Below are 72,089 nucleotides of genomic sequence, written 5' to 3'. Positions count from 1 at the left end.
AGCTATCCATGGGCTGAACCCATTTTGGGGTAGGACTTAGCACCTTGGATATTTCCTTTAGAGTTCTGACTGAAACCCAGAGCCAATTCACCACCCTACTGACATCAGAGCTACGAGCCTCCACTGCTGACAGTCTGACAGATAAATTCACTCCAACCACCCTGCCCTTGTTTTGAGTGAATATTTATTTATTTATTTATTTATTTAATTTATTACATTTCTATACTGCCCAATAGCCGAAGCTCTCTGGGCGGTTCACAAAAATTAAAATCATAGTAAAACAATCAACAGGTTAAAAGCACAAATACACAATACAATATAAAAAAGCACAACCAGAATAAAAACCACGCAGCAAAATTGATATAAAATTAAAATACAGAGTTAAAACAGTAAAATTTAAATTTAAGTTAAAATTAAGTGTTAAAATACCGGGAGAATAAAAGGGTCTTCAGCTGGCGACGAAAGGAGTACAGTGTAGGCGCCAGGCGGACCTCTCTGGGGAGCTCATTCCACAACTGGGGTGCCACAGTGGAGAAAGCCCTCCTCCTAGTACCCACCTGCCTCACTTCCTTTGGCAGGGGCTCACGGAGAAGGGCCCCTGAAGATGCAGGTACATATGGGAGGAGGCGTTCCTTCAAATAACCTGGCCCCAAACCGTTTAGGGCTTTAAATGTCAATACCAGCACTTTGAATCGGGCCCGGACCTGAACTGGCAGACAATGAAGTTGTAAAAGGACTGGCGTAATATGATCTCACCGGCCAGTCCCCGTTAGTAAATGGGCTGCCCTGTTTTGTACCACCTGAAGCTTCTGGACCGTTTTCAAAGGCAGCCCCACGTATAACGCATTGCAGTAATCCAAACGAGAGGTTATCAGAGCATAATATGTGAGGAGGTTGTGGGATTGCACTATATAGCTCTGCCTGATTGCTGACATGCATGCCAAAATCGGAAGAAAACTGGAGAATATCCAAAAGCACACAGTGAAAAGGAGAGACAAAATTCCATGATGTAAAAAATAATAAAGTTTTATTCCTCGGAGTAGCCCAACACATTTCAGCCCTGTACCATATATTTCTGAGCCTTCTTCAGCGGTATTCCAAAAAGTGGACAATACAACACATTTTGTGTACATTTATAAACTTATTAAACTTCATATACATACTGCAACTGTGCTTATGCATACTTACTTAAACATTTTAAATGTAGCCTGCAGAGAACTTTGAAAAAATATGTCTCCAAGAATAAACCTTGACATAATTAGTGAGTAGCACTAATTGCCCCGGTAAAGTCAAGGTCTTTTATTTCTGGATGTGCGCCTCACTCTTAGGGAGTGTCTAGAAAACTCTAGAAGAAGGAAAGAAAATCCAGCTTTTTGTTAAGGCCTCAAGTTTTCAGCCATTCATTCTAGTTCCTTCCCTGGCAGGTTTTTTCCATGATCTGGTGGGAATTTCTGTAATGCTCAAAACCTGATGTCTTTTATTATTTATTTATTTATTGCATTTTTATACCGCCCAATAGCTGAAGCTCTCTGGGCAGTTTACAAAATATAAAACCATAGAAACCATTCATAATATAAACAAACAGTATAAAAACATAATATAAAATACAATATAGAAACACAGCCAGGATAAAATCAAGCAGCAATGCAGAAAGTAATACCGATTTAAAATACAAATTTAAAACACAAATTTTAAAATACATAAAATACAAATTTAAAACACTAATTTAAAACAGCAAGGTTAAAATTAATTTGTAAGACTGTTAACATGCTGAGAAAATAAAAAGTTCTTCGCCTAGGACATTTTGTATAAAGGCAGAGTGTAAATTGAATATCATCATCATCATCCCTAGAGTCTCCAAGCCTTGGGGGCTTTTCAGTAGCAGGAATAGAATTAATAGGATTGCACCCTCATAGAATCATACACTTGAAAATGTTCTTGGAGGTCATCTAGTCTAACCCCCTCTCATGCAGGATCTACAATGTTGGGTGAACTACTGTATCGCTGGTAGATGACCATTCATCCTCTGTTGAAATACTTCCAGCAAAAGACCCCCACAACCTCCCATGGCAGTCCGTTCTTTTTTCAAAGAGCTCTGACCATTAGGACATTTCTCTTGGTGTTTAATCAAAACCTGCTTCCCTGCCATTTCCAGTCCTTGGTTCTGGAATAAGAGAGAAATAATCTGTACCATCCTATGCATGACAGCGCTCCAGACAGATATTTAAAAGCAACTATTTGTCTCCCTTTAATTTTCTCTTCTCCAAGCTAAACACAACCAACTCTTTCAACGGTTCCTCATGAGACCTGGTAAGTTCCTTACTCTTGGTAAGTGCAAGAGCTTGCACTTGCTCAATAGGACATTGATTTTTGTTGTTGTTCAATGAGCAGATTTCTTACTCCTACTTCATTTATTCATTCCTTTATGACATTTCTATTCCTCCCCAATAACCAAAGCTCTCCGGGCAGTTTACAAAATTAAGACCTTAAAATACAACATGATCAAACATGATATAAAGCTTTTAACGTACAAACATTTTTAAAAGTTTGAAATAGCTCAGGGATGTGTGTGTAAATATGTATACAAAATTAACAATAAACCAGCAGGACCCATGGCATATTGCAAACTGCTTTTGAAATTCCCTTGATATGGCTTTGCTCAAGACAGACAGGTCCTAACTGGGCAGGCAAAGCTGGTTTCATGGAATGAAACTTGCCCAACACCATTGGGTTATGTTTCTAGTAGTCAAAGTTATTCAACAGACAGAACACTGAAATGAAACTGTATGTTGAAGTACTGTATGTGGTTTGTAGTTTTCCTACTAACCAACAACTATGTGCTTTGACTATGTGCCTTGGCGGATGACCTACGCCAGGAACTAGACAGGGGAAGTGTGTCCCTGTTAGTTCTGCTGGACCTCTCAGCAGCATTCAATACCATCAACCATGGTATCCTTCTGGGCTGCCTTGCTGGGATGGGACTTGGAGGCACTGTTTTACAGTGACTCCATTCCTTCCTGGAGGGGTGGACAAAGAAGGTGGTGCTGGGGGGGCTCCCGTTCGACTCCTTGGCCATTGGCGTGTGGAATCCCTCAGGGCTCTGTTTTGTCCCCCATGCTGTTTAATATATACATGAAACCTTTGGGAGAGGTGGTTCAGAATTTTGGGGTGAGGTGCTACCAGTATGCTGATGCTACCTGTAACCAGCCCCGGTCTACTACTCCTGTCCACCCAATTCCAAAGAAGCTGTTTTGGTGCTAAACCGGAGTCTGTTGGCAGTAATGGACTGGATGTGGGCAAACAAATTGAAGCTTAATCCAGACAAGTCAGAGGTGCTCCTGGTCAGTTGAAATGCAGATCAGGGAATAGGGATTCAGCTTGTGCTGGATGGGGTTGCACTCCCCCTGAAGACACAGGCTCGCAGCTTAGGTGTACTCCTGGATTCAGCCCTGAGCCTGGATGCACAGGTTTCGGCAGTGGCCAGGAGTGCATTTGCACAGATAAAGCTAGTGTGCCAATTGCACCCATTTCTTGAGATGTCGGACTTGGCCACAGTGACTCATGCCTTAGTTACATCCTGTTTTGATTACTGTAATACACTCTACATGGGGCTGCCTTTGAAGACTGTTTGGAAACTTCAGCTGGTTCAAAGAGCTGCAGCCAGATTGTTGATCAGGGCTGGTTACAGGTAGCATACAACTCCCCTGTTAAAACAGCTTCACTGGCTTCCAGTCTGTTTCCGAGCACAATTCAAAGCACTGGTTATCACCTATAAAGCCCTCTACGGCTTGGGTCCAGGTTATCTGAAAGACTGTATTCTCCAATATGAGCCTGACCATGCTGAGATCTTCTGGGGAGGCCTTTCTCTCAGTCCCACCAATATCCCAGGCATGCCTTATGGGTACATGGGAGAGGGCCTTCTCGGTGGCTGCTCCAAGGCTCTGGAACTCCCTTCCCAGGCAGGCTAGTCTGGCTCCCTCTGTGCTACACTTTCGGAGGCAGGCAAAAACTTTTTTGTTTCAGCAGGCTTTAGGAACTTCTCTGGACCTGTGTTAATGTATTGGATTCTGTTTTTATTGTTTTTTAATTTTTTAATATGTTTTAATTTTACTACAGGTTTCATTCTATTTTAACTTTTGTAAATTTATATGTATATGTTTTAATTGTACATGTTTTAATCTTGTAAACTGCTTTGAGTCCCAGTACAGGGGAAAAGGCAGGAAATAATAATAATAATAATAATAATAATAATAATAATAATAATAATAATAATAATAATATGACTGCCATCTCCAAAACAGGGCTTTGAAAAATACACAGAAAAATCTGGGGTGGGAGGGATCAGAGAAAAGCTTGTGGCTGGCCCAGTAGCATCATCATCAAGAGGACCCACTAATCTAGTTCTATATTTCCCAAAGCCCTCCAAGAAATTGTACTGATATCTATATCAGATTTCATGCACAATTGCCAGACCCATTTGGAGAAATAGGATTGTATGATATTTCTGTACATTCATGGTAGGCTTGTTTTTTCATGACACCAACCCACCATGGCTTAATTTACCGATGGGAGCTGTCATTTTGTGCTGGGCATCTATGGGTTTGTCATGTCATGCAAACTCAGGCAGCAGGGGTTGTTTGCAGTTTAGACAACCCTCAAATAAGTCATGGGTTATTTGAGGTTTCTCTAATCCTCAAACAACTTCTGCCACCTGTGTTCACATGACATGACAAGCCATGGCAAGCTGGGTGCCTGTCGGTGTCATCCAACAGGCACCCAGCACAACATGACAGTCCCTGTGGGTAAATTAAGACACTGTGGGCTGTTGTGTTGTGTAAACAAGATCAATGGCTTGAATCACTTCAGTTTATGGTACAATTTTCACCAAAGATAGTAGGCCCACAGGTCTGATCAATCTTCATGTATGTGTTCTGCATATTACTTTCATTACAGATTAAATATATTTCATTTCCAGTTTAAATAAGGGAACAGCAGCACAGGATACGTCATCTTAGGTCATTTGTTCTCTGAAAGCCAGTCTAAAATTACAGATTAGGGGAGACCATTTCAGAAGGACTTAACCAGATCGATCCCCATCTGGGCAAACACTAAAAGCAATTTGCTGCTGAGAAAATTGGGTTTTCCTGCTCATTACAAGTTATTTTTGAAGTAGAAAAACATAGCCACTATATTTCATTTATAGTAAAGTGGAAGAAACAGGGTGCTTCCAGAAAAGGCTTTTCTTATGCAGTCATCTTGCTTCAGACACAAAATTTTGTGCATGTGTGTGTGTGTGGTTTCCAGTTGACAGTGTCTTCCATTCGTTTTCTCTACTGTTTCTTCCTTCCTTTTTCTTACCACAGAAAATCCTCTAAGAAGAAAAAGATGGAATAGCTGTACAAGGCCTTCTAATTAGTCGCACTAAGAGCCCTCCATCTGGAAAAGGGGTGAAAAGCCTCAGGGGGCCAAATCTGACTTGCTTCTGTGTCTGACCAGTTTCTCTTCTGGGTCTAACTGGCACTTCTGGTGATTTTTTAGAGCAGGGGATACATGGGATTTAATTGTGAAAACTAAGGGAGGTGCATCTGTATTTGCATTATTCCACTATACCACAATGCTACCTTGAGGTTATGTAGTGAAAAAGCATGAAGAGAAAGCTTCTTCTGCAGTGCTTGGATCTCAATTAACAGCGGATTAACAGCCTCATGTAGAAAAGCTTCCACTTTTCTACATGAAAGATTTTTTTTAAGCATCTGCTCGACTCTTTCAGAAACAAAGGAAGGTAAAGACTCAGAGCTTCTCTACAGGAGCAATTTATTGCATATCATGATTGGCCACTCATGGAAGTTTGCAGGTCCTTTATTTATTTATTTATCATACTTATACCCCGCTCCTTTACATGATACACATCCATTTCCAGAATGTCTCCAACACCTTCCCCCAGTAATCTTGCTGTTAAAAAGTTCAGAGATAACACACTATTTAAAATTATCATGATATATCCCCTGTGTGTAAAGCCATCAGTCCACTATAATACAGCCACTAGTTGGTGCTGTTTCATTGAGCATTATGGAGCATTACTGAGAGGGGAAATTTCAATTACAAATCACATGGTCATCATTGGTCACCATCTAAAGGACCTATAGTAAACATAGAAAGACCCCAGAAGAAGAAAGCGTGCTAAGGATGCTTCCCCCCCACCCTTAATGCAGAGATACTCTTAGTATCAATCCCATAAACATGCAATATAGGCCTGGTCAAGTTTACCCAAGACTTTTGGGGAAAGGTCTCAAGTTGCTCTTGAAAGATTTTTTATTTATTTTTTTGAAAGTGGCAGTCACTCCTCAATTTGGCTTCAGCCAATATAAAGCAAGTGCAAGATGAACAGACGTTTTAAGAAAAGTCAATCCCACTTCTATCCTTAAAAGTGACACAGGTGTACTCTGGTGGACAGTTAAGAGGGATCTCATAAAAGTGTTCTGGACCACCTCAAAAACAGAGCCATTCATATAGCCCGTACCTCTGCCCCATACCTCAGTTGTGGGACTACCTTCTTCAGGAATGCCTCAGCTGCAGACCCATGATTCTGAACTGTTTCAGGCATATCTTCACCAGAATGGTTCGGCCAGTGGACTTATTGTGCTGGCATAAGTGTCATGGCGGCAGCATATGTGGCATTGCTCCATCTGTCAGATCCTTTAGTCCTGTCATTTGGTGAATCTTCAGTATAGGATTATGCCCTAAAATATGCTTAACTTTCTTAGGAGGGTTTCCACAAATGGAAATATCTCATTGTGGTTTACTTGAAAATGCACATTCACTGATTCATCCAACTCCTTCTCTCCCTCCCTCCAGTATGCTCAATCTATTATTCATTCTTTCCATATATTGGGATTCAGTTATAATATATAATTGGGATTCAGTTTTACTGTATCACTAGGCCTTGCTAGACCTACCGGATAATCCGGCCGGGAGTCGGGGCGACGGCGCGCTACAGGTAGCGCGCGCTGTCACCCTTTTCCACACGTAAGACGCAACAGGGCAAGGGGAAGCCCTGTCGCATCCGCCATTTTTTTTAAATTAAAGGGCCATGTGCGCAGGAGCGCACCGCCAGAGAAGGTAGGTGTTTTTAAAAATAAATATAGGGTCCCTGCTCCCCCTGCCCCTGATTGCCCCCCCACAATGCCTGATGCCCCCCTGCCCACTCGCTCGCCCGTCCTCCCCCCATCCGCCATGCCCTGTCCCCTGTCCTTCTTTCCCCCCTCCCCGATGCCCTGTCCCCCTTCCTTCTTCCCCCCTCCCTGATGCCCTGTCCCCCGTCCTTCTTTCCCCCCCGATGCCCTGTCCCCATCGTTCTTCCCCCATCCCCCGTCCGCCATGCCCGTGCCTGTGCCCTTGAAGAGGCATGGTTTGTTGTTGGGTTGTGAACTCTAAATTGTTCACACAACACAACAACCCATGATTTAACAACCAATAATTTAACAACAACCCATAGTCCGACTAGGTATGTTGTGTGAACTAGGTCAATACTTGCATTATAAGGAAAAGGGGGATAATGAAATCCACAAGCCCTATACCTGGCTCCCCCCCATGCTTGAGCCAAATAAAGCCCCTCAATAGTCTTCTTTAAAATATAGTTAAGGGGGCATAACAAATGTTAAGGGGGGCACAATCCCTCTGCCTGCCCCCTTACAGTAATTTGAGCACTGATCTCAATAGCAATAGATATGGTTTCTAGTAGTATAGATTCACCTGGTCACTATCCTTTCACTTACTACAGTATTTTTCTTTGCTTTTCCTCACTAAAGGTCCATGGTTTTCTGAGCTTATTCTATTTCAGAACCTTGTTTCATGTTCCTGTAATTTAATTCTTTTTCCAGGGCTACATCCAATGACAGGGGGATCAGAAAAGAAACATGAACATTTCCCCAGTACGATATCAACAAGGTCAAGTCATTTGACAGTAGGGTTTTTTAATTTCCATTAGCATTCTCTTTCAGTACAAGGGATCACAAGGGAATTCAAGAATCTTCCAGTAACCCTCATTTGTAATGGGCTGTGCAGTTGATAAGGCTTTTATTGGGACCCAGACTGGTATCACCAGTTTTCAAATTACTTACAGGAAGAGTGTGTGTGTGTAGGGAAAGTAAACCCCCTTTTCAGTAACAAACATAATTAGTCTGGACAATCTTGGACTTCCATTATATGCATAGCATCATAGAATAGTTGAGCAGGAAGAGGCCTATAAGGTCATCGAGTCTAACCCTCTGCTCAATGCAGGAATCCACCTTAAAGCATCCCTGACAGATGGCTGTCCAGCTGCATCTTGAATGCCTCTAGTGTGGGAGAGCCCATAACCTCCCTAGGGAATTGGTTCCACTATCATACTACTCTAACAGTCAGGACATTTTTCCTTATGTCCAGCCGGAATCTGGCTTCCTGTAACTTGAGCTCATTATTCTGTGTCCTGCATTCTGGAATGATCAAGAAGAGATCCTGGTCCTCTCTGTGTGACAACCTTTCAAGTACTTGAAGAGTGTTATCATGTCTCCCCTCAGTCTTCTCTTCCCAAAGCTAAACATGCCCAGTTCTTTCAGTCTCTCCTCAAAGGGCTTTGTTTCCAGTCCCCTGATCATCCTCGTTGCCCTCCTCTGAGCCCCCTTCAGCCTGTCTGCATCCTTCCTGAAGTGTGGTGCCCAGAACAAGACACAGTACTCAAGGTGTGTACTGTTGGTTGTTTTATTGTGGTTTTAATTTTTGTGAACCGCCCAGAGAGCTTCGGCTATTGGGCGGTATAAAAATGTAATAAATAAATAAATAAATAAATAAATAAATAAAAGGTAAGGCCTGACCAGTGCCAAACAGAGGGGAACCAGCACCTCAGACGATTTGGAAACTATACTTCTTTCTGTTAATGCAGCCCAATATAGCATTTGCTTTTTTTGCAGCCACATCACACTATTGGCTCATATTCAGCTTGTGATCTGCAACAATTCCAAGATCCTTCTCGCTTGCAGTATTGCTGAGCCAAGTATCCCCATGCAATAGGCATATCTTCTCTCTGCCCATCATTCTTTCAGATACAGCTTAGTGTCACCATGAATTATCTATTTCCAAGGACTACTTCTGTTTCCATAGAAATGAATGTAAAAAATCCCCATAATGCTCCTTTTGTGTATGGAATTCCCTAAGCAAATAACAAGCTTTTCAATGTGGGAACATGTTTAGCAGTTCGGCACATAATACACAGGACAATTCAGTGCAGAACTAAAACACCTCTACTAGTTAGAACAAAAAATTCTTACCTTTAGGGAACTAGTTTTGGGCCTAATCCAAAGGTTTATTGCACTTTATGAATGAATGCAAATTAGCTCAGTCTACTCTGGCAAAGAAACAATCCTACTAGTCATAGAGGTTAATGAGATTTTGACTGGAAGAAGCCAATGAGCACTTCTTCTGTTAACATATCTGACAAAGCAAGAACAGAAGGGAGGGAGAGAGAAAAAGGGTTTTTACATTGCATGCTTCCTTGATGACTACATATTGCATTTTGCCTAGGGTGTTCTCTCTAGTGTTAGTGTCACAGTGATTTTTCAATTATGGAAAACTGTGTTGGCTCCTGAAAAATTCTTGTTGACAACAAATGAGAGGTTATCTGATCCCTAGAATTATGCTCATTTATTTAGGATATTTATTTATTTATTTATTTACCATATTTATATGGCTGCCTTTATTTGGGAAGTTTACACAGCTGAGAATAAAAATAATATTAAGATATAATACAGTATTTAATTCATCAAAAACTATAAAATGTATCAAAACCAAAATGAAAACGAAACACCACCCTTTCCTTTTTTAGCAGTGCAAAAATAAGACTTTTATCATATTGCATGGGGATACTTGGCTCAGCAATACTGAAAGCGAGAAGGATCTTGATGGTGCTATATAAATAAATAAATAAATAAATAAATAATAATAAGGCCCTTTGCTAAATCGCCACCCACAACATTTCACCTGGCAGCAGCATACATAGCTCAAATTTTGAACAGGATCTGGATATTCAAATTGGGGATCTGGAAACTGACAGCTGAAGCAGTGTCAGTACACCAGTCTGGAATATAAAATATATGCAGTAATAAATTGCTGTTAAGAGTCTACATAGTAGACAGCAGCCAAGAGAGATAAGCCTATAAAGAAAGTATAACTAAGAACATTGTTATTATTATTATTATTATTAATTATTTATATAGCACCATCAATGTACATGGTGCTGTACATGAGTCAATATGGTGTTAAGTAGATGAGTACGCTTGAATAAAATTGTAGAACCACATGTACCAATAAAGGACCTAGGAGGCCTGACTAGGATGAAAGAAACTCTGTTCTGTCGCTGAATTATTCCAACCTGATCACTAGAGTACCACTGAAATGAATGAGCCTTGTGTTGGTGGAATGGTAGGCGGGCTGCACACATTTAGGCAAATAAATGTTACACAGAAACTAAGCAGGGGATTCATGCAACCCTTTGAATCAAAGAATCTTAAACTTTGGAATATTTAACTATGGATCCAAGCTTTGTACTTTTTTTCTTCCCACCAAGAAAAAGTGTTGCACAAATAGCCATAATATTATCAAAGTTGGCATTCTTCTCTCTTCCTTTAACAAGGCTTCAACAGGATTTTTAGTCCGAGACTCTATTTTCAGAGGGCCGATTTTTGAAAAATATTATCTTTTCCTCAAAATATGACCGAACCAGGCCAATGTTTGCCTGATAAAATTTTCCTATATTGTTTGAGCTATTGTTGTAACTACGTGGAATGAAAATCCTGGGTAACCATGATGGCTAGTTCTTGCGGCTAAGTTGCTCCTGCTGTCAGTGGATACAGCTAAACAAAACAGGAATGCTCTTTCCCTGGGTTGTTTAGCATAATGCCTAAACCTGGAGTTTTGGCTTGTCTTTCCCCAAACAAGCCAGAGTTGGAATGCTGTGGGATTGATCAAGCCGCATGAAGGGGCACATTGGCTCACTCATGGTGGCTGCCTAGATGCTCTGAAAGCCCCATGGTGGGTGCATGGTGGCACTGCGTCGGTTCTACGACCCAGCAGCCACCCTGCAGCCATTGCAGGGCCTTCTCACGAAGCTGCAAGCAAAAAGACTTGGAGACTTACCCCGACTTTTTCACTGGAGCAAGGCGAATACAGCACGTCTGTTGTCAAAACTTGCTCCGGCGTCGTGGCGCAGGCATCCCCAGGTGGATGGCAACCCCTGATTGGTTGCTATCTGCCCAGGCAGAGGACAGAAGGGGCTGGTAAGCCAAACGGCCACTGGAAAGCCCACGGCTTCCCTCTGCATTAGCCACCACCACCTTGTATAAAGAAAGTGCAGTTTTTTTAAAAAATGCAGTGGCAACACGGCACCGTCAAGGCAGCACCATGGTAACCCAGAGTTTGAAGCAAAAATAAAAAAGAGTTGTTGTATCATGCAACCTGGACCATTGGATTGATTAGAAACTATTGTATCAAAATATGTTTATTCCGCCAGACACTACAAGAGATTATGAATATCGGTCATTGCAGGTTAGCTGGGCATAAATTTACCAGTTAGCATACTTATCAAGACTAAGCATAGTGGTAGTTTGATGAAGGACTGCATCACATGAAAGACATAATCTAGCAGAGAAATATATTATTAAAATAATTTAGGGCTCAATCCTATTGGATCTGCCTTTGATACTCATAAGCCTCTGAACTTGGAGGTTTGCAAGTATCGAAAGCAGAGCGGGAGGCATGCTGTGCCTCCCGCTCTGCAATTTAGCTAGATGGGCATTTTTGCCTGTCTAGCTGAGTCATCAGGAAGGGGGAGAAATGGAGGCTGAGGATTCAGTGTAAACCATCTCCTCCCCTCCCCCTTGCATGTCGCCTTTCTGTCTTCTCCAAGCGAGATTTTGCAAACTTGGAGAAGAAGCCTGTGTGGTTCTCTCCACAACAGCTGCAAAGGGAAGTTTGAGGGGACAGGGAGCTTGGACTCCTGGGTCCAAGTTGGAACGCCTTCTCTGGTCTCAGATCCAGGAATCTGAAAAATCCTTTGGTCTCCCAGACACTGTCTAGGGGCCATAGGACTGCTTTCTTAGTGATGAATACAATTTGTATTCCTTTCCCAGCTGGTACATTAGCAAGGATTCCTGCACAATGTAATTACTTGCTGTTAGAGCCAAGGTATATGAAATTCTAGGACAATGTGGGATTATAAAATGTCCACTTTGTTTTGATAATTATAGGCTTCATTATCAACTGTAAGGTGCTAAGCAGACACTGTTCAACCCTGTCAGGGATCTGCCAAAAAAGTTGGTGGCACAGTTCTGAATGTCCTCAAAATGACTACTGAAGAAAGTGACTATTCCGCTGCCACCCCCTTACTCCACAAAAAACTGTCTTGTCTTGGAGCTCCAAGCCCCAGGCAATTAAGTATGTTGCATAGACGCTAATTAGGAATCCAGAGAATTAAATAAATAATAAGGTAACTGGTACCAAGAGGGAAGCTATGAAGTGAGTTCACAATGAATTATCAAAATGTAACTGGCAAGGCAGTTTGGATAATATCCAAAGAGAGAATGTTGAATTATAAGTCATCACCAGAGATGAAAAGGATTATGTGAGAAATGGAGAGACATCAACCGGTATAATTGAGGGTCAGAATGAACTTAAAGATTTCACTTACTAATGAGTAAAAATTATTTCGTCAGGTATAAAAAACAATCTGATATATAGATGTTTAGAAAAATTATGTACTTAGGTTTAACTAGTAAACTTTGAGAAATGAAATCACTTTGCCAAAGACATATATCAAAATTAATTGTACCTAACTTGAAGAGTGTATGCTCAAGTTTTTGTATTTGTTTTGATCAAGGAAGTTTCTTTTAGAAGTCAGGATTATGAGCTTAGATTTATGAAATAGCAATTAATATTGACATGTTGGCAGTGAAGTAATATTTTGGAAACCACATCAATATGTGATTTAGAGTTCAGATGGCTTCTTTAATGTCTAAGCTCTTTACCAAGACTTTATAGAGAAGTCTTGGTAAGCAAAATGGATCCAGCCATGCTCTTTTGGAGCAAGAAATGCTTAGAAAGGTGATTCTATCTATCTATCTATCTATCTATCTATCTATCTATCTATCTATCTATCTAGGCAGCTAAAGGTCCCCAAAGGGCTGAACTATAGACAGATAGCTCAAAGTAAAACTAAAACAACAACCTCCTCTTAGCCCACTGCAAGCCCAGGGTTCAGAAACTATTTTTCTATACTTCTATTGCCTTCTGATGTCAGGATACTACTGCGTAAAGTTTGTATCTGAACGAAGAGCCACTTTCAGAATTTAGGTATCTTTTTCAATTCTCACCTCTTACCCAATGTGTATGTCTGGGCAGATACTTCTCCATTCACACAGTTGAGATGTACTGAAAAATAAATTCATTTACCGAATGACAACGGAAGAAACAATAATGTAAGAACTATTGGCTTTGTGAAACACAAAGAGTGTCATCACATAGGGGGGAAATCATATTTCCCTATCTTCGCTTCTTCACCCGCGTGTTTTGTCCCTCATTTCTTTCTCATTCTCAAGGGAGAAGAAAAAGGAAGTAAACAACGTGTACGTGGCCCATTCAGTGGGCTGTTTTGATTGTGCTGCTTCTCCTGCACACAGCAGGAGATAGCGGCAAGTTCCATCTCAAAAAATAAGTCGGACTTACTGGGGTGTGTTTTTTTGTTGCAAAAAGAAGGCTACAAGGGGAGGGAGGTGTGAAGGAGGGACCCACAAAAATCTGTGAGTGCCCAGTAATGAGTTTGCAATAAAACACTCATCTGATGGAGCTCAAAGAGTGCTATTCTGCAAATCCAAGGAAGCTTTGGCCAAAGTCTAAGTGAATAGCTGAAAATGGAACTCTCAAATTGATACTTAGAGTTTCCCTGTTGCTACCAAACATCTGATGCTCCTATTTTTGGGATGATTTCCAAGTTCAAAGTGTTGCACCTTGCAAGTTGCAGCTGTCCTGTCACACGTAGCTTGTTCCTTTAACAATGACCTAACATGCCAGATCTGGGGTCTCCAACATGGCGGCTGTGGACACCAATGGGCTCACAGACACTTCTGTTGGTGCCTGCTAGGCTCCCCCACTCCTAATTTTTTTTTAAATCCAAACATTTTTTTAAGCTGGGAGGTTAGCATGCTGCAATGCAAAGTGGCTTCAAAAGAGTGGTTTTGAGTTTTGGCCCTGATCTAGGACAAGTAACTTTTCTTTTAGTCTCCCCAGTGTTTTGTGACTGGCCATGCCCACCATAGTGGCCATTTTGTGAGTGCATCCATGATTCTCAAAATTCCAAATGTCCCCACTGACCCAAAAGGCTGGGGGGGGGGGCGTACCCTAGAGAGTCCTCCCCATTAAGTGAGGGACCTGCGCCAGAATAGGAATATCAGCACAGGAATTTAGCTCCAGCAGCCATGAAACAAGATAGCAACTGTAGTTCTTTATACCTGCCAGCAATTACCTCACATAGATAACTAAATAAGCACCTGCAGCTTCCTCACATTGTAAGAATTAACAAACTTTTCAGCAGCTCTAGAAAACCCAACGTTGTAACAATTACCTACCTTTGACCAACTCTGACATCCAAACACCAGGATTCTTCTTTCTTGACTCAGTTGTTCAGAACCTGAACTGCCACATATAGACACTAAGACCATTTAAGGGAAGGGTGAGCGGTCATACGCCAGTATATAGTTTTTTTCTCTGACAGTTGAGGCACAGCTACAAACGTTACAACCCAATTCCAATTGTAACAATGTTTGGTGTTGTCTCTATGTATCAAAACATCTCTGCAAGTTAACAGGCGAATGAGTCCCACCCAGCTACGCAAAATAAAGGCACAATGTTCAGCATGTTTCGTCAGAAAAGTCCCACAACTCCCAGTATTCTCCCAACAAGCTGGGACAATGCTTGGAGTTGTAAAACCTTTTTCTGTCGAAACATGAAGAGGACTGCACCTTAAGAGTCCTTGAGTCAGGTAGTATTTACTACCCACCTCTTGTGCTTACCATTGTGAGGCTTTACTATTTCCTAAACGTTTACAACTAAGTCTTTTTGAGATATATATATTCTGCTAACTTTCCTCCCCCTTTCCAGGGATTCTCCCATACGGATCTGACTCATGACTTTCTGACTCATTTTGCTCCGCTCTACCAGATTTTCGTTCTGCCTCCTTTGGGCATGTAATCATGCAAATATCGACACTCAGTTCTCTCTGGGATTTAGCAAATGTTTTAGTTGGCCAGCTTGGATTCTGTTGCATATAGATCTCCCCACTTTTTCTTATCAGGATTCTCACAGACGGATTCCAAAACTAGGGGATCTTGAAAAGCACAGCAGAATATATTTTTCTGAGAGCCCCCCCCCCCTTATCTTTTTTTACGATGCAGCTTGAACACATATCTGGATTGACTTTGGCTTTGAAATGGTCATGACTTTGGAATCTTTGGAATGTTTTTGGAAATAGCAGTTTCACAATTTTTAACAGAGTGCAAACATCAACTTACCATTTTATCTATGTGACTTCAGTTTGAATCAGATTAATTTCTCTGAAACCATAAATGATGTATTTCTATTGATTAGTACCACCTTTTCTATGAAAACAATATTTAGGTGTCAAAGGACTCCCCCCCTTTTAATCAAACTACAAGATCAAAACCTCGTGGTATGTAACTGAAATAAGAAATCATAGTCACGCTTCTAAGTTTAGCTTTCAGTAGACTCCTTGTATTGGTGGAAAATTCTACTCAACAGCCATAATCCAAAACACATTTTGATTTCCATGGGCTTAAATATACTTAACTGTGTTGTACTGTGGCCTATGGGTTTTGGCAGATATAGTGGTGTTTGTCAGGTCGTGTGTGGGCTTTCCTCAAGGAGGCACAGGCATACTCAGGTCTTCTCCACCATGGTGAGATGTATTGTATTTCTATTTAAATTGTAATACATTTTCTAAATTTGCATAATGTATGCAAATTTTATGCAAAACTGTATCCTCCTTTACAGTGTCCTCCTTGATCACTCCCTAGCCCCAGATGTTACATGTGTTGCCCCCTCCTCCCAACCACACTATGTGCTAGTGATTGAAACTGAACAAGGCTGTGAAGATCCTCACTTTTCTTGGCCGAGATTGCTGGAGACCAGCTTTGTGTTAGGGCACACTGACATGCTGCCTCTTTCATGGACTGAATTCATACTTACCCAGCACATCTACCTGTCCTTGCTAACTGCAGCAGGGAAGTCAAGTGATCCTGTGGTGTCCCCACAGCCTACCTGTGCTCCTGCATTCCAATGGCAGCTTCCCATGCAACTCAAGTTGCAACAGCTTATATATATTTGCTAGGATCGTTCTGCAGTGGTATAGTGTTTTTTTTAAATAACTTTCCCCTTCATCACAGATAAGATCCAGATTTCTTTCTATGGCTGCTATTTAAAGTAGAAAAATTAAGCATGCAAGGCCATACTATGCTTTTAATGTAATACGAAGCCCATCCTTGGGTGCTCCCACCACCTGAGTTTAGGCTGGGACCAGGGAAAGAAGTTTTAGTTGTGGCATCCTGCCTTTGGAATGTTCTTTCCCCATGAAAGCTTACCTTGTGCTGGATTTGATGTCCTCCAAGTGCCAGGCAAAGACTTTTTGATTTGCCTAGCCTTTTATCCATTTTTACCTGCTGCTGCTTGGTGAACTCAAAAGGTTATAATTTTATCTTCTGCTTCACAGTTTATTTAAAATCCACTTAGGCAATACCTTTATTAGAACTGACCAAAATGCCACAGAACTGTGTGCAAGCTTTCACGTTATCCAGAACTCTTAATAGGCTGGATAATACAAAAAGCAGGGGACACACACCTGCAAACAAAAGTACAAAGGCTAGGCCAGATATCGTGGCCACACTTACACCATCTTATTATCAACCCCCCCCCCAATATTTATTAATTACATTTCTGTACTGCCCAACAGCCAAAATTATCAGGGCAGTTCACAAAGCAAAACTTAAAACACAGTAAAACATAATACTGTATGTGGTGCAAAGCTCTAAAAATGCACTAACACCGTTTTTAAAATGGAAGGGCTAGAGAGCCTGAGGAAATAACAGAGGTCTTTCCCTGGTGCTGAAAAGATCTCAATGTAGGTGCCAGGTGAGCCTCTCTGAGGAGAGCAGTCCACTTAAAAAGCTCTGTCTTACCAGCCTCACACCTCACCTGGCAAGGATCCAGGCAGTTGTATATATAGAAGGCGATGATTCTTCACGGAACCTGGCTTAAGCCATTTAGAACTTTGTAGTTTAAAGACCAGAACTTTGAATTTAGCATGGAAATGGATTGGCAGCCAGTGCAGAGCATTTAGTACTGGTGTAACATGATCAAATTGGCCAATCCCATGAATAACCTCACTGCCCTATTTTGGACCAGCTGAAATTTCCAGACTATCTTCAAAGGCAGCCCCATTTTAAAACATTACAGTAATCCAAACAAGAGGTTACCAGAGCATGGATAACTGTAGCTAGGCTATCTCTGTCAGACGAGTTGGTATATCAGCCTAAGCTAATAAAAGGTCCTTTATGCCACCAAGGCCACCTGTGCTCCAGTTATAATGCTGGATCCAATAGCATCCCCAAACTACAAACTTGATCCTTTAGGGGGAGTGCAAGCCCCCTCCAGAACAGGCTGAATATCACTCAACCAAGCAGAAAAGCCATGAAGTACCTCTGTCTCCTCTGGATTGAGTCACACTTTATTGGCCCTCATCCGTCCATTACCACACCCAGGCACTGATTCAGAACACCCACGGCTTTATGTGGATTTGATGAAAAGCAGAGCTGGAGCTGGGTGTCATCCACATATCAGTGACATCTCAGGCCACATCTCCGGAGGACCTCTCCCAGTGGTTTCATGCTCACTGCCATTGGGGCTTACTCACAAGTAAATCTGCATATTCCCTAATGCTTAGGATCACAGCCTTGGGTTTAAAAGCTGACAGGCTGTACAATGAGATGAAAGGAAGAGAAAGTACTCTCCATACTAAAAGAGCCTAGTGTGGTATAGTGATTAGAGTGTGGGACTGGGAGATCTGGGTTCTAATCCTCACGCTGCCATGAAGCTCACTAGGTGACTTTGGGCCACTCACTGACTCTCAGAGTGTCATCACACAGAGAAAATCATGTTTGCTTACCATCACTTCTCCACCCCTGCGTTTGTCCCACATTACTTCCTCTTTTGAAAGAGGAAGTAAACAAAGTGCCAGTGTTTTGATTCCACTTCTTCTCCTGCACACAGCAGGAGATAATGACAACTTCCATCTTTAAAAATAAGTTGGACTTATTGTTTTTGTTTTGTTTTTTGTTTTGTGGAGCAAAGAAGGCTAGAAGGGGCAGGAGGTGCATGGGAGGCAGACTACATTGTGAGAAGGACCCACGAAAATCCACCAGTGCCCAGCCAGGAGTGTGCAATAAAACACTAGTGTGATGGAGCTCTCAGCCTAACCTCCTTCACAGGGATGTTGGAGGAGGAATGTGTAAGTTGCCTTGGGATCCCTGCAACAGGATATTTTAAAAAGTGGGATATTAATCGTAACAACAACAACAACAACGAATAAAATGGTAATAATAATACAGAATGAGAGAATGTAGTTTCATGCCCGCATTTCCAATATTAAACCATCAAAAACCACAAGCACACACAAACCACTCTGCTTAATCGACTGATGGTTTGGAGCAGAGAAGCAACGCGCTTGACTCAGACGGTAACCTTTGGAAAATCAGCGGCCCTCACTCCCTCCCCTCAGCGCGCTTGGCTGCCTGTAACGGAGTTACCGGGGTGTGGCTAGAGGCAGGAAGACCCGGACTTGGCCTCGGCAGGCAGCCGGAGGAAGCTCTGAGCCCAGGGCGTGGCGTATAACCAGAGCGCTGGAGCCTTTTCCTCGCCATTGTATTCGTAGCGAGCGGCGTTCGCGTCTCCTCCTGTACGTTGGTTCTAAAGCTCCGGTGAGTCCCGGGTGGGGGAGATGCGGGTGGCGGGGGAGAGCGGGAGATCGCGGCTTGTATGCTGATCCAGAGCTGTGTGGCTAAGAGCACAGTAAAGGATCGAGTTTATAGAAAAGCGGAGACCGTTGCGGGATGCTGCTCATACTAAAAACAAAACGGAATTCAAATCCCTTATTGTGGCTGCGCTGGAGCAGATCTTTTCTGCTTGGGACGCTTCCCTGTACTGCTGGTGCAAGTTGAGGTGAAACCGGGACAAGGGGTGACACGTCCCCCGCTTTGGGGCGTTGGTCCCCGATGGGCGTATCCCGACATCAGGGGGCGTGCTGCTCCGGGTTCTTGCGTTTATACGGTTGTTTTCTGGGAAGCCTCGGAATTCGCCGGCAACTTTCCTGCTTGCATTCTTTGAACGCTGCGCAGCTCAGTCCGGTTCTCTTGTTTTCTCTCCTCCCTTGCAGATTGTCTCCTTCGCCTGATCGAGCGGTGAAACCATGGCAGCGGTGAGTCATATTTTGCGTTCTCCTCTTGTTACATTTTTTAAAATTAGGGGCAGCCCCCCGATTCTAACATTAGCGCCATTTTACAGGAAATTTCTTGATGTGTACTTTTTCATTCTTGACTTTGCCTTTATCCCCGAGTTCTCTTTAAAGAGCTCAGGGCGACGTGCATTGGGCTTCGCGGTGCGCTTTGATCCTCACAGCAACCCTGCGAGGTAGATTAGGTTGAGAAACAGTCAAGCCATGTTCTTGGCATTGCAAAATAGCATTGTTGAATGGTCCTTGTTTTAAAACGATGCTTACTCGTGGGAACATACGTTTCCGCCCTAATTATAGAATTCAGTCAAGGCCCTTTGTACTCATGGCACCTTTCATCCCGTTCCCACAATTTCTCTTAGTGCCTCCCCCCCCCCCCCCGTTCTATACCGAAGAAAGAACGATGATCTGCAGTGAGTGGGAAAGTTCGAGATACGAATTGGGGCGTGGGGACTTTCACTTCTGCTCTGACTTTCTTATTGCTCAATGCTAGTTTCCGTCTCCATCCAAATGTTTAAACAGAAGTTGAATCAGGAATGCTGTGAACTCATCCAAATCATGTGAAATCCACGTCAGCCTTTTTCCATTCTTTTTTTTAACCATGTTTCCTGTACTCAGTAAATTTGTGCTGTGAGTGGGTGTTAGCCTATTTGGTTAAAATTATTATTATTATTATTATTGGTCTTCATTCCCCTTTCCTTCTCTTACGTTTCTCATTGTTTATTCTTTTGTGGTCAGGCTTCTAGCTCACTATATTGATTTTAAAACACACACACAGAACTCCTGAATGGCCTCTTTGAGTCCCCCCCCCCAAAAAAAAAGTTTTGAAGTGAATTTCTTCATTGTATTTGAAATACCTTGGCAAGACGTTCTTCTTGGTGTGGGCAAGAATGGAAACCGGGGATTACATTCCCTGTCTGGAACTCCTAATATAATGGAGTTGGCGGCAAACCATTTGCCCTTCTTGCCACAGCTCTAATCTAAATCTCCTGCTTCCCAAGGAGTAGCTGTTAGTTTAAGATTGTATGTTTTTTCCTCCATTACTAATAACAGCTCTGTGGGATGATTTAAGTTGATAAAGTAGAGCAAGGCCCCTCCTGCCTGCACCACAGCTTCATTATAAATTAGGACATTCTGGGGCATTCCACCCCCCCACCCCCGCCCCAGAACTGCCATGTCAGGTGTACTTTGACCGTGCTACAGCTTAGTAAGTTCATTCAAAAGGGAAATCCCTTTGAATACAGGCTGTGATTGGTAGGAGTACACCACTTCAGAGCAGTATATGACTGCATAGGGTTTTTTTTCTTAACAGATCCTCCCTTCACTGTTTCAAAACCACCACATTGGCTTTGTGATAAGCATGGCTGGATTGTAGTTTGGAGTCAAAACAATAAAAGCAGTTGTGGCTTTTCTACCACTTAGAGCAGCCATGTACAACATGTGACCCTCCAGACGTTTTGGCCTATAACACCAATATCTTTGGCCACTGGCCATGCTGGCTGGAGCATATGGAAGTTGTTAAAACATCTGGAGGGTAGCAGTTTGCTTATCCCTTAACAGGAACCGTGTCTCAAATCTGACTATTCCAGATGCCAAATAAATACATACTTTTAGATGGTATACTTGTACTACTATATGTAGAGAGCGGGTCAGTAATTGCAACATTGATGAAAGCCATTTAGATCCCACTCAGCAAATGAGTAATGATTGTGCATGTATTGTGTGAAAATAGGACCTTGTGGAAGTGCTCCTGAACTCATTTCCTAATCCGATAGAGGAGTGTAGGTATTTGAAAGGGGTTAAGCATCTCTCCCTCCCAACCCAAATGCTGATTTTCAGTTTAAAAATAAAATTGGAAGACTTCCTGCTATTTTCCCTTTTCAAAATTACCTGTCCAGACATGTTTTCTTCATGCAGGGTAAAAGATACGGGACCCCTTCTCTTTTTCCATATAGGTAAGAAAGCAGTATGATTTCCTAGAAGAAAAATGGCAGGGGAAAACTGGTGAAGGCTGCAATCCTATACTGAGGAGTAAGTCCTATTGAACTAAATGGGATTTACTTCTTAATAGGATTGCTCTTGATGCTTCTCTTTCCTTGCTCATTCCTTCCTACCTGCACTTTTGCTCATGAAAAATACAACTGGGAGGCTGTTCATGTGTCTCCCACATTGTATACAGTTCAGCTCTGCTGTGATATTCAGAGCAGCATGTCAAAACATAAAAGGTCTGAGGAATGGGCAAACAGGAGCTGACAACAAAGTAATGTAATTATCCAGTCCTACAGAAGATGCCCAGGTTGGTAATATGCTGTTGTAAAAGTTGCTGACACTATATATATATATGTGTGTGTGTGTGTGTGTGTGTGCTTGGTCTTGTTCCGTTGTAGCAGTGCCTGTGTGGTTTGTTCTATAGCTGTAGTGTTATATTGCAGTACCATGCCCTTAATGTCTAGAGTAATCTTCCTGCTGCAGTGTTTACCTGCTTTCTGTGTAACTGGAGAAGTTTCCTTGACCTGACTGACTTACCTTTCCTAACAAAGCTGTCTCTATAGCAGCGCTTGCAGATGCCGAGTGTGTGTGTGTGTGTGTGTTTGTGTTTGCATCAGCTATAAAGGGAACATCAGGGATTTCCTCTTTAAAACAGCACAGTAGTTTGATCCTTGTCTGGTTGCTGTTTGTATGCCCTATAAAGAGATACAGAATTTATACGGTCATATATTCTTCATAACTGACATTTTATACATGTATTTTATTCCTGAGTATCTGTATTCCATAGGAAGTAATCCTAAGAACACACACCTTGTACATGTTTAAAAAGTAGACCCCCCATGTGGTAATTTGTTGTTAGGCTGTATGTAGAGATGACAGCATTTCAGACCAGGGCAGATATGAGACAGTATAATAGATCTGTTATTGCCCATGGTAGACATATGACTGCTGTTTTTGGTTACACAGGATGTGAAGGTTTTTTGAAGCATTGTCCTGGGGGATGAGGGGGTGGGGAGAAGAGTGGCTTGGGGAGACATGGCCAGAACTAGCTCCTGCCAATGAAATTTGCAGCTGAAACCAGCAAGGTGTCTATAATAAATAGGTGCCTAGTTCAATGGCACAAATTGGCCATACAATAAAAAAGACATAAAAATCAGTGTACTAATGGAAGAAGGTCCAAACAAGGGCCTGTAATGAGGACCATGGGAAACCTCTTTCCAAGATTTATTTCACAAAAGCTGGGTATTGAGGCCCAAGTATCTGAATGCAAAAAGTGACAGAAAGTGGTGAACAGATCTTGGAATAGTGTGTGGATCACGCTGCTACTTGATACAATTATCTGTAGGAGATCATGCAATTTCCCCATTAAACTGCTGGTTTGGGTGCACCCAATAAGAATATATTCGCAACTTTAATCTCTTGAATTAATTATCAAAGAGACCACGGATAGGCTTTTAAATGTCCTGTATCAAAGTGCTAGGTTTTTTTTTCTTTCAGTGTAGAGACATGGAGCTTCTTTACATGAGCAATTTATTGCACACTCATGGATGTTTGCAGGTCCTTTACATGACGCTGTCAATCTCCAGGAAGTCTCCCACACTTTCTCCTGGTAATCTTGCTTTAAAAAAACCTGGAGATAATGCAGCATTTAAAATAATCATGGGATGTTCCAGCATGTAAAGCTGGCGCAGTGTATAGTTTTATTGAACTTAATACCATTGCTGAGAAGGGACATTTTCAATTCAATATCATGTGGTCACCATCTACAGGAGCCTGTTGTAAATGTGAAAAGACTCCAGAAGAAAAAACCGCAGTAAGGATACGGGGGTTTCCCTTAATGTAGAGGCACCATTGTATCAGTATGATAACAGTTGTCCAAAAAGAATAAACAAGGGTGACAGGTTCTTAAAGTATCTGCTTAAGAATTGTGGGTGTACTAAGGGCTGAAGTAGATGTCACACAAGAAACAATCTTCCAGGGTTTTGTTTTAAAAACTGGGAACAAGCTCTGGAAGAGCAGTGAGAGGGGATGCATAATTGTTTCCAATCCCGTTATTGTCCACTACCTGTCCATCCGTCTCCCCACCCCCCACCAGCAGCTGATTTCTCTCCATGGAGGAAAAAAGATTGAATATTCTGTATATATTTTTCCTGTGATGAATAAAAAACTAGTCAGGGAGATTTAGTGAACATTTGGCAGGAGTGGAGAAGGCTAAGCAGTCCCTCCACTGCTGAATTTCCACTCAAACTGCAGACTCCCATAATTGCTCTTCATTAACCCCCCCCCCCAAGATGTCTTTACATTGGGACATTGTTCAAGCATGTCCTGTGTAATATTTAGTTGGAGCCCAATTTTCTGTTTTATCCTCTTTTTACATCACCCTTGTTATCCAGGTGTAGACAAGTTTTTGCCCTCTAAATATTTTGGACTACAACTTCCATGAGCCCCACCCAGCATGGTCAATGGGAGTTACAATCCAAAATATCTGGAAGGCATGCTGGCTTAGCCTACCTTTTCCCCTACTTACCTTCTGCTGCCTGTCTGGTTTTCAGAGTGCATGTATGCAAAAGGCTTGATTGTAGTCTCCCTCCCTGTGGCTTCATTTACATCGACCTGGCTTGCATATAACGACAAGCCAGAATATGGGTTGAGTCTGTATTGACTATGGGTTGTTGTTGAATCATGGGTTGTCATTATGTACAAACCCCACACTTTAGTTTAATTATAGGTTGTTAACCAACAACAACCCAGGAAGAGAACCCATAGTTCGTTGTTGGGTTGGGGACTCTTGTTTGTTTGTTTGTGTAGGGTTTGCATGTAATGGCAACCCACCATTCAGTAACAACCCCCCACTCAACCTCACTCTGGACTGTCACTATATGTGAACCAGGCCATAGTTTAAGTCTGCTTTGGAGATTGAAATCTTTGACAGGCTGGTAGTTTTCTGAAATATCTAGGCCTTGCTCTTGAAAACCTTCTGGTTAATTGTTTAATCAGTTCCATCGTTTCTTTTACTTGAAAGCCTTGCATTACAAAAGCTAAACGTGCATTTACTTGCCAGATCAGGGTGCAAAGTGATACAATGTTTTTAATTGGGATTGTGTGTGTGAACAGAAATTTATTGCAAAACTCTGCATACAGGATTGATTCTTCCGTCATTACATGTTTATTTTTCCCTTCTGTGATCTCTCTCTCTCTCTCTCTCTCTCTCTCTCTCTCTCTCTCTCTCTCTCAAAAAAAAAAAAACAACACACACACTTTGTTGGAATTTGCCAAGATTCATGTTATGATAAGATCCAGGAATCAAGTTAACAGCACTCACACAACCTCTGCGTAACTCTTTCCAGCTACACAGGGCACTGTAAGCAACTTCCAACTTGAATAATGAATAATTGGGATTTTCTTCCCACTTGTAATTTTGTAAGTGCTATACTTATCCTTAAAATATTAATGAACAAATAATAAGATTAAAAGAGAAGTTGGCTAAGAAGAGTGTCCGTTAAAAAAAAGAAGGCAGAAAAACGTCCAACAATTCCCAGCATGCATCAGCCAGCATGGTGGCTGGAAGGATGCAGGGAGCTGTGGGACTTCTTTCTGTCTAAACATGTATATGATCGTGTGCTTAGTTATTTGGGAATAGTCTTTTGATTAGGCAAATTATAAACTCAGCTGGAAAATGGCATTGTGAAATTAGTTTTAACTTGGAGCCCCTTTCAAGCATTCAAAGTCATAACCATGGAGGGGACATGCAGAAACACACATCACCTGCACCCTCCCAACCTTCCCATGTTAACTGGAACATCTGAAGGGAGAGTGTAATGGCCATAAGCTGAATGTGACAACTGTCCCTTGCACAGTTAGAGTTCTTGATCCTGCAGGGGACTGTAACTGCATTCAGCCAAATATGGTTACAGTCTCCATCCACACCTGGTTCAATGAGGGTGGGCTGGATCGTGCATCCCTGTGTCTCCTCCATGGTTAGGATTTTGAATGCCTGTAGTGGGCTATAGTGCCAGGGCAGGCAAATTGTGGCCCTAAAATGTTTTCATCAACAACTTTTTTCAGCTGTAGTCATCATAGCCAATGGTGAGGGTTGATAGGCATAGCCAGTGGCGAGGGTTGCTAGGAATTGTACAGGCCAAAACATCTGGAGATTGACAGGTTTTCTGCCCCTGCTGTAGTGCCTTAACAGTGGGGGAATCAAGATGGTTCATTTTTCTCTTAGCATTAGACACATCTGGAGAAAAGATGTGTGCCCAAATTAAACATGTATTTTATGGTGGAATGAATCCCCATTTCAGCTAGTTTTCTGGGGTTCCCCGTTTATCTATGTGAAGCACTTTCGAGGTAGTGTTGTGTAACAGCAAATAGGAGAAGTCTACAATTATTGGCTAACCAAGGCAAAAGTTGTAGATGCCATGTCCCTCTTCACCCCCTGCTTTTCCTGTGTGAAAGCCATGGAGAGTACATACTAGCATATGGGTTGCACTCTCTCTCTCTCTGTCGAGAGAGAGACTAGCATGGTAGCTGACCCATTGAGATATAATGATTCATTTTAAATTTGTAATGACATACATCTACTGCCAAATTAAATACGACTGTTACTCATATTCCAATTCTGCTTTGTCCTCTCCCTTTCCTTTTGGCTTATGGTTGCCTTCTGTACTTGCTAATTTCTAACCATAGAGCAGATCCATTGAAACAATTAAGTACATAGCTGAGTTTTCTTGTTGGAGTCAAAGAATATAAAGTCACCCCCTGATCCGTAAGAAGCTTACATACATTAAACTTGCTCCTATCAGAACTGTGCCCAGCAGTGTAGACTTAAAATACTGAGGGGAGAAGCAGACCCAAATGGAAATGCTCATTCACACAACCATTTTCTTATGGCATATGGCAATGTGATATCTACAATAGGGTTAGATGAACAAGGAAAAACAAAAGTTATTGTAAGAGTTGAAAATAACAGTTTGCTTCTGATAAAAAAGTACTGTGAATTCTTAGACAAATCTACTGTGCCATAACACTGCAATGATGCATAACCATTGTTGTGTTTAATTTTTCTATGGGTGCCAATAGCTCCATAATTCTGTGGAGCCTTTGCTGACTGGATTTTGTAGGGAAGCTAGTTGTTTAGGTGTCCTCCTATTCGTCTTCTTTAGACCTCCAAATTCTCATTTTTCTGAGTGGCAGAATGTTGGTAATGTTTCAGTTCATGGTTTTACAAGCTTTCCCCCTGAAAGAAGACACTTTCACTTACTATTTTAGTTCTGCTTAAGAATTGAAATTGTGCCAAATCTTTTAGCTCACTGTTGGTAGACATGGACACATCCCTGGCTAGAAAATAATGTTTGTGGTTCTATTCATAAGGCCAATGGCCCTTGAACATGGCGATCAGACTAATATCACCAAAAGTGTAGTGTGTTAAAGAAATGTTATTTTTCTTCTAGTATAAAAGAGGTACCGTGGAGGACTTCCCTGGCTTTGATGCTAGAGCAGATGCTGAGGTCCTTCGTAAGTCAATGAAAGGCTTGGGTAAGTATTAGTTGACTTATAAACTGGATCTTTATTTATTTATTTATTTATTTATTACATTTCTATACTGCCCAATAGCCAGAGCTCAGAATTTCAAAAGAGTAGAGTTGGGATAAGCCTATTTACTCTGTGCTTCCTGTCACATCTTTATCACCTCTACCCGCAGCCTTTTCCACAACAGAGGGATAGCTTCTCTGCTCATGTAGGCTTTCCATGCGATTCCAGACTCTAAATTTCTAGGGTTCTAAGTTGCATGGGGAAACTCCATGACTAGATCATCCTCCCCTTTTTTCTATATCATGCTGCAGACATTAAGCTCCAACAGATGGAGTGTCTCTATCTGAACGACTTATTGCATGTTACCTATGTGATCGATCCTTCTCTGTAGCAGCCGCCATCCTCTGGAAAACCCTCCCTCGTGTGGTTCAAGAGGTGGAAAATTTAACATCCTTTAAATGCCTCCTGAAAACATATCCTTTTAGCTTTATCTTTCCATGGTTTATAACTTATTTTGGTTTTATATGGTATTTTTTTAAAAAAATAAGTTTTAAATCTTGACTTATTGTATGTTAAGGTTTTAATTGTAAACTGCCAAAGACCCTTGGCTATTGGGCAGTATAAAAATGTAATAAATAAATAAATTTGGGACCAAGTTACAATTCTTGCTTCCTCCCCTGAGTTAGCAATTTTTCATTGATATTTGCATAAGGAAAAGTTAGGATTACATAATGACCCTGTTCAGACAACACACTAAGCCATGGTGGTTAAGCATTTGAGCTAAACACTATGGCTTAGCTTGTTGTATCAACCATTTCTAACCATGGTGGCTATATAACCACACTTTAACCACACTCACTAAGCATTTGCTGCAGAAGCTTTAGCGGCCTAACTATGGCTTAGTGTGTTGTCTGAACAGGCTCTTTGAGAAAAGTGCTTACTCATATTTCATGAGTTCCAGTGAAAGAGGAACTGTTAATACTTACACAAGAATTCAATTGTACTCTGCAAAACTCTTCAGAAGACAATGGAACTCTTGTTTAAAGATATGGATTAATAATTAGCTTTATTATTAATTTTACTGGCATTCTTGAAATGTTAATGATTTTCTCAGTATGCCATCTTATGTAAATACTGATTAACCAATAAATTAAGACAGGAAGCAGGGAACAAGACATCGGCCCAAACGTGCTGTTCCCTGCTTTTCTCTCTCTGAAAAGTTGGGGCCAGAGCTGAGCCAAAATGGAGGAGGAAGTATCAAAACGTTTCATGAAAATCTTTGCCCCTGTGAAATGCATTTCCCACTTTGATGATTACTTGGTGTCTCAGAAAAACTGGGCAAAAATGTTTGCCCACTCAAAATGTGGGCATGAAGCATTGCTCTTGGTCTAATTTGGCTTCATGATGTCACCACTAGACAAATCTTATTGGCGAGGGTAATACTCCTTGATCTCTCTCTGATTTGGTGTTGTGACATTGGTTGCCTAATCATGTAATATTGTAATGCAATTATCTCAGGAGGAACCCAGTTTTAGGGTGTGTTTGTTTTTAAATGATACTGAAGCAGTAGATCAGGGAAAGGAACCATAAACAGGTGGTGAGCAGTGCCTGAAAAAGGTAAGGGGGTACATGAAACTTGCATCCTCCCCAAACACTTCTCTTGGGACAAACATTTTCATGGATAAAAAATTGGTGCAGCCCTACTAATAAATATATGTTCCTACAGAGTTACGCTTTTAAAAGTGGCCTAAAAATAATGTTTGTAAAGAGACATTTATATAGTGTTCTCCCAGGAACAAAGGATTGCTAGAAAGTGAATGTTGACGTATTATGCACTTTACTTTCAACATTAGGTGATTCATTCATCTACAAAATGTTAATATTTATCTTCTTGCAATAAGTCACTGTGTTTTTAATTTGCATAATTTAAGGAACTGATGAAGAGCCAATCTTGAAGATCTTAACTAGCAGAAGCAATGCTCAACGGCAGGAGATTGCGTTGGCTTTTAAAACCTTATTTGGCAGGGTAAGGAGACTGCTTTGAGTTGACCTTGCATCCGTATGCAATATTACATCTGTATTTTGTAATGGATAATATTTTGGTCTGCTGCTTACATTTTCTATATTACTTCAGATTCTCTCTCCGTTCTCCTGCCCCCTTCTCCTTTCTTGAACTTTTCATTTGTCCTAGTTTGTACGTTTGGAGGATTAATGTTAAACCATGTTTCTCATTCATTTGGCTTCTTCCTTTCAATTAGGATCTCGTCAGTGACCTAAAATCGGAACTTACAGGCAAACTTGAGACTCTGGTGGTGTCTCTGATGAGACCTGCACGGCTTTTTGATGCCCACGCATTGAAGCATGCCATTAAGGTAAAATTGGTGGCACAAAATAAAAAATATTGTTGACACGTTTATTTTTCTAGGACTGAGGCCGTAGCTAGACCTAAGGTTTATCCCAGGATCATTCTGGGTTCATCCCTGCCTGAGCACTGGATGCCCTTAGATGAACAGGTTTGACCCCAGGACAATCCTGGGATAAACCTTAGGTCTAGCTACGGCCTGAGTCTCCTTCTTTCATTGTCAGATTTCCTATTACAATAATTGATCTGCTTGGTTATTTATGGTGATTGATTTAATCTTAATGACTTCATTAATTTTCCTATCCTCTTGAATAATTTCAGAGAAATCGTAGTAATCAAGTTTTCAATGGTCTTTTGTCTTTTGAAGGAAGAACATACAGTGTCTGGCCAGTAGAGTCTGTGCAATAAAGCCATGCAGGCCACCACCTGAATTTTACAATTACAGTGTGTACTTCGTTTCAAACTCTCCTTTTATGTTAAATTTATGATTGCACCTCAGTGTATGCTGTTCTGCTTCCAGTGGGTCTGCAACCTTTTTAGGAGGGTTGCTAACAGCTTTGACTTGTGAATAACTGCATCCTGGGTGAAGCCCTTTGGAAGAAGGGAACAAGTTAGAAAAGTACATAAGAAGAGCCGTGCTGGATCAGAACAAAGCTCTATAGTCCAGCATCCTGTTTCACAAAGTGGCCAACCACAGTGTGGTTGGAATAAGTTTCCAGTGTCTATGACCTCCGGCTCCTAATTCCAAAATGAGGAAGAAAAACAGCTGAATGTGGACTGAGCATGCTCAGTGGGTACAGAATATTGAGAGTGTGCAGGGGCGGGTTGGAAAAACATAAGTGGAGTGGAAATGGAATGGAGTATCTGGAATCCTGAACAGATGCACTTCCCATTGGCTTGTAGTCATGACAAATGTATCTTCCATGAATTTGTCTAGTCCCCCGTTTTAAACACATCTCAGATAATGGCCATCACTGTATTTTATAACTTCCTTTGCCTGTCCTGGATTTCCTGCCAACCAACTTAATTGGTCATCTCCAGGTTCTAGTATTATATGTAACTATGTATCCACTTCCTCCATAACATGCATAAACCTTTATCATGTCCCCCACCTTAAATGCCATTTTTCTAACCTAAAAAGCAACCCCATGCAACTGTTTCAAATGTAGCTGGGTTTATATTGCCTTTTTAACTTTTTAATGTTTTAAATTTATACTTTTTATATTTTATGGTTTTTAATTGTGCACTGCCCAGAGAGCTTTGGCTGATGGGCAGAATAATAATAATAATAATAATAATAATAATAATAATAATAATAGTAGCAGCCATTCCTTGGAAGGAAAGTGTTTTAGCCCCCTGGTCATTTTGGCTGCCCCTTTCAGATAGCCTTCCCTAACCTGGGGCATGTCTACACCAGCCCTAAATCCCTGGATTGTCCATGGATCATTCCTGTGCATCCAAATGCCACACAGGGGATCCCGGGAGCAGGCAGGGATGATACCTCCATTTTCCTTAGATAACCCTTAGGTGTAGATAGGGCCCTGGTGTCCTCCAGAAGTTTTGGTCTAAATTTCCCAGCTTTCCTGACCATTGACCATGTGAGCTGGGGCTGATGGGAGCTGAAGTCCAAAACATCTGGAGGGCACCAGGGTGGGCATGACTGTTCTATAAAGCCTACTGAGTTTACAGTATCCTCTAAACACTTTTTGCTGTTGATGTTCAAATTAAGCTTGGGGCTTAGGCAGGGTTGGAAAAAAATACTTCTCTGAATGTTTCGTAGAACCTTTTGGTTAGACTAGAGAATGCTGAGCTAGCTTGCTGCAAAGTCAGTTGACATAGACCAGGCCACCAAAGGTGCTTCTGCTTTCATTCTGCAATTGCCCTGCCTGATTCAAGGAATTTTTCAGGGCTCCAGATAATGTCCTCTTTGATTTGAATCTCTCCTGTGTTTTCCCGCTGTCTTTTTTCTTTCTATAGAACGTCCTTTAAGGCAGGAAAGGCAGAATAGCTGCACAATGTCTTCTAATTGGTAGCTCTAGACGCCGTTCATTTGGCACTGCCCCAAGATTCAGTTTGTTTGCTAGTACAGTCACTATTCAGTTATGTAAACAGCTACCATCCCAATGACCTAACTGCTCTGAGTAAAGTATTCTAGCCAAATATTGATTTTTTCCCCAACTTGGAATTTGGAGGACGGACGGGAACTGCAGTGTTTAATTTACTGGGATAGCTCAGAAAACCAAAAGCCTATGATTTAATGTTGATTCAAGAGATAAAATCAATGAGCTGACAGATAAAAGCAAGGACAGGGATGGAGAATGTAATTCTGGAGATATTTTTTTTTAATTCCCTCCTTTTGAAAGGATTCTTGTGTGTGAACAGTTCTATGTGTTAATGATTAACGGCTGTCTTCCTCATGCCAGCTTGGTTGTATTATGCAGAATCAGTCAATCTGTGTAGAGCTTGACTCCTGGTGAAAGCAGCCATTGATGCTGCTCCATGCCACCCACCTTTGCCTCTGAGGCTGAGAGTACATACTTGGCATCAGGCCCCAGTCTGGGAATCCACATCTCTGCCTATCACCTCTGAATGCTTGCAAATACTCTCCTGGAACCCTCACTGGATGAAAATCAGTGGTCAACCTGGATATCTGAAGGACCATCTGTACCTTCACGAACTGTCCACATGCCTTGTTGCACATTACTCTGCTAGGTGTGCAGGTAGGGATGTGCAGTCAAGACTTTTCAGTAGTGGCCACCACACTGCAAAATACACTTCCTAAGGCAAACTTCCCCGAGTTCGTGCCCTTTAGAAGTTGTCAGATTTCAGCTGCTATCATCCCTAGCAGCCTGCCCTTCACTGCATTGCCAACTTCTGCGCAGATGAACTCAACCAGCGTTCTCTCCACCCCTTAAACTGATGGCAGGAATTTGCCCTAGGTGTAAAACATCTCTGTGCATTCTGCCAAAATACTTCTTTGATTCAGAAGTGTTGCAATTGCATGCTGGATATTTGAGATTTCTTAAACTCCCAAAGTAGGAAAATGAATCACAACTGGGTGTCCGCCATGAAGTCACCCAGAGGTTAGACAGTACAAATCTGGGCTTGCAACAATTAGGTATTAAAAAGATTGGTTTTTTAAATATAGTACTTGTAGAGTTGGAATTTAAACATGGAGGTTAGAACAAAGATGCAGCTAAACAAACTAGCAATTAAAATAAATGTATTATAGAGGTAAAACTAGTTAGATGTCTGGGTATTGGAATGGTACCGGATAGTTAGCTGTCTCAAGGAAGACATCTACACAGTAAAAGAAAAAAAAAGTATAAATCCAATATGTAATCATAACTTAGATGTAGAGCAATGCAGTTTAATAAAATTTGTATATACAAATATACTTAAAGCAACATAGAATAGGAGCCAAAACATAGTTGAAAATTTAATCTCCTTCATTAAACTCAACAATGGCTTCCTCTTTCCTATCTTAAAAGCTGAACAAAGATGTCAGTTATAGTTAACCTTTTCTTTAAAAAGCAATCTTGAAATCATTAGCAGGCTTGCTATTTCCTGCTTGCATTTGCTACTTGTCTTAATCAGAGCATAGTAGCCATTGACATGACAAGCCAAAGCCTTTAAATCTACCTTCTCTTTGGTTCTGTTGCAAACTTTGTTGTAGGAGAAAGATCGGAAGATCAAGAAAGATTGGCTCAAGTATGTCACTTCCTGTAAATGTTAGAGGAAATACTGTGAGCTCATTGTGTCCACACCACAGCTGGAAATTTGCCATCTTGTAGTACTACTGACAATAGGGAAAGGTGACCAATCCATATTTTTTGAATGAAAACCAGCTACTCTGCACGTCTACTGGGAGAGAGGATTTTCTATTTAGATTTATTAAATGGACAGTATCACAGGAACCCTTATTTCAGCTGTTAAGTCTGCCACAGATTTCCTGTATGACTCAGTGTCAATTCTATTTATACAATTTCATTTACTGTTATCGGTCATGAGGAATTCAGGAAGCAGAACTTGGTACTCCTGAGCATTATGGATTTCTTTCCAGTGCATTGAAGCTATGTAAGCATTTTATTATATTTTAATAGATTAAATATTGGGTACGAAGTAGAATAAAAATCATGATTTTATTTCGCAGAGTATAAAAAGCAAAGAGGCTGTAGAAAGTGAGACGCTTCCTCCTCCCAATCTTTTAACCGATAGAGTTATACTAGCTGTGTGTACTGAGCAAAAGTAATGTGATATAATTTCATCAAGTGATTCCATTGGTTGCAGGGGGCAGGAACTGATGAAAAAGTCCTGAATGAAATTCTCGCATCTAGAACACCTGCTGAAATCCGCAATATAAAGAAAGTTTATCAGGAAGGTAAAATACAGTATGCTGTTTTGCTATATTTGAAAGAGCTTTTGGAAAATATGAAATATTAGAATAAGCGTAGTAGTGAATATGTAGAATGTGGCTTCAGTTCAATTCTTGCTGAGATGAGTGTTGTGAAAGTTGCTCCTTTATTTTTTGAGTGCATTTTCTACCGCAGTGATGGGCAATTTGTGGTTTTCCAGATGTTTTGGCCTACAATTCCCATCAGCATAGCCAGTGGTGAGGGATGATGAGCTTTGTAAGCCAAAACATCTGGAGGGCCACAAGTTGCCCATTCTTGTTCTAGCACTTCGCACTATATAATTAGATTTGCTTCCTTTGATGCTCTCCATAGGATTTCATCTACTCAATAATATGGGAAAAGGATTTTAACAATAAGTGAAAAGGGGAATTTGTATCACTTCGTGATCTGAAAAGGCTAATTTTTAACATTAATTGTAGACTAAGCCTTTGCATCCTAGGTAACTATGTGGCTCTAACGTATTGAATACTTTGAATGAGCGTGTCTAATTTTGGGTGGGGGCGGGGAGAAAGCACTTTGCCAGGAAGTAGTTGTAAGTAGGGTATGAAGCTGTCAAAAGCCCTATTCATGCATTATCTGCACACGAGGCTGTTGTATAGAGGAGTGACAATGAATACTCTACTGGACCCGGTGTCCGCTTGTTCATTGTGGATGCAGCTACAGGATGCCTGGATGTGAGTAGCTGAATAAATGTAGATGCTTCGCATGATTGGGGCCCTGATCATATGGAGGGCGTATGCATTTTCAGCTACTCACATGTAGGTGCCTCTTTGCAGACATCTATGTTAAATGTATGGTCGTTGAGGATGCATGTTAATGGCGTCAGGACCAGTGGCATGGTCCTGCTTTTGCTACACCATGTAGTAGCCCTACACACATAACGTGTGAATAGGCCTAGTAACTCTTCTTGTGCTGGGTTTACAAATAATGCACCGTCCTCTTTTTCTAGATCTGGCTTGGCACCTGTCTTTTTACCTGTTCCCCTCTTTCTGGTCCTCTGAAGACTCAATGATAGCCGTTTGTGCATTTTAAGAGTATAATTACGTCATACCAGCAAGGTTGACATTGGGTACACTCTTCCACATGGCATTCATTACTCTCTTTGCTGATGCCTGTGTAAAGATGCCCATCTATCACTTGTAACTCTTAACAACTAGAGTATCATTTCTTTCTACATTAAGGTAGTTTAAATTTTGTTCAGTGATGGATATGTACTCTCTTGTTGCAGAATATGAAGCCAACTTAGAAGACCATATAACATCAGACACCTCTGGTTTTTATCAGAGGATGTTGGTAGTTCTTCTTCAGGTAAGCTTTTACAGTAGAAGACTTGGTTATAAAATTCAAGGCAAGGGGTATTTTATTAAACAACATTATGGCTTCAGTGTACATGTTTTTCTTCTTTGTCGATTCATTTGCTCCAAAGCTGATCAATGTGTGGGTGTCCGGTAACCTCAGGTGGTCTGGGGGCAATGCAATCAGACCGTATAATACCTATACTGCAGCAGCTGCCCTGGTTACTGGTGTGTTTCCAAGCCTAATTTAAAGTGCTGATTTGAGTTTTTAAAGCCTTGAACAATTTAGGACCAAATTAATCAATTTATGATCTTCACCCATATCACTTGCCAGCACTTGAAGATCAGCCACAAAGGCCCTTCTCACTTGGCTACCTTTGAGGGCAGTTAAGTGGGCAAGTATTGTATATGCCAGAGGGTCTTTTCTGCTGTGGCCCCCACACCTCTGGAATAAGTCACCATCAGGGTTCCACCAGGCCTCATCATTGCAGGATTTTAGGAAAGCCCTGAAAACTTTACTCTGGCTTTCTCCTGACTGTGTTTTATCATAGTGGGTTGTAGCTGCAGTTTTGCATTGGAGGTTTTGATTGTGCTGGTATTTGTGGGTTTTTTGTTTTGTTTTTAGAATGTTTGCTGCTGTTCCTGTTCCTGCTGTTTTTTTTATTACTGTATCATGTGAATTTTCTGTTGAACTTTACCTTCGGAGGTCTCCTGCCCTAGCAGGTGGTCTAGAAATATTTTAAATAAAGCCAGGGTTCAGATATTCACCCTTCCTGGCATAGCCTATGTGCATCGGATGATGGGGATATGCTTTGGGACTGTGTATGAATATGATATATTCCGGGCACCCATCCTCATTTCTAAGACCATCTTCCCTCTTCCCTTGAAGTGAGTGCCTTTTATCCATCTTAACCCAATTCTCATCTGCTCGTCTACTCCACGGTTCCAAGATGGGCATCTCTTGTCCAAATGTCCTTTCAATAGCAATGATGTCCTTTCAATAATGACACTAAGGGCGCTTTCCCATAGAGGTTTTGGGCCTGCTTATTCACCATCCAAAGCTCAAAAGCTACATGGCCATGTACGGTCTGGTCTCCTGCTCATCTACATATTGGAGGCAAGGAATTGCATAGCCTATATGCAAGATATACAGTACACCTAAAGGAAAGACAGTGTGGATACAAAAAATTATTTGCGATATCATCATCCTTTTTTGATAGCACTGATTTTTATAAGAAGTTTAATAATAGTTTTGATTCATGTGTTCATTAACCCATGCTTAAGTTTGCCTTTTATCCCATTTAGGCTAATAGAGATCCTGATGGCCCGATTAACGAAAGCCTAGTTGAGGCAGATGCTCAGGTAGGTGGAGACGCAACCAGCCCTACCCACCCAAATGTGCTAGAAACAGCATCTTAAGATACATGCAAGTTAGAATTCTACTTGAGAATGTGATTGCAACATGGAAATTGTATTTGCAGCACAGGCAATTATGTGTGCATTATGAATCTTGGAGGTAAAGCATCTTTGAGAATCCAAGATTTTCAGGTGTTCTTCTTTCCCTCTTATAAAGAACAATGCCATTATGTATTGTACAAACCTAGGCATGTAAATGAACCATTGTTTGGAATTAGTGCTTATTCCAAATCTGACTCCTGAATGTTATAGTTTCATTCTGTTGAATGTTGGGCCATTTTGAATCGTTTTGTAGCTGGATGGGAATTCCAGGTAGGTCCGTGTGAGTGTGTACTTCGGGAAGATGGTGGTGGTAAAATATATTGAAGCTCTGTTGGGATGGCAGATATTCACCATTTTAGTTTTCCTGGGATAACGTGTTCTGAGTGGCATTTGGAAAAAGAAATCGCTTTCACAAAAACTGGAGACTATCACTTCTTTGTGATGGCTGCCATGCCTCCCCACAAGATGGCTCTTGGAATAGGGCATTCTGGGAAAACTAAAATGATGGCCACTTAATGGAGCTTGAAGAGCTTCGATGAATACCCTCCCCACAAAACAACAACCACACAACTACAAAGGGAATGCAATTTCACCCCCTCTTTCATGCTTCTAAACCCACCCAATTCAAGCTGAAAGTTCCATCTTTAAACTTTCTGGCCTAGACTTATTTGAAATACTAAGGATATTGTTTAAGGGGGCATTTGGCAGCATCATATCTAGTCTTCCCATTGTGTGGGAAGACTCTTTTCCTAGCACTAGTCAGTGCTGTAGTTCAACTATTATATGTCAGGGATTAGCCATGCATTAGCTACGTTCCGACGTGCAATAGATTTGCACGTTCCAAATGGCAAGTTATCAATTCCCCTGCCTGATTGTAAGCCTATGCGGCAGGGTCTTGCTATTTACTGTGTTATCTGTACAGCACCATGTACATTGATGGTGCTATATAAATAAATAATAATAATAATAATAATAATAGGCTGGCTTATCCCTCCTCTCATTATTCTTGTTTTGAGGCAATATAGATAATTAAGTATCTTGTAATCCCTGCTTCGGCTTCTTCTGCATTGGAGAAAAAAGTAAGGAATATTCAGACTTGCCTTAGTTATAGAGAGGTTGTGCCAGATACAAGGTTTTCATACCTATTTGTGCAGAAGATCTTGTGCTGGGTCTTACAGTAAATATAATTTGTTATTTCATCTGGATGTGTTGGACTACAATTCCCATTATTCCTAACCAGCTATTGGCCATGCTGACTGGGAATGATGGGAGTTGCAATCCCAACACTTCTGGAAGGCAGCAAGTTGGGAAAGGCTGCTATCTGTCATAACCTCCACATTACAGATATTATAGGGATGACTCATAAGAAGGCGGAGTGCTAAAATCACTCATGTAGTATTACTTCAAGTAACTGTATTGCTGAGCCCATCAGCCATAGACATGACTGTCTTAAGAGAGCAGATGTTTCTGATGAATGACTTTTTCCATGGCTCTCCTTTTTGTGAGCTCTGAGTTGGTTTACAAACAGGAAAAAGGAGTGGTAGCAACGGAACAATCGCTTAGGTCATACTGTATTTTAGATCAGCTTGGCTGTGTGGTTAATTATAGTAATCTTAGCTGTTCCCCCACAGGACGCCTTCATCAAACAGTACATCTTTTACAGTTTCGAATTATTTTTTGTCAGTAGAATCGTAAGGCCCGGTTGTATGAAAAGCCTTATGTTTCATAGGAAAAGGAGACAAAGGGAGTGGGAGACTGGTGGCTCCTATTTCAGTGGGGCTGTAAATCCGCTCTGGGTTTCAGTCAGAATCAGTCAGAACTCTAAGTGAATTCTCTAGCTAGGGTAACATAAAATACAAGGTCAGTATTAGAAGATTAGACTTGTTGGGGATAATGGGAAATGTGTGCAATGTGCATTTGCAATTTGATGCTGGCTCTTGTAGGCATGATGAGAATTCTCTACAGTTAACCCCAAAAATTTAACCCCAAAAGTTAAACCTGAGGGCTCATCTACACCAAGTAGGATATTCCACTCTGAAAGCGGTATGAAAGCAGTATATAAAAGGCAAGAGCCACACTACTGCCTTATAGTGGTACTGAAGTGCACTGACAACTGTTGGGGCCCATGACACATCTACACCAAGCAGGATATAACACTATGGAAGCAGTATGAAAGCAGTATATGGTATGTGTCATGGGCTGGGGTAGTCCCATTTCTCTGTTTTCTTGCATGCAGGGCCATTTACATAGTAATTAGGGCAGGAAGGTTTTAAAGTGATATTATAATTGCATCAGGCGGTGGTATAAAAGCAAAATAAATTACAGTTACATCCAAACTATTTAAGTGGTTTATACTAGTCCATGGTTTTTAAAACATTCTGTTTAGCACAGAAGGCTAACATCTGGAACCACGGATTGTCTTTATGAAGTATTTTAAATGCTGGTCATGAAATTCTCATACAGTGCCCTATCCATGGGAAACCGTCTGTGAAGCAGGTGGTTCCTGAAAATGTGAGGGAGGTGCCAAAAGAGCTGTTTTCCTTTGTTTTCTTGTGTTCTGTATTATGAACGTATTGTAAAATGCGAGCTGTATCAAAGCACACAAAGGAATGAATGCAGTAGTACTTGTTGTGTGAGGGATAGTTCAAAGGTTATCTGGCAAAATGGAATGGAGTTATGGTTCAAACTCTTGAGGCACCCCTCATATACTACCCTGCTTTGCGGCTCAATATTTTCGCCTCCGATGGCTTTATTTAGAATACAGGAAAACCTTTGTATCTGCTTTAGGGAGATAAAACTTAACTTTGTTCTTTTCTTCTTCTGATTATAACAGCAACTGTTTAGAGCTGGTGAGCTGAAGTGGGGAACTGATGAAGAAAAGTTCATCACCATCCTGGGAGTTCGAAGTATAGCTCACTTAAGGAGGGGTAAGACTGAAAATATTATGACTGCTTTTTTAATTAAGGCTTGTTAATCAATGTATTGTGGATTCAGCTTTCAAGGGTGAAACTTGGATAAAAACCTGTCCTTCTAATTGGGTTTTCTGTGCTTGGTGCAGCAGCTATAGCTGACTCGTATTACCTCTAAGGGCCATTTCACCTATTAGATGGTAAGAAACCTGGGGTTGGCACTGAATGTATACTCAATAGAGTCATAGATGGTTCCTTTCTCAGGTACCTGTGGGAGAAAATTCCACAAACCCCCTTGGCAGTACAAAGACAACAATAACAAATCGAATAACTAACAGTTTGCCCTCTTATGACAATCATAATTGGCTACCCTCACTCTACCAATGGTAAGGCCAACCCTTTGCCCTGACTTGCTAGCATTCCATTGAAAGATGTGAGGGAACACACAGGTATGCAATCCCCTCATGTACTAGAATGGTCCTGAGAGGACTGTGCCATGTACTTTTTCTAAACCAGGGTAGGGCACCTCCGGCTGAATCCTGACAACACCCCCTTTCACCAGCTGCCAATTGTTTGGCAATTTCCCCATTTTAAAAGATTGACATATCTATCCTAAGCCTTAGTAACTGGCAGTAAGAGTTTTAAGCTAAAATATGCTGGTATTTTGCCCCTTTTGACTTTGGACCCACCTGTCACTGGAATGCGGCACCAACAGTGTCTCCAAAACTGATTTTAGCCCTTGATGGATTGAAAGAGATTCTTCACCCTTGTTCTAAATATTTGAATTTGTTCTTCCCATATGATGAGAAACATAGCTTGGGTTTACATGGGAGTGTGCTTTTTTATGCTTGTTTGGAGAAACTGAAAAGAAATAATATATAAAATACCTGATGGAAAATACCTCCTCCCAGATGTGCCTATCTATGCCTTCCAAGTGTCCCCTCATTCCAAAGACTTCTTGGTGGTGGACACCCAGTTATAGAATGCTCTCTCCATAGAAATTTCCCTGGTATTAACTTGACTTTTTTGTTGCTAGGTGAATAAGACTTCTGTTTTGTTCTCCCAGGCCTTGAAATATTTTTGCGATAATAATCCCTATTACATGATTCTGGTTCTTCATCGTGGTCTCTATGCATCACACATATGGGCTTTGCGCCTGCGCAGAGACCAGACCGGAATCTCCAATAGCTTAGGGAAACGTTTTTGGGCGGGAACCCCTCCCCCGCGCTACCGCGCATGACCACGGGGTTCCCGCCCTTCCCTCAGTTTTTCGTCGTCCGCATTGTGCACAGACCTAGAAACCGTATTCTCTCCAGTTTATCTTTAAACTTAATACTTACCACTAAATTTTCCTCGTATTTTTCTTTCCTCGTATTCTTCTTCGGTTTTTTCTTTTCCTACTTTGCCTAAAAAGAAAAAAAAAAAGTTATTCTTCTGTCTTTCTTTCCTTTTCTAGCGATCCTTCGATCGCGTTGGCGCCTCAGGCGCATGGCCGTTAGGGCCCCATTTCGTAAGTGCGTAAAATGTGGCTCTAAATTGCCACCAAAGGACGGTCACTCGCTCTGTGTGCTTTGTCTGGGTGAGGGACACAAGGTTCAGCAGTGCCATCATTGTATGGCGTTCACCAAACAAACGCGGAAGAACAGAGCGGATAGACTTCGGTCTATACTTTGGGAAAAAGCTCTACGAGCTACTGAGCCTACGCCTCAAAAGCGTAAGGAAAAATCCTCCTCAAGGGCAATGGAAGAGACCCATAGCCCTGAAATTCAATCGATTGTTATCGATGAGGAGATGAGGGCGGATAACAGGGCCATACCCCTGACGCCAGGCCGATCTCTAGCGGTGTCTGCGGCAAGAAAGATTTCAAAGAAGGCCCGGACCCCTAAGTCGGCAGAACACTTAAAAAAGAAGAAGAAAAAGAGGAAGGACGCTGATAAACGCTCCTCTCCTAGGGTCGATACCGTACCCACGGTGCCCGCTAAGCCTAATTTGCCAGCGGCGACCTCGATACCGACGCAATCGTTGATGCCGACTCCGTTGCCAACTGCAAGGAGTTCGATGTCGGAGGGCGAGATTCGTGACTCCACGTCGGCTATCTCCGCACCGTACCCTTCGGTACCGTGCGCTACTGCTCCACAAGAACCAACTGGTCTCGCTGTGTCTACCTCTTATCGACAATTGCATTCTCCTAGACCTGACTTTGACCGCATCTCGCAGTACTCCGGTTTTCAAAGAGACTATTCTTATGACTGGGAATACTATCGTCCCCAAGAATTTTACCCAGCAGAACGGAGGCATTACGATCATTATGCTCATCCTCCTCCAAATGCAAGGGTCATTCAAATCCCTCCTGCTCTTCAATCTCACACTCCTCGCAGTCAGCACAGCAGAGTCGACCCTGCTGAACAGCGTTCGATACCGAGGGTGACAACACAGGTCTCTTCACCTCACCAAAGCCAGACCTTGCAGCCAGTGCGTCAAACACTGCAACCACAAGACTCTCCTGATGAGGACTATAGATCTGATTCAGACTCTGTGGTGTCGGTAGCCCCATCTATGCCTTCCCCCGATGACGTTGTAAACACACAAGAGCCCGTTTCCACATCGGAGGACATGGGAAACTTTACCGACCATGTAAGGCGGATGGCACGAACGTTGGGTCTCGATGTCGACCAACCGACAGAAGTCGATGATGACCCAATATATGATGTTATGCAAACGGAAGCTACTTCTACTATCGCTATCCCGTTCCCTCCTACCTTGCGGAGGACAGCACAATCCTCTTGGAAAACTCCCTGTGCAACTCAACCAACGTCTAAAAGACTTGAGTCAATGTACAAAATTAAAGAATCTGATGCAGACTTTCTATTCCAACACCCTAAACCTAATTCAATCGTTGTTGAATCTGTCCAAGGAAGATCCCAAAGAGTACATTCAGCCCCTACTGATAGAGAGGGCAGAAAATTGGACTATTTAGGCAGAAGGGTGTATGCGTCTTCTTCTCTAGGGATAAGAACTGCAGCGTATGAGGCTACCATGGCCAGGTACCAGATATTCTTATTAGATAAGTTAAACTCCCTCTGCGACCATCTACCCGAGGAGAAAAAGGAGTTGGCAAAAATTTTCCAGACCGAAGCTACATCAATAGCTCGTCTCCAATTGAATTCAGCAAAACACCAGACGGATTCCCATTCAAAATCAATGATGGGTTCCATAGCCCTACGTCGTCATGCTTGGCTAAGATCAGCCAACCTGACAAACGAAACAAAAACTAGAATTGAAAGTCTTCCATTTGATGGAGAAGGACTATTTAACAATAAAACTGACGAGTCCTTAGATTCAATATATAAGGCTCGCACAACAGCCAAGAAGATGGGCTTCTCGTAACCACAACCGCAATTTAAACAAAGGCGCTGGACTAGACGTACCAACAGATGCAGCAGCGCCCTCAATACGACAAACAACCTGCAAAGCAGCAACAACTTCAAAGAAAGAGGCCGTATCAGGCCCGATACCAGCAAAGCAAACACCAGCCTGATTTCTCTAAAAGACAGCGGCTTTGACTTCTCCGTCCCAGGCCTACTACCCTTTACAGACCGCCTAGCACCCAAGTACCATCAATGGGAGTCCATAACATCCGACTCCTGGGTGCTCACTATCATCAACATGGGATACGCCATCGAATTCGATGCTCTTCCTCCTTCTTCGGGAGTGAAAGTAACAGCGCCATCCTCTCCCCTGCTGCTCGAGGTACAGACCTTGCTAGCGAAGGGAGCCATCTCGCCTGTACCTGCAGAGGAGACCAACCAAGGGTTCTTTTCGCGTTACTTCACGGTCCCGAAGAAGGATGGAGGTCTTCGTCCGATCATGGACTTAAGACAATTAAACAAATACATCACCCCAAGGAAGTTTCGTATGACAACAGTCACTTCCATCCTCCAACTGTTGCATACAGGGGTTTGGTTCGCGGTAGTAGACCTGAAGGATGCGTACTTCCATATTTCCATCAGGAAGTCGCATCGAGCTTACCTACGCTTCTCTATCGGCGTCCAGCAGTTCCAGTTCACCGTGCTCCCCTTCGGCCTCGCGACGGCGCCGAGGGTCTTCACGAAAGTAATGGCTGTTGTGTGCGCCCATCTACGAAAGAAAGAAATACACGTTTACCCATACATAGACGACTGGCTCCTGGTGGCGGAGGACAGTTACACGCTCCAGGAGAATATAGTCACGACTCTCGAACTTTTAGACTCCCTAGGCTTGTGGGTCAACCAGGAAAAATCTATACTGACTCCTCAGAGAACGATAGATTTCATAGGAGTGACTCTGTCGTCTCGGGATGGAAGAGCTTACCTTCCGTTAGCAAGGGCAAAGACACTTCGAGATTTGATTCTCGACATCGAAACCCAAGCAAGACCCTCGGCATGGACAATCCAAAGGTTGCTGGGTTTGATGGTGGCGACTACCGCTGTCATCAGATTCGCCAGACTGCGAATGAGGATCCTTCAAGGGTGGTTCCTAAAGACCTTCGACCTTCGACGCAACGCTCGCAAAACTTACCTTTCAATACCGAGACAGGTCCGAGCGTCGTTGAAATGGTGGCTCTCGATGAGAAACCTCTTGGAGGGAATTCCGTTTCAGCAAAGAGCACCATCGGTTACCATCACGACAGATGCTTCCCTCAGCGGATGGGGGGCTCACTGCAACTCACTCACCGCCCAAGGTCGATGGCCTCCTCGACAGAAAGAGGAACACATCAACCACCTGGAACTCTTGGCGGTGGAAAATGCCTTAAAAGCTTTTGCCCAGATTATCGAGGGCAAGGATGTTCTGATCGCAACAGACAACACCACTGTTGTCTGTTACATAAACAGGCAAGGGGGTACGAGGTCATACCCCTTAACCCGCTCTGCACTCAGGATTTGGAACTGGTGCATAAAGAGACAAACTTACCTGACTGCGATCCACGTAGCGGGAAAAGAGAACATCGTAGCGGACTCCTTAAGCAGGTCCTTCCATGTCGACCACGAATGGGAGCTCGATATCAATGTAAGAAACGACCTCTTTCGGTATTGGGGCTATCCGGATGTCGATGTCTTTGCCACTGCAAAAAACGCAGTCTGTACCAAGTTCTGCAGCAGAGCAGGAAGCGGAAGGAACTCGCTAGGAGACGCCTTCATAAGAACTTGGACAGGGGGACTACTCTACATCTTCCCACCGTTCCCACTCCTGACAAAAGTCGTAGCCAAGATAAGGACAGACAGATCAAACTGTATTCTGATCGCGCCGTGGTGGCCTCGACAACCATGGTTCGCTCATGCTCTTCGACTGTCGAGAAGGGACTACATCGAACTACCGTCGGTACCGAACCTTCTGTCTCGACACCAAGGCAGGGTTCGACACCCAGACCTCTCGACACTCAAGATGGCGGCATGGAGAATAGTACCATAACCTCCGGTATCGAACAATTGACGGTACAGAGTATTTTGACCGCATCAAGAAAACCCTCGACAAGGAAGTCATATGCGGCTAAGTGGCAGAGGTTTTCTAAATTCGCAATACAAATGAATCACATCGCTGAGACTTCTCCCATTTCTGTGATTCTGGAATACCTGCTCTCACTGTACCGAGGAGGATTAGGACTTTCGTCGATCAAAGTCCATTTAGCTGCCATCACCGCTTTTCATGAAGGTGTGGAAGGGTTCTCACCCTTTACCCACCCTACATCTAAAGAATTTTTAAAAGGTTTAAAAAACACTATACCAACAACTAGAAACATCGTACCTTCGTGGAGCTTGTCGGTTGTGCTCCATGCATTAATAAGAAAACCCTTTGAGCCCATGGCTACAACAGACTTAAGACCCTTGACTCTCAAGACTGTGTTCTTAGTTGCCATAACTTCAGCAAGGCGCGCAAGTGAGCTTAGAGCTCTAAGAATAGATGCGCCTTATACAATTTTCCATAATGACAAGGTCGTGTTACGAACAGACCCGTCTTTTTTACCCAAGGTCGTGACACCCTTTCACTTGGCTCAGGACATTATTTTGCCAGCCTTCTTCCCCAACCCTACAACGCCTGCGGATGCTGCTCTTCACATGCTGGACGTTAGGAGGGCCCTCTCTTTCTATAGAGCTAGAACTGAGGGATTCAGGAAGTCCAAACAACTGTTTGTATGTTATGGTGAGCCTTATAGGGGACTCCCGGTGTCATCTCAAAGGCTGTCACGATGGATTGTAGAGACTATTGAACTAGCCTACTCCATCTCTAAACTAGTGATACAGCACCCGGTGACAGCTCATTCAGCCAGGGCGATGTCTACATCTGTAGCCTTTAGCAGGGGTGTTCCACTTCGGGACGTTTGCAAAGCTGCGACCTGGTCCACCCCTTCCACATTTGTCAAGCATTATAGCTTGGACACTCGATCCAGACATGACTGTTCATTTGGAAGGGCGGTGCTCTCAGAAGTGTTGAAATAATACACCAACCCACCTCCAAGGTATGTGAGCTTGCTACTCGCCCATATGTGTGATGCACAGAGACCACGATGAAGAAATGCAGGTTGCTTACCTGTAACTGTAGTTCTTCGAGTGGTCATCTATGCATTCACACAACCCACCCACCATCCCCTCTTGATGGTGTGATATTTATTAATGTTATATTTGACTATAGATTATTTATCCTCTTTATTTAATTACACTCATGTTTATGGGGGCACAATGTCGGACTCCTGTAAACTGAGGGAAGGGCGGGAACCCCGTGGTCATGCGCGGTAGCGCGGGGGAGGGGTTCCCGCCCAAAAACGTTTCCCTAAGCTATTGGAGATTCCGGTCTGGTCTCTGCGCAGGCGCAAAGCCCATATGTGTGAATGCATAGATGACCACTCGAAGAACTACAGTTACAGGTAAGCAACCTGCATTTCTAACTCCTGTTTTATTTCTTGGCTGGCTGTAGCTTCTTGGTTTTACAAATTTTATCCAGTTGACTTTGCATTGTGTTTTTATTGGGTAGTCTTTTGCATTGATATTCATATTGCTGTGTTTTTAGATCTTTGTGTTGTATTGTACTGTACTGTCTGGTTTTAAAACAATTGTACCATACCTGGAAATCCTGTTTTATAGTCACCTTATAAATATAAATAAATAAATACTTATGAAAATAGACATAATTGTCATATATCTATTTTTGTCTTTCAGTCTTGGACAAATACATGACGATCTCTGGCTTTCAGATTGAAGAAACTATTGATCGTGAAACGTCTGGTCCGCTTGAGAAGCTCCTTCTTGCAACTGGTAATGGGCAGTCCTATTCCCAATTTATAAGATGTGCAAGCATGCTCTGGGGGATGGATCCTGGAGGGAGCAGCATGGTGTGTTCATTAAAGGATGAACAATATAATATGCTGGTTACTCTACTAAGAACCTGAGAGAAAGTGATGTGCCAGCGATTCTTGCTTTAATTTTTTTTTTTTGATTTACCAACAATACAAGAAGGTAGCAATGTAATCCTGCACTGGTCTACTGGTTTGATACCCAGTCTAAATACAGCTAATCTGTGATTGAACATATAGCTCCAATTCATAATTCTGAAAATCCTAGAATTTCCTAGAGGGGTGAATGCCATTCATGTGAAGCAGCTTGCTATTGGGCAAAGTAATTTTTTACTCTATTTTCAAATTCAAATGGATTGTTTTTGTTCCCCAGCGAAGTGTGTTCGAAGTGTTCCCGCATTCTTTGCTGAATCACTCTTTAAAGCGATGAAAGTGAGTACTTCATCTTATATATATATATTAAAAAGGAGAATCTTCTCCAAGCCTACAACAGTCCTGAATTAACCACCTCTAGACATTTCTACATGAGGCTTTTATCCTGCATCTTTACCAGGGTTTCTGCTTCTGGATTCTGCAGGATTAAGATTGGCACCTTTATACATGCTTTTTTCCAAGGTTTTTTTCCCCTTTGTCTTTCCATATGTTTTATTATACAGCTATTAGGTGATGCTGTGGTATAGCAGAATTTCAGAATTATATGCTATAAATATAATGCCATTCAAAAAAATATTTCACTTTCCTTGATCTAAACACAACACTCCCCAATAATGATTGCAAAGCATGGGAGAGTCCCTGGAAGACATCAAAGTCGTGTAAAGGACCAGCAAACTGCTATGACTGAGCAATCACGAGTGCACAATAAAAGTCTTGTGTAGAAAAGCTCTTTGTCTCATTTTCTTGAATGTGACCCTTTTGGGTACTTGACAATACTATCTTATGCATGTTTACTTGGAACTAAGTCCCATCATGTTCAGTGAGGTTTACTGCCAAGTAAGGGCTTTGCTAGACCTGCCGGCTTATGCCGGCAGGGAGGCGGGGCCAAGGCGCGCTAAAGCTAGCGCGCCTCGCCCAGGGTTCCAGACATCGGACGCGCAGGGACGTCGGATCCCTGCAGCGTCCGCCATTTTTGTTGTTGTTGTTAAAGGGGCCGCGTGCACCCTGAAGCCGCCGGAGACGGTAAGTTGTTTTTTTTACCGGGGGGGGGGGGAAGGGAGGCAAGGGGGGAGGGCGGGTGAGATCGCGCCGCCCGAGCAAGCGCCGCCGCCGCGCGCCGCGATCTCACCCGCCCTCCACCCTTGCCACCCCCCTGCCATCCTTCCCCCTCCCTTCTCTTCCCCCCCCCCCGGGCTGATGGGCACAGCGCTCGTATGAGCGCTGTGCCAGGTCCGCGGCTTTTCGCGGCTACTCGCGAGTAAGCAAGTAGCTGCAAAAAGCCACGGAAGTCACTAGACTTCCCCCAGCCCCAGCCTGAGGCCGGAGCTGGGGAAAAGGCGCGCCATAAGCGACTTAGCTTATGGCGTGTTACAGGAGGCCTCACTGTGGCCTGGGCCCGGATTCCCCTGTGCGTCATCTGGACGCACAGCAGGGAAACCGGGTCTGAAGGCGCGCTAAGGCCTCGTCTAGTAACGCTCTAAGTATGCATAAGATTTCAGCACTCAGGATGTACTGAGCAGAATATGAAAAAAAATTAGGGTGGTAAAAGGCTGGATTTTTCCAGCCCTTTCAATGCCAAATTTATGTGAGCAATCTGAAGTTTCAAATTTAGAATCTCCTATTGACTGACAGTTGGTTCCTGTTGAATGAAGGGGTGTGATATGCATACCTCTTGAGTTGCAGCACTATAAGGTTATAAGGGGCAGGCAAAACTAAGCTTTCAGGATCAATTTTGGGTTTTGTTTTCTTTGTTTGCTCGAATCCTGAGGTCCTCCAACTGGAGTCAGATGCAAACTAGGGTCTCAGGAAAGGGTATTTAGAAATGTGGTACATGGGTGCTTCTGAGCCCATGCTCAACCCAGAAATTTGTTTTCAGTTCCAGAACTAGAGCTTGCATACCATTCAAAATGGTGCTCAAGGCAGCCAGCAATAAAATACAGATTAAAAACAAATCTTAATTAAAACATAACAGAAAAACAAAATGATTTTTTTTAAAATTAAAAACACAACAATGAAAGAAAGGAAAAGTAATTTCCCACTAAGCTTTCTGGAGTTCAGCAGCCTAATTTAGAAAGGGAAAAAGCTATCTTGCTACTGCTGTTGGGCCACTGGGAACTGGAAGCTCATGATGACCTGCTGCAAATCACCCAGAGATCTACCAGTAGATCACGATTTACCTTCTGCCCACCCTCAGCTCATAGCAACAGGACCAACCTTAGTCACGTAATTGCTCTCATTAGCATTCTAGATCAGTTCCTCTTGTTTAGCCTGTCCCAACTTTCCTCTCCCTCCCTGTTTCTGTCCGGGACATATACTACTTCCATCCTTTTAAGTCCTACTTCCTTATTGTTTATTGATCTGATTTGTACTCGACCTTTCCAGCAAAAAAACTGGCACAAGGTGGCACCTTGAAGCATCTTCCTTCTTTTCTCCTCCTCTTACCGTCCGTTAATTTGCTCTGGATTATTATTTGAAGATGTGACACAAACATCCCAACTATCTGATGAGAAAAAGGCTAGCTTTGAATAGTTCAAAGCCTGCTAGGATTTCAAATGAAGAAGCAAATCCATGCTTCTTCATTTGAACACACCGAACTGATTCACATGATCACCATGGCTTAAATAAGCCATAGTTGGTTGTGGAACCTGCTGGATGGCTAAACGTTCAAGCTGTGGCGTGTAGTGTTGTTCAAACCCAGTGGGGGTGGTTTGTGCTAAAGCTAACCCTCGCATAATCCTAAAACAGGCCATAGGTTATGCAAGGGTTGCTTAACCTTTGCACAACCTACCCCTGCTGGCTTCAGATAACACAACAAGTCGCAGTTATGGCTTCAATATTCAAAATGGCCATTTGTCTGCACCACATTATGTGAACTGGCCCAATGGTTAATTCAAACATTGTGATGGGCATAATGGGTTGGTGCATACAGAACATACCATATTAACACACTGGTAATTCAGGATTATAATAAAGGCTCCTATTTAACATTTCATGTGGTTGTGATAAAGTCCCCATATTTTACAGTTAAGAAGCAGGAATATTACTCTTCAAGGTACTGTATATATTCTTGAAATATCTCTAATATGTATAAACACCCTGTATAACATTCTTACGCACATTATGAATTCTTTGCTTTTAGTGCCTAGTTTCAGACCTGAAGCAGCCAAAGTTAAAGCACTTTTTATTCTCACTGACTTCATAGGACTTGAAAGTGTTTCACGTTGGCTGGATTATGACTTTAATGGATTTTAAAAATAGGTCCCTTTTGTTTTTACCAGGGAGCAGGCACTGATGATGATACATTGATCAGAATCCTGGTTTCAAGGAGCGAAATTGACCTGCTGGACATCAGGAAGGCATTCAGAAGAGATTTTGCAAAATCTTTGTACCATGCAATTCAGGTAGGCTTTATTTTATAAAGTAAGTTTCCTTCATTCTCTTTTTGAATGGCATATACTGCAGGAGCATGTGGCTATTTTTGATTCTTTGTATTTTTCAACAAAACTGTTTCAATGAATAAATATTGTCAAATAGGGAGGAAAATTTCACTTCATATCAAGAATTTGCGTCCAGTGTTAGTCTAACCCCATTCATTGCAATGGGTCCACTCTGAGGAAGGTTAACACGGGCAGGGACACAACCCCAAAATGTGTTAAATTCCAAGTCATGAGGCCTTTAGGCTGCTAAAGCATGTGCTGTTCTTGGGATTAAATTGGTTTAAATAAATGGATTTGTGGATTGGGCATCCTATTTTGGAGCTAGAATTTGTTAAAGTACATATATATTGAAGTTGTTTAAATCCTTTTTTTGTAGTGCTTAAGAGTTATGACTTAATGGGCCTGTTCAGACAACACACTATAATACTTGGTTAGGCTGCTAACCCTTTTGTAGCAAATGGCTAGTGAGTGTGTTTAAACCGTAGCCACCATAGTTCATACCACACTTTAAGCCATAATGTTTAGCTCACAATGCTTAGCTACTGTGGCTTAGCATGTTGTCTGAACAAGGCCAGTGGCTGCAAATGAAAGATAAATAGATGGTACTAGTTTTGCTTCTCCAGATTTTTGAAATATTGTAGAAAATAAATAGCCTTGCAAGATAAGATTTCATGCTCCATTTCTGAGTGGACAGTCGTAGAAATGGATTTCCTGCAGTGGAAAAGCTGCCCTTTGTTAAGAATTTCTCTTGGAGTCATTGCTGACTCATTGCCTGTGTTTTGATTTGTAGAAAGATACATCTGGTGACTACAGGAAAGGCCTTTTGCTCCTCTGTGGGGGTGAAGATGACTAACGTCTACAGTGACATGGAGGACCGAACCTTAACTCCTGCTTTGTGCCTCTCTTCTTCCGTATGGCTAAGCTGTCGCTTGACATTTAGAGCTGCAGCTGCCTTTGCATCCTTATATCCGTCAAAAGCGACACGCATATCAGCAGTAAAATGATATAGTAACATTTCCTATTGAGTTCTGTATCAGACCCTCTTCATAGGATTGCCACTTCTTACCAGGAACTGCCTATTTTCTTTCATTAGTATAGTTTTATACAAGTCTAGTTTTACAGCATTTTAACATATCAGCTGCTCTTAAAATTCAAGCTGGCCAGTTGGAAGTTGTTGGGTTGGATCCATACCAAATCAGCTGCACTTAAGCCCCATTGAAATCAGTGGGAAAAATTGGGGCCAAAACAGACATTAATTTAAAGACTCATAATGCCTACAATGTTACAAATGAGTAACGTTCATTTTTCCTTCGAATCAGAGGGCCTGATCCAGCTTTAACCTTTTCCCTCCACTATGGGCCTGATCTGGATTGGGTTCCCCATTGCTGCAGTTTCTTTTTCAAAGTAGTGATCCATAAAGTGCTATTTCACAATAAAAATTGCAGGTGCGCCCCTCCAACCCTGGTTGGGCCCATTGTGGGGGTGTGGGGGCAGCAGGAAATGTTAAAACCTTTCTATCCCTGATGCTAGGGCCCCAGTCCAGATTGGGCTCTTTGTACCTACTCTAGAGTAAAATTTTAAAAAGACAATCGCTAGCTATTTCTTTAATGTCTGTTTTGTCTCTTAGTCATTAATGTAATGTAAACCTGGTCTGAATCCAGCCCCTTATGTATACATTCCTAGCTCAATAATTTTACAAAAAAGTGCCTCTTACATAAATGTACCTCTCCTTTGTTTATAAAGGAAGTTGGAAGTCTTGTTCCTTTTTTGAAGAATAGATGTAAAATGCATTCCAAGAACTAAACTCAATTTTTCTTAACTTGAATTTTGCACTTCATTTGTACTAATTTGAAGAAAGCTTCTGCTAATGGCTTTAAAATTGTGAACTATGCATGAACTCTCTCCATGTATTGTAGAATTTGGTGCTAATAAAAAAGATACACCTATTAAATGATTTGGGTTGTCCATTTGATACATAAAGGACCAATAAAGAACACATAGAACTAGGAGCATTTTGAAGATCTGTTACTTTGTTATGAAGCCCCCTCTTATTTTGCATAATTTCTTCCAGTTTTGAGTCCAACAGCACCCTCCTGATCACGTTTTCCAGCAACTGGCATTCAGATGCATACAGTCCCTGATACTGGAAGTAATATATTGCCATCATAACTACTATTTATTTATTCTTTTATTTATTTGTGGCATTTGTATACCACTGAATATAATAAAATCTCTCATGTGGTTTACAATATTAAAATACAATATTAAAAATGTAGCATTAAATCACAGTATTACACAACTACTACTCATGATGCCTCCAACTACCAGAAATCTTCACCAACCTCTCTCGAGTTTTAGAATTTCACTAAACATTCCTTCATGCTTTCGACTATATCTTCACACTCCTTAATGCTTTTGGGGGCCAGCGTGCAGGGGAAGGGGAATATTCAGGCTGTTGAATGATTTGCCATCTACCACAGCCGATTCTTTTACTGCTTCAGTGGAATTGGGGCCTATGCACTGCGGCATACATAATCCTCCCCTGCAAATTATGGAGACTAGCCCTGTTTGGATTTATGAGTAGTCTCAGCTGCTTTCATCATGACATTTTTATGAAACATGCTTCTGAGAAGTTAATGTGTATTTACATGAAAACTAAGATTAAAAAAAGGTTTTGTACATCAGAATGGGTCATAGGATGAACAGGCCCACAGCTAGAAAACTTAAGGTGGGAGGAGTCCTTACAGAACAGCCAGAACATAAATACAAATGAGGTTTCAAAATAAATGTATTGAAAGGGTGTAACCCTATGCTTGTTTAGACCCAAAAGCTGGCTGGGGAATGCTAGGAGTTGTAGGACGTTCCCCACTGTCAAAACATGCATAGGATTATGGCTAAAATGTATTAAATGGTCATTAAAAATATTGTATACTATTTTTAAAAAGCAAGGTCTAGTGTGTATTAGTCATTCCAGTGCTTTTTTTTAGCTTGAACACTGGAAGGCCAGAACAACTTTTCTTTGTACTGAACAATTGGTTAGAATACTCTCTGTGTCTTTCCTTGTTCCTCTGAGTCGAAGGGGTGCAGACTTGCTGTGTTGTTTTTTTGAAAGCAAAAGCTGGACATGCCGGGGTGGTGGCAGCAGCCGGAATATTCTGATACGGTTATAGCTCTGCCCATGACACAAAATTCTAAAACAGGAGTTGGTAGCCTGGTCCCCTCCAGTTGTTTCAAACGACAACTTCCATTATCCATGGTGACCATGCTGGTTTAGGATGACATCTGGAGGGCATCAAGTTAGACAAGGTTGGCTTAGACTGAATCTAGCAGCATCTTTGTCTGATAGGATATAGCAGAGGTGGGCAGACTTCAGGCTGGTATGTGTGTGTGTGTGTGTTACTAAGGCCCTAAGGTCTACCAATCAGAGCTAGGAGCAAAATGGTGGATCAAGGAGTGAAGTCTGATACAAAATGGTGGGTCGGGGTGGAGCCAGTTCCCTGTTGAATCGCATAAATCATAGAATTAGATGACCTGCAGATACAAGCACAGAATCTACATCTGGGTTGGGGATTTTAATGCCAAACTCTTAAAACTGGCCAGCATTGCTGCACATAGATTGCTGCTCAAAGGCAATTAATATGCATATTTAACAGGTGAGGAACACCAGGCTGAGAGGTACTACTGTAGCGCCATGCCAGCCCATGGCCCTCCATCTAATCTCAAAACCCTCTGCATGCCATCAGTTCAGACCTCCGTCTCTTACCTGACAGCCTGCTGTGTGAGAAGGAAGAAGGACAGATTTAAAAAAAAGGGGGGAGAAGAAAGAAAAAAGGGGTGACCCACCGACTTTTGGTTCTGGCCTTGCCCACTGGTGGCTTTGGCTTTGCAGCCCCTGACAGATTACCCATGAGGCAATGCGGCCCGCCATAGAAACCAGTCTCCCATGGTTTAGACTGCCCAGAACACAGTGAGACACTGATGGTGACAAGTAAAAGCAAAATGGCCTTGGCTAGCTGATTAAAATGCTGTATAGTTTTGTAGCAAGAGCTTTGGTGTCATGTAAATGCTCCAGACAGTAGTTGGCTTCAAGGCAAATGTAGTTTGCTAATGGTTTTGGTGCCACCTAGCTGATGCTAACTTTATTACTGTTACACCAAACAGTATAATATACTGTCAATAAGTAAAGGTAGTAAAGAAGCAACATGATGGCATTTATTCTTGCTATGCACTCTGTTGTAATGGTAAGGTATTTTCTGAATTAAAATAAAACACTCCTTTCTAAACGTCATTGAGGGATTTTTAAATAAACAACACAAGATAGTTTATAAGTTCGTCCAAAAGAAAGAATGTGAGCTTCTTTTTAACTATGGACATGGACAGTCATAATGGGCCTGTTCAGACAACATGCTAAGCCATGGTTAGGCTGTTAACCCTTTTCCAGCAAATGGGTAGTGAGTGTGTTTAAACTGTGGTTATGTAGCCACCATGGTTAGGAATGGTTCACACAACACACTAAGCCATAATGTTTTGCTCAAAATGCTTAACTGCTTTGGCTTAGTGTGTCATCTGAAAAGGGTCTATATGAATAACAGCACAGTACTATAGACATTTACTCAGAGCTGAGACCCACTGGGAAGTTCTCCTTACATGGTATTTTGTTTATGAAGGACGTCATCTGGAAACACCCACCTCCCCATAGCAGTCAATGAATGAGGCCGGGTAATGCCAGGTGATGAACCCAGGCCGTCTCTTGGGGCTTCAAACTAGCATTCTAGAAAGAGACCAGCAAGATGCAAAGACCTTTTCCATCTTGCTGCTTATTTCCCTCTTGCATCCCCTTCTCCCCACATCCCACGCTCTCTGCCAAGTGATTCACGCGTCTTCTTTTCCTGTTTCTGGTGAGGCCGGTGAGACGTATGGGACTCTTTTCACTTGTGTACTGGCTATCCTAATAACAGACATTTTGAGGTCATGTTATAAAAAAGACAATAGTCCATGTTTGCCCCTCCCTGGACAGAAAAACTGTGGCGTACATTTTATCTCCTTAAGTTGGAACTGTGAGCAGAACAACTGCACCACTGCAATGCTCTGTCCTCCATCCAGATGACTAGCATACCAAGAGCAGCTGTGACAATTTCTAGTAATGAATCCTACTATTTGCACAGCTGGTCCATAAATTGGTTCCCAGTGCAAAAGAAAAGAATCAGATCTGATCATACACCATGCTAAACAAATCTGCTTGGCAGGGCATGTCAATCTACATGAGCAGTGAACCCAAATTGAGAAATATGCAACACCATGGCTCTGCTTTTGTGAAAAGTCCAATTTCTAGTTTATCAGTTTGTAGAAGAGGAACTTTACTTTTGCATGGTTTTTTTTTCAACTACCTCCTTCCTGTGCTCATGAGATTAAACCTCTGTATGAAGTTTTCTTCCTCAAACAGCTGCTCAACTGTGTCCAGGGAAGATCTCTCTAGGTCTTTAGAGAAAGGATCTCTATACCAAGGTCAGTACCTGCTTTTTCAGGCTAACGCACATTCCCATCTGCATCTCAAAACAGATGGGAATGGGCATCTCTGTCCACATGACGCAATGAGGATGCAAATCATGTTAGGATGACTCACTTGCAGATGACTGTCACAATATGGACGAGTATCTGCATTTGGTTCTCAATCTAGCAAAAGAATTCATATAATAGTTTTTCCCAACCTGCTGCCCTCAAAGTGTTTTGGATCACAACTCCCATCACTCCCAGCCAGCATATCCAATAGTCAGGGATGATGGGATGTGTAGTATAAAACATCTGGAGAACACCAGGCTGGGAGAGGACTACTATATTATGATCTTCCTTGCTGAGTCAAGGAGATAGTTGTGTATAAAGCATCTTAGGCTGCACTCTTATACCCAATTACCTTGGAGTAAGGCCCCTTGAACTCAATGGGTCTTACTTCAGAGTAAACAGGCATAGGAATATGTTCTTCTCTTCAGGAAGGTGAGCAGATGACTGGAAAATATGTTGCTGGATATGCATAGTTATGCCTACAAATTCAGCATAGCGAGTGACTGTTTCACCCTTTCAATGTCACAAAAGAACACAAGGCTTTACAGCTATTGCTGGCAGATGTTTCGGGACAAATGTTTTGAATTTAATGGCAAGTTCAACCATTCATGAAGGCCAAAATGTTCTCAGAGTTGTAGATGATGCACTGTTTATGTCCCAAGTGTAGGTTATTTTAAAAAGCTATAATTTGATTCTCTCAAAATCAGCTCTCATTTGAATGCCCCAAATCCTTGACTAATGAGGGCTATTCTCTACCAAATTTCAACATTGTCCAGCAGTTTTAGTGCCTGGGCTGACTTCTGTCTTGTTTACAAGAATGTTTTCTACTGAGGCTCGTGTTTTTCCTCAGAAGAGCTTTGTTTTAAAAGAACATTTCATTCCATTTGACTGACTCCCAAAATGAATGAAAATCCAGACTATAAAGATGAAGACAAATTAGATAAATTTTGCAAAGTGATCAGTGACCAAGAAGGATCAGTAACACGTTTATAACAGTAGAATTGGAAACTATGCAGAATGTGCATTCATTTTCATTGGGAGTAACATTATATCATATGGATCTATATCACATGTGCGCACCCCACATCTGTGTGGTGGGAAATTTCAGGGTTGAAGCACTCACCCCCCTATTCAGTTGTCTTTGGAAAGGGTTCATTAGAGACTTATGGCATTTTATAATATTTATTTTCAAAGATATAACTTGAGCCTAAAATGGAGATTCACAGCATTAATGTTCAGGTAGCAGCTTTCTAGGGAGACAACATGCCATAGGATTCTTTCAAAGAACAACACAGCTCTTGCAGTCTTACTCCAAAAAACCTACGTTTTCTTCACAAAAGCAGCTTGGATGACCTTACAGGGTGGTGGGTAGGGGAAAGCTAAGCCCTGATTGCTCAATGGCTCTCTTCTTCCAGAAGAGCCCATCCACTGAGAGACATCTTCTTAACAAAGACAGGATAGTTGATTATCCTTCCATAGTGGTGTTGAATCTGCTCTGGGTTTCAGTCAGAACCAGTCAGAGCACCTTGGATAGCTCCTTTAGAGTTCTGACTGGTTTTGACTGAAACCTGGAGTGGATTCATAACCCCACAGCCTCCACTGCTCTTCCAGTGTCATCAAGATCATCACCAGCTGTCCTACTGGTTCTATTAGCCTTCCCTTGATCAAAATCTAGAAAACTAGAGATGCAAGGGACCCCTCAGATGACTTACATACTAACCCTGCTGTAATACAGCAATCTGGCAGGTAACTTACAACAATATATAAAGTTGCCAACAAGCTAATTTACGTAAGGTCCCACCCCGTAACAGTTGACATTGTTGTTGTTGTTGTTGTTCTCGTTCTCCCTCTTCTCTCGCTAGTGACAGTTTTTCTAGACAGACATGATGGGCTTTTCCAAGTCATCCTGTCTTTTACTTATGAAGATGATGATGATTTATATAGCATTATCAATGCACATGGCACTGTACAAAAATAAAACAATAAAACAAATCTCTACTACAAATGCTTACGATAAAGAGCGACATATAAAAAGGTTATAAATAAAAAATAAATACCCAATGGGAAAGTCTAAGAAGGTGGAATTTCTAGGCCTGTGACAATAGTTCCACTGAGAGCTGGGAAGTCAGACTGTGAGAAGTGTCTTTTGAGTACACTCTCCACCTGTCTGCTGGTGTTATGTCTGATCCAGAGCCAGACCAGGATAGCACTTCAGAGACTGTGGAGTCCAGTGACCCTGTGGATCCTCTTGACACCCCATCATCCTACACTACTGGGGAACTCTGGATGGGCCCCCTGAGGGTTGTACATCCCTTGTAAAGTCTGAAGAGGTTAAGCATCTGCCCAATCCTAAAGCACACCACTGCCAGAAGTTGGAAGCGCAGGCCACCACTCACAGGTGAAGCACATGCCTCAAAAACTACAACACAGGCTACTCAGGAGTAAAAGTCTACTTGAAGAACAAAGTCTCCTTGGAAGAAGGGAAACTCTGAAGCTGCTACTAATGACTTGCACCTGGGTGTGGGCTGGGAGACATGAATATATATGCCTTCAGTTGAGACTTGCTAACTGATGGAACAACATTTCTGTCCTCTGTACCTTGCTTTTTCTTTTAGAGCTCTGTCATGCTTCTGACTTCTGAACTCTTGATAACTCTCTGCTTTTGGACTGTACTTTTTTCTGGACTGATAGTTCTGTCTTTTGACCTTTAGTTTGCCTATTGACTTTGCTAGATACATTTGCTCTCAATTTGCCCCAGGGCTGAGCCTGACCCAGCCATAGCAGGACAGCTGGGGACAGAAAGATATTTCACAAGAGCAATGAGAAGCTGAGCCTTTTCTGCAATCCAATAATTATTAGGGAAAATTTATTTATTTATTTATTTATTTATTACATTTCTATACCGCCCAATAGCCGGAGCTCTCTGGACTGAAGAGCAACTGGGAAGCCTTTAGTTCCTTGGATGTGACCTACAATCTAAGAGTGAAAGAACGTTCTCCACTTTCTTCTTCTTCATTCTCTCCACACACCCCGTGGCTTCACCCTACTCTGCAATTCCATACCTCCAAAATTCTGGTTTTGCTGGGAGGACTTCTAACATTAATTCAGAAATGACCACACTCAGTTTGCCACAGGTTTCAGTTCCTTGTGTTCATTTGGGTCTTTTCCTACCTCTTATGTTACTGATGCATTGATAATACATTGGAAAAAAGGGTTTTTAATGTGACTGTGTGCTTGAATGTGTAGGATTCATTTTGTGCTGTGTTTTACCAATGTGCACATATGCTCTTGTGCCTTGGTAAGAATCTTGATGCAACTATTGGAACTCTAGGCCTCCACAGAAGATCAGGAACAGTTTGACCAGGGCGTGGGTGTAAAGGATGCACTGTGTTTAGTAAAAGCACAAGCTGTAGAAAAAGCCTTTGTCAACAGCTCAGGGCTTGTACAGGGATGAACTGCTAAAGTACTGTGACAAATATATTAACAGGGATTCTGCCATGACCATGGAGAGGGCCTGAAGAACATAGCCCATAAGGAAGTCAAACAAGATATTACTCTGGTGTGGGGTGGGGTAGAACTGGTTTAAGGTGTTGCTTGAGAGCCAAGTATTATTGTAGTCACAGTATGTTGTTGACCTTTTGAGAACTCATTGATTAGGATTCATATAGTATTCTGCTATATTTATTATATTGCTTTGCTGACATGGTTGAATCTGCTGGCATCATTACATTGACTGAATGAGAGAATTATAGCAGGATTACATAGGGAACAGCTCGCACTTCTGCATGTTGTTATCAGGAATCAACCAGGCCCTACAGCGCATCCCCCATCCTCTTTGTCATGGTGTAGCCTGGGGTGGGGTGCTTATGTGCCCTGGAGGATGACGTCAGAGGTAGGCACCAGGAGGTGTGAGAATGGAGGAAGAGGGGGACAGATAAACCAAGCAGCTGCAGGCCATTTAAATGGCCCAAAAGGGATACAGGTGAGGATCAGAGAGCCAGATGGCAGGAGAAGAGAGGGAAGTAGAGAATGTGGGAGAGGAAGAAGATGACAAAGTGAGGTTCATGGGAAAGGACAGCAGTGAACAACCGATCAACAGAGGAAAGAGGAAGAGGAGAAGCCTAGGACACCGGGCAGGAGCTAATGGTTTGGTCAGGTGGGGAAGGATAAGATTGTCTCTTTTCTATAGAGGTGTGCAGGACCCCACCTTTATCCCTTGCTAATAGTAAGTCTGGAGGCCCATGAGAAGCCTAATGGGACTTGGGGATGTCAAACAAAGGCTAATTCTCAAGTGTGGCAACACTTTTTGCAGGAAGGTCTACTTTCTCTGCTCTCTACCCTGGGGTGTTTGGCCCCTGGGATTTTCCCACTTCCTCCCTGGCAGAGGTTGCATCCTTGGTGGGGAAGAGTCAGGGATGCTGATGCTCACCTGGGATGGACAGGGAAACATACTAAAAGAACAGCAACTACATGAAGGACTAAGCACCTGGTGTCCTCTCAGGCAACCAAGCCACCCACGAGACTACTTAACATACCACTTGCCAACTTTCCAGTGGACAGAAGGTAATAACATGATGATGCAGTGCTTTGTTGAGGCCTTCAACAAAGACTCCTTGGTCAGTAGATTCCAGGACAATTTGCCTGCTCCATCAGTGGAAAAGGTCTAGGTTTTCTTCCACCTGAAGATCGCAAATGCTGGCCCTCCCCTTTTACAAAAGACATTGATTGTGCCCTCGTTTGGTCATTTATCCCTTGTGATTGGAATTTGTGATTGATTTACTTGTGCGGTCTGGTTTCTAGTTCCTGTTAGATCCTTGACTCATGTCAACACTTATACCCCACATAAGTATTTTCTCAATGTACATCTGCATATTGATGATGTGGCAGGGAAGGAAAACATGAAGGAACTGAAGGTTCTGTAAAAACGTGTGCATTGCTCAATGCTTTATACAAAATTCAGAGGGGAAGGGTGGAAAGGAAGGTCAATGGAAAATTCCTAATGCAGCCTTCCCCGTCATAACACTCTCCAGATGCTTTGGGTTTTAACTCCCATCAGCCCCAGCTAGCATGGTCAGTGGTCAGGAATGATATGAGTTGCAGTTTGAAAGTTCTAGAGAACATCAGATTGGCAAAGACTGTCTTGATGCATCAGCTCAGTTGGGAAACAAGATTATGTATGCATTTCTGAACTCCAACATCTGCAGAGAAGCTTGGAAGCATCCCTTTAGGAATACTACAATAAGTGTTGGCAAAACCCTTCTCTGTCTGCTCAAATCCCCATATATCGTCAGTATATAGCTCTAGAAAAGGTTGTGAGAAGAGGGGCAGAACCCAGAGCACAAGGGATGGGGGAGCAGCCTGCAAGGAGGAGCCAAAACCGGAAAGCTGGCAGCCAATCAGGAAATAGTGGTGATCATAAACTCTTGTGTCTGTAGTCTATATAAGAAGATAGACAATGGCAGCAAGGGATGAAATTAAAGCAGGATCTTAGATTCTAGCGAGACTCCATTAGAACATAGCTCTAACCTAGGACTTCAGATAGCAAAGAATGGGGCTGCAATTAGGGATGTTGAAGAAATCCATAACAGGTTCGGATTTCTTTGAATTTGAACCATGGGTTCTTCAGCAAGCCAGCTTTCCCTGAGTTGCACAGATTCCACAGTCTTGTGGGCCATTTTTTTTTATTTTCAAAATTTTGCACAAAGTTCATTGTAAAAAAAAAAAAAAGGAAATAAAAACACAAGGAAAAATATACACTTATTCTCATTGGCTAAAGCATTTTGGGGTGATTTGCATATTTTGGAGGGATTTGCAGATTTGTGCAAATTGGAAAAATCTGAGCAGATGACAGAATGAAAGGAACTTGACAATCCGCAAAACATAGATGGAATGTATTTTACAAAACCGTACATCCCTAACATAATAATAATAATAATAATAATAATAATAATAATAATTGCAATAATACAAAATTTGGTAAGTAGGCCATACAATACATGGCTAGTGAGATGTGTTTAACTTGGTAGGGCACAAGTTGTGCAGACCTGTTCTGATTTGATCCTAGATTATAACAATTCCATGCACTGCCTTTAGACTGTGCCTATAAAAAAATTCTCTACCCCCCACCCCATATAATCTATCTGCCAACTATCTAGGCCATTTCATGCATCTGATGACCTAGGCCCTAGCTTATTTTTCTACCACAATACACTGGTTGGTCTTTAAAATCTTTCTTTCTTTCTTTCTTTCTTTCTTTCTTTCTTTCTTTCTTTCTTTCTTTCTTTCTTGCCATTTATCCAACAATACTGTAATAGGGTCACTTCATATGTCTTCCTTCTAGACACAGTATTATGTGGCCCATGCTATTAGATAAATCTAGCACTTTGCTGTGACCAGAAGATGGTGCTGGTGAGTTACTTATCCCTTTGCAAGCTTTTAAACATAGTAGGTGTGATATTTCACAATACATGTCATGGGACTCTTTAAATTACCATGCATTCATTAAAAGCGTTTTATTTCCATCTTCCTGAACAGTAAATATCATATTCACCAAGTGTTAGTCTGAAAGTTGCTGTTGTTATAAATAAAGGGTTGGATCCAGATTTACTTCCCTGCCCTCCTTCCTACCCAGTCCCCTGAAAATGCTACACAGAGAACCAGGACACTTAGCTGAACGGGGTGAGCTGTGGTGCAGGGGGATCCCAAAGCTTGGACAGAGGGGCAGTGGAGGCTGGTGGCTTCAACGTCAGTGGGGCAGAGAAGGATGTATCCAAGGTGCTGAGCCCATTTGGGGGATTGGGTTCAGCATCTTGGATAGCCCATTGAGAAGTTCTGATTGGTTCTAACTGAAACCCAGGCAAGATTTACAGTCCCACTGACATCGGAGCTGCCAGCCTCCTCTGTAGAGGGCCTTCCATGAGCAGAGCCTTTTCCCTTGCAGAAGGCATATCCTGGATCCAACCCTAAAATTACAATTCTTTCCCTATGAGGGCTAAAAATGTGAAGTTGCCTAGAAACTAAGCTTTCATTCTGCTTTTCACTCCTCTGTCTTCTTAAAGCCCCCTTTTAAATTTTGGAATAAATGGGGTTGCATCATAAAACACTGAGCTCGTGACTAATGCACACAGACCAGCCTTAGGTGCGGGCAAGATGGGTGGTCACCCGGGGTGCTGAGTGTCTCACTGTCTGCAGTGAGATACGGTAGCAGAAAGCAAGAGGGTATCTTCACAGCATCAGGTTTATTATTTATTTTATTTATTAAACTTATATACCGCTCCCATAGCCAGGGCTCTCTGGGCGGTTTACAGAAATTCTAAAGTTGAGGTAAAAACAAGTATACAAAATTTAAAACTCTAAAACACAGAACATACACACATAAAGCATTAAAAACCGATTAAAAACTAAACATGTGGGTAATTAGGATGTGCCCCTTCCCTCAAAACCCCCAAGTTTCCCTCCCCTGGAGTGGCAATGGGTAATCCCAATGCCAAGGAGGGAGCGTGCGGTTACTGGATGGCCACCCCTGCTCTCTTCCTGGTGGAATGTAACCAATCACAGGTCACCTTCCACCAGGCACTGCCCGGCCACACGTCCGCTGCAACTCTGGAGCGAGGCTTCGGGGCTGTCTCCATCCCGTCTTGTGCATCCTCACCTTGCTCTGGAAAAAAAAGTCGGGGAAAGCCCCCGACTTTCTCCCCCTGCAGCTTTGGTGGAAATCCCCAAGGTGGGTGCGTGATTGCAGCAGCATTGTATAATCAATGCCCAAGTGTCTGTAACCGTTTTCTTCAAGATGCTACAAGTAGTTTGGGTACATACTATACAAATGATCTTTCTCTACTTAGCTTTTAAGTAAGTTTCTTTTTGAATTTCCACTTTGATGTCATTTGCGTTAGGTAAAAATCAGTGGAAGACAGTGTTACCAAGCACTTCAAATACAGTCAGTGCATGCAATAATTTTCATAACAGATGAAAATTATAGGGAGCAGCAGGAGGAACACCCAACATCACACATGCAACAGGCCCCGTAAACTCTCTGTGAGGCCCTGCAAAGCTGATCCCGGGGGAGGGGGGCACCAAAGGCACTTCTACCAAGGGGACAATTTATCCCAAGGCCAGCCCTGAATGCATACATACAGGTGGGTGTTTTTCATTTTTGTCTGAGGAAGGTCCTCAGGTTTGGGGGAAGGGGAATGCATTCTTTCTTGCTGTTGACACCTGCCCCCAGTCCAACTATTCCATGATTCTAATTGTGGGTTGATTAACCCACAATGTCATGTGAATTGGCCAATATCTTATGTTTGGAAAGCAGGGCAGAACTATTTGGGTAACAAAGCCCTTTTATGATAAAAGCAGACTTACCAGCAGGAGTAAGCTATCATACCAGCTTGTGAGGGGTCTGAAAAGTCTCACAGAACACAGTGCAAATGAGCTGAAAGGAGCATATTTGGCCCTGTGCAATATTTCCCACTCGCATTACATTGTAACTGAGAAAAGGGTGGCACAATAGTTCCAACAGAAATTGTTATGCGGGTGACTAATCCATGGGTTGTTCATAACTTTACACCTGATCCTAGGTGCAGTAATAGGGGGCTGGACTGTCCTTTGTATATATACAGTCGTGTGAAAAAGAAAGTAACCCTCTTGGAATTGTATGATTTTACATATCAGGACATAATAACAATCATCTGTTCCTTAGCAGGTCTAAAAATTAGGTAAATACAACCTCAGATGAACAACAACACATGACATATTACACCGTGTCATGATTTATTTAACAGAAATAAAGCCAAAATGGAAAAGTCATGTGTGAAAAAGCAAGTACACCTTATGATTCAATAGCTTGTAGAACCACCTTTAGCAGCAATAACTTGAAGTAATCATTTTCTGTATGACTTTATCAGTCTCTCACATCGTTGTGGAGGAATTTTGGCCCACTCTTCTTTACAATGTTGCTTCAGTTCATTGAGGTTTGAGGGCATTTGTTTATGCACAGCTCTCTTAAGGTCCCGCCACAGCATTTCAATCGGGTTGAGGTCTGGACTTTGACTGGGCCATTGCAACACCTTGATTCTTTTCTTTTTCAGTCATTCTGTTGTAGATTTGCTGGTGTGCTTGGGATCATTGTCCTGTTGCATGACCCAATTTCGGCCAAGCTTTAGCTGTCAGACAGATGGCCTCACATTTGACTCTAGAATACTTTGGTATACAGAGGAGTTCATGGTCGACTCAATGACTGCAAAGTTCCCTGTCCTGTGGCTGCAAAACAAGCCCAAATCATCATCCCTCCACCACCGTGCTTGACAGTTGGTATGGGGTGTTTGTGCTGATATGCTGTGTTTGGTTTTCACCAAACGTGGCGCTGTGCATTATGGCCAAACATCTCCACTTTGGTCTCGTCTGTCCAAAGGACATTGTTCCAGAAGTCTTGTGGTTTGTTCAGATGCAACTTTGCAAACCTAAGCCGTGCTGCCACGTTCTTTTTAGAGAGAAGAGGCTTTCTCCTGGCAACCCTTCCAAACAAACCATACTTGTTCAATCTTTTTCTAATTGTACTGTCATGAACTTTAACATTTAACATGCTCACTGAGGCCTGTAAAGTCTGAGATGTAACTCTTGGGTGTTTTGCAATTTCTCTGAGCATTGCACAGTCTGACCTTGGGGTGATTTTGCTGGGACGTCCTCTCCTGGGAAGATCGGCAACTGTCTTGAATGTTTTCCACTTTTGAATCATCTTTCTCACTGTAGAATGATGGACTTTAAATTGTTTGGAAATGGCCTTATAACCCTTCCCAGATTGATGGGCAGCAGCAATTGCTTCTCTAAAATCATTGCTGCTGTCTTTCCTCCTTGGCATTGTGTTAACACACACCCGAATGCTCCAGACCAGCAAACTGAAAAAACTTCGACTTTTATAGAGGTGGCCATACTTGCTGATGATCAATTAATCATGGGCATTTGATTAGCAGCACCTGTCTGCTACTTAGCATCTTAATTCCTATGGAAGCAGTAAGGATGTACTTACTTTTTCACACATGGCTTCTCCATTTTGGCTTTATTTCTGTTAAATAAATCATGACACGGTGTAGTAATATGTCATGTGTTGTTGTTCATCTGAGGTTGTATTTACCTAATTTTTAGACCTGCTGAGGAACAGATGATTGTTATTATGTCCTGATATGTAAAATCATACAATTCTAAGAGGGTGTACTTTCTTTTTCACACGACTGTATATAAAAAAATCAGTTTTGAGTTCAGTGGCACTTCTGGGTATGTTTATAACTGGGACTAAACTGTAAAGCTACTGGCCAACTTGGTATGCAGAGACATGATTCAGGTTAGAGTGCTAATCAAGGATATTTCTTCATTAAAAAGTGAAGTTACAAAGTTTGGTGATTTGTAAAGCAGGATGTTAATACAGTGCTCTCTGACTGGCGTGTAATCAGGGATTTAGAAAGGATGGTCTCAGCATGATACAAACCACACAGGGTGAAAGAATTGGTGTGATAATCTAGAGAGAAACTTGATGTATTTCAATTAAAATTATTCTGATATAGCACAATTTGTATGGAAGTGTTCATGAAAAACAGTAATATTGTCTCAATAAAGACAAAGAAAACAGTTCTTTGTCAGAAATAATCTCTTAAACTTTGACCCATGATCTTTATTTTAATTTTACATATTCTAATTAATTTTTGCTCTTCACACATGGAGATTTTAGTAGCAAAAGCTGTTCCATCAGTGCTTTAGTTGATTTGATTTTTTTTAAAAAAGCTGCCATTCAGCCAAACAACGTAAAAACCCTTATCTCAGCCATCCTATTAGTATTTATATAGTTCTGCCAATGTACATGGCACTTGACAGTGTGCAAAAGGACAGGTCCCTACCCAGAGAGTTTACAATCTATAATTCAACACAAGCAAGACAACAGAAGGAGTTCTAGAAGGGAGACAGAGGCAGAGGTTGTCAAGGGAAGAATAGATTTTTTTTCTGGTTGCCATCCGATAGGCTATGCTTCTCTTACCTCGTGCTCTTGAGGTGTGCTTGACTGCACCATGTGTGTGCATGGGGCATGGAGGCTTCCAAAGCATCCCGACTGGGGGCTGGAACCAGAATGTAGTAGTAAAGAAGGAGAATATAACCCCCCAAAACTGAACACACCCTGGGTGTTGGACCTAATTTTTTTATTTTATGAACTATTTGCCTGTTGATTTCTTAAATACAGTTCCCCTGCCAAAGTTCTATTTTCAAAGGTTATTCAATATTAGTAATGCAACTGAGATCCTGCAATAAAATCCTGGTGTACCTGTATTATCTGAACAGGTGGCTGAGAGGGACTAATAGTTCGTATCAAAGTCAGGAGTCTCTGAGCTTCTTCAGATGGGAGAAATCGTGTTTCCCTCCTGTCGCTTTGCCTTGTGCTACTGTCCCACAATAGGGATGAGCAGCTTCCTCTTCTTTCATACACTGAAGAAAGAGGAAGTAAACAAAGACCACATGGCCCATTGAAGTGGCTGTTTCCTGCACACAGCAGGAAATGGTGGCACATATTGCTGTAGAAGGAAAAATCAAATCAAATCAAATTTTCGGGGTCTTTTCTTTTTAATAGGAAAATGACCAGAAGGAGTGGGAGCCACATGGAACTCAGTCAGTGGGGTCAAAAGGACCTGCAAAAATCCATGAGTACCCAGTAATGAGCGTGCTATAAAACATTTGTCTGATGATCCTCTCCATTCTACCTCAAGCCTTACGTCATTTTAAAACTGTTTTTAAAAACAATTTTTAACATTAAAAAGTGCATCTGTTTTGCATGCAAGTCAATGCCTCAGGATGTGTCTGCATAGGCGTGCGCAAGGGGTGTGCTGGGTGTGCCCAGACACTCCCTAATGTCTCAAGCAATAAATGCCAAATTGAGAGAGTCATTGAATAGGAATCCAGAGGGGATCCAGACGCAACAGGAAAGGCCCTCCAGCTGCCCTCTGGCTGCCATTGCCCCTGACAACATGCAGTTGCTCCCAGCAGCGGGAATGAAAAACAATCGCTCTGCCAGGAGGAGGGCCCCTGAAGGCTAATATCATCTCATAAGTCCCTTCTCCAGCTAGTGTCACACAAAGCCCCACCAATGCTGGGGCTTGAAGAGCATCTCCTCATCCCCCCCCCCCCGCCAGGCAAGCTGAGTAGGGCATCAGTGTCTACAGTGTTAAATAAATAAATGCCCTTTATGATTGATTATTCAATAAATGTTCACCTTATAAAAAAAACCGACCTGGGTGCACACTCTAATGAAATGTGCTGCACACGCTTATGAGTCTCTGTATGAAATTTTGTTGTGGATTTGGCATGGGAGGGGAGAACATAAGAAGAGCCCAGTTGGATCAGACCAAAGTCCTATTTAGACCAGCAGCTTATTTCTTACAATTGCCTATCAGATGCCTCTGGGAAGCCCACACACAGGACATGAAGGAAATTGCCCTCTTCTACTGTTGTTTCCCAGAGGCTGGTATTCAAAGGCACATTGCCTCTGATCCTGGAGATAATATATAACCATCATGACTAATAGCAAAACATATGAACTAGGGCAGCCAGCCTGGTAGCCTTCAGAAGTTTTGGACTACAACTCCCATAACCCCTCAGCCAGCTTACATAGGTTTTGCAGTCCAAACATTTGGAGGGTACCAGGTTGCCAACCATGAAGTAGGTCATATTTTGGGCCTTGCCTAGAATTATTGTTTATTCAATTTATTCTCCATGTATCTAGAAAATACCCTAGGCGGCATACAAAGTTTTAACAATTTAAACAATATAAAAACAATCAATAAAATACCATAGGCAGAATAAAAGTGTTTTAAACCAGACAATCAATAAAACCAGACAGCATGAATGACCAGTTTCTAGCTGGTAGTAGTTGTTGGGTCTGTACACATTCCACAGCAAATAGTGGGAATGTGGATGCCTCATATCCAGCAAGGACATCCACGTTGAGGCTGCTTCTTTGTTCATATCTTTACTGGAACTGTTCAGTATATTTAGGGCATTTTACTCTAAAAAATATTAAGGGTGCAAGTTTAGGCATGTTTCATTCTAAATGTAGTAAGGCTGCAATCCTATGCACGTTTGGACAGAAAAGGAGCCCTACAATTCCCATCATGCTCTTGCAAAAAGTCCTACAATTCTTCAGCATGTTGGGAGTTGTCGGACTCCCCCCCCCCCGTATTTAAACATGCATAGGATTGAGCCTTGAGCTATTAAAGAAGAGAGAAAGGCAGAAAATGTATTGTATTTGGAGAAGTATTCCTTATCTTTGAGCATGAAACTTAAAGTATGATTCTACCGTTGGCCATTGTTGTGCCACCACAATAGTTTTTTTTTTAAATGATGAGACATTATGAATGATAACTAACATTGGTGTTTTTAAAAAATTCCGAAACCATGACTGTAGATTTTGACATTTTTCTTATGGACCAGCACAGCTTACTTTTTGTTTTATTTTACTTGAAATGGGTATCTAGACACCTATCAGCAGAGTGAAAGTGATAAAATATTGGATTTTAAGTCAGCATTTTTCAACATGACTGCCACTTTAGCAAAAGGCAATATCAAATGCTGCCCTTCCTGATTGTAAATCATTAGCTATTGATGGTCAGGCTTGTGGGTAGTTCACACAACCATTTTGAATATAAGAACATAAGAAGAGCCATGCTGGATCAGAACAAGGTCCATCTAGTCCAGCATTCTGTTCACACAGTGGCCCACGGGAAACCCACAAGTATGATATGCGTGCAAGAGCACTCTCCTGTCCACGTTCCCCAGCAACTGGTGTACACATAGGCGTACTGTCTCTGATACTGGAGGCAGCATAGAGCTACAGGACTAGTAGCTGTTGATCTTGATCCCATGAATAATCTATTTGCAGGGATGTCGCTGTGAGGATGTCCCTGGAATGCATTTGTGGGAAAGGACAGCATGTGCTGGAATAACAAGCCAACATGAATTCAGCAAATGTATTATTTGATATTCCAACAGCTTGTGCTGGCTTGCATACTATCATGCTGATTTAGTGTGTGTCTTCAGTGCAAACATTGTGTTCATGTCAGTTGTTTTGCTACAAAAGGAGAGTTTAATAGAAACCAAGAAGGAAGCACGGATTTCCAACTTTGAAAAACAACATAAAGTTTCTAGATGTGAGCTCGCTATAGATCCATGGGGAATAGGTTAGTGTTATTTACCTATTTTTATAGGCCACTGAATTCAAAATGGAGAACCATGCAACTTATTACCAGGTGTAAATAACTGTTTTGTATTATTGAACTAGAATTTTAAAGGAAATCAAATTTTCCTGAATTGAAATGATCCCTGCCCCCCGCAGGGATCAAATGCTCAGAAGTTGAGATATTTGGAAGAACCTTGTGTACGATCTCACAGAAACAGTTCAGTTCTGTTTAATATGGGATGTTATGCTCCCATGCAGCATAGACATTATTGAGCTAATTAGCAATTACATCACCTCATATATTTGCAGATTGTTCTTATCAGAATTCATTAAAATGCAGGCTTCTAAAAGCTACTTAAAGGAGTTTTTTCCGCTTCAGTGCTTAAGAGCCAGTTATATAAGCAGCAGGTCTGTTCATTATGTAGTAGTGGTAGACAACAGTGGCCAAAGTCCCAGTCACGCTTCGGTTGTAATTATCACACTGAACTATGGGAAGAGAACTATGACCTCATTTAGCAAAAATATTGTTAATCTAGAGAAGAGCAGTGGGGAAAATTGCAGAGCCAACAGTACTTGCTCTGCTATTGTGGGGCTTCTATTTAATGCTGGGTTGGTCTGCAATGAGATCACACTCACCCACCATTTAATTGTAGATGAGAAGGCCAATCTGGTATTACTAAGACCTGGTTGGGTGGGGTTGACCTGACTCAGCTCTGCCCACCTGAGTACTCAGGTCAGCATCAGTATTGGCAGGAGGGTCAGAGTGAGGGAAGTCACCATGGTTTACAGATATTCTATCTCTATCACCAGGAAGCCACTGCACATTGGAACAGGCCTTGAGGCATTGCACCTTGTGTTGAGCCATAGAAACAGATTGAAGATGCCTCTGGTGTACTGCTCACCCTGCTACCCACCAATCTCCCTGACCAAAGTGGTGGAGATGGTCTCAAGTGTGGTGTTGGAGGAACCCAGGGCAGTGGTTCTGGATGACTTCAACTTTCATGGTGATGCTGCCTCTGGAGCTCTAGTGCAGAACTGCATGGCTTCCACGGCTACCATAGGGCTGTCTCAATTTGTCATCTGTATCCAATCAATATATTTCTACATGTGATTATTTGTCTCTGGCCTCCGTTAGTGTGTTTATATAAACCAAATGAATGCTAGTGTAAGTGCCGATGGTTGCAATCTTATGCACATCTATTTGGAATTAAATTCCATGGAACCAACTTCCATGTAAACATGGATATGATCAGGCTGAACATTAAGTATCTCATAAGCAATTTATGTCCATATTGTTATGTGGTTGTGGGGGGTCATTCTAAATTATCTCCAGGAGTCCCTTACAACTCAGTGCTTCTGCTTACAAAGAGATTGAGGCTTTCCCCCAAGTATGTTCTACTATGCAAGGGGAGGGGGCTGACAAAGGCCTGAAAGAGTAGAAGGAGGTGAATATTCTTCCAGTTCTGCAACAAGCTGTATACATGAGGAAGAGCAGTGACCACATGGCTTGTATGTATTTTATGGTGTTTTTATTTGTGTTGTACCCCACCTTGATCTAGAGGGAGAGGCGGGTAACAAATTATTATTATTATTATTATTATTATTATTATTATTATTATTATTATTATTATTATTCAACCTCAATGCACTTTAATGGGACAGCACCCTCTAGTGGGTGTTTTATAGCACGACTTCTGCACGTGGCAGGAAATATCAATAATTAAACACCACCTTTTTTAGATGAGTTGGGTTTTCTGAGCCTTTTTAAAAAATCGCTAAAACTGGGAAATGGAGCAGGAGATGTGCAGGAGGATAACTGCGTCATCAAAATGACCCACGAATATCTGTGA

General features: G+C 42.0%; 1 protein-coding gene across 1 annotated transcript; it reads left to right on the top strand.

The window, feature by feature from the left end:
- The first annotated feature begins 18,968 nt into the window (after positions 1-18,968).
- Positions 18,969-52,425, top strand: ANXA5 (annexin A5). Its single transcript, XM_063135228.1, has 13 exons — positions 18,969-19,070; positions 19,526-19,567; positions 27,040-27,124; positions 29,053-29,147; positions 29,380-29,493; positions 33,774-33,864; positions 35,127-35,206; positions 36,499-36,555; positions 39,485-39,578; positions 46,751-46,846; positions 47,258-47,316; positions 50,316-50,438; positions 51,265-52,425. The coding sequence occupies exons 2-13, from the start codon at positions 19,559-19,561 to the stop codon at positions 51,325-51,327; spliced, it is 966 nt and encodes a 321-aa protein (XP_062991298.1). The 5' UTR covers positions 18,969-19,070; positions 19,526-19,558; the 3' UTR covers positions 51,328-52,425.
- Positions 52,426-72,089: the final 19,664 nt, after the last annotated feature.

Source organism: Elgaria multicarinata, chromosome 10 (assembly GCF_023053635.1).
Source record: "Elgaria multicarinata webbii isolate HBS135686 ecotype San Diego chromosome 10, rElgMul1.1.pri, whole genome shotgun sequence".
In the NCBI taxonomy this organism is placed as follows: domain Eukaryota; kingdom Metazoa; phylum Chordata; class Lepidosauria; order Squamata; family Anguidae; genus Elgaria; species Elgaria multicarinata.
The sequence above is the reverse complement of the archived record's forward strand: the minus strand, read 5'-3'. Positions and strand labels throughout refer to the sequence as shown.

Bases quoted from the DNA above. Each gene is read 5' to 3' on its own strand.
- ANXA5 (XM_063135228.1), top strand. The intron at 29,148-29,379 runs GTAAGGAGACTG...CCTTTCAATTAG, and splicing joins TTAAAACCTTATTTGGCAGG to GATCTCGTCAGTGACCTAAA. The intron at 50,439-51,264 runs GTAGGCTTTATT...TTTGATTTGTAG, and splicing joins CTTTGTACCATGCAATTCAG to AAAGATACATCTGGTGACTA.